Here is a 52,471-nt window from a genome sequence, read left to right as displayed (position 1 = left end):
GAATCGGATTGAAATGAGACATGTTCTAGTTTTCTCTTGGCTGTGACACAGCATGTGACTCATGTCCTTCTTCCCAGAGTCTGGGGGAAGTGCGTGTGCAGGGGGAGGAGGTGCAAAATGGGAAGGTCGTGGAACGTAGGAAAGCTTATCTCTGTCTCCCTGGAGTTTTGTGCAGGATGAACAAGACTGGCAAGTCCAATACCTTTGTGAGATACAAACTCAGGCCTCAGGAAGAGCGCTGATTGCGAGATCCCTGGGTGCCAGTGTGTCTTGTGGGCGGTTGGAGCTTTGGGCGCTGCCCAGCTGCTGTCCAGGACTGGGAGCAGGCAGAGCAGGAGTGAGGGTGATGGATGGCTGTAGGGGCTTGGAACCGGGACTGGGGAGAGGATGGACACGCGTGGATGACAAGGATGTGGGTAGGAGATGAACTCCAGCATCCACTGGGAGCAAGGGGAGGAGAAAGGTGGGTTTAGAGTGGGCCCAGTGAGGAGTGCTGCGTTGCACGTGCCTTGAGAACAGGATGGAGAGGTAGCTGTTGTCTTTCCAAAGAGGTCTGTCCCCTCTTTATCTTCAGAACTATCTGCAGTGAGGACACTGGGCTGGACTGGCTCAGAGAGACAGCTTTTACCCCAGTGCACAGCTTGACTGTCTCTGTGTGGAAGGCGGCCCCTCGGATGGGAGGCCGTGTATGGGGTCTGACAGAGAGAGGGATGTGGGAGCTGGGGGAAGCCAGCTTGCCTGTGAGGAGCATTGAAGTCAGTGGGGGCAGCCTGAGGGTCTGTCACGTGCAGACCCCAGGGCTTTGGTAGAAATAGCCCATACCTTCAGAGGGCCCCAGGTAGCTGAGACAAGATCTCTCTTAGATGCAGCGTGTTTGGAGGCAGCGACGATGAACATTCTTGTGAGGACTCCTTCACCTGCCCAAATAGCATTTAAGGCTGGGTCAGCTGTTATTTCTTGGATGCTTTACTGGCACCTGACCTTACACTAGCACAGTTGTAGCCTGGAGTTACAGTTCTTTCTGGCACTTGTTTTGGAGGTAAGGACGTACTGTCAGGCTGCAGGCGTGCCCTCCCGGCAGCGGGGTATTCACGTGTGGACTAGCAGCGACACAACTTACTGCTTCTACTTCTACACCAAGGGTTCTTCCTGCTGTTCTTCCATTAGCTTCCAAGCTGGATCTTCCCACTGTGTGAAGGCACCTCTTCCATCCCCTGGAGTTGGCTGCCTGCTCAGCTAAATATGTGCCAACCAGGGTAGATGTGCATTGCTTTTGCTACACTGTCTAGCTTAGAAAGAGCTTCCAGTTCCTCTCTAGCTCTGCACAGAGTGTATGTCCTGAGCTGGACCACTAAAATAGGAGAGATTAGTGTTAAGACTTCATTTTGAAAGGTGTTTTTTTATTTATTACAGAAAATGTGCCTGACTATGAGCAGGTATCTAATTATTGTCCATCCAAACACCCTGTTTTGCAACACTGAAGGAATTCCCAAGAAAGCGTTGGGTCTGTCTGTGTGCACGTGTCTGTGTGTACACGTGTGTGTCACCTCTGTCCTTCAGCTGGAGTGGAGGTTCCTCTGAAAGGGAAACCCCCCTACTTCCAGGTAAGATGTAGCACCAAGGATTGGCAGCAGTGAAACTCCCTTGCTTTCTCTGACAGAGTGAGAACTACACAGCATAAACCTGTGGAAAACGATGGCACCGATAATCTGTCCTTTCGTTGAGGTACATTCTCCCAGCAATGCTGTAGAGATGTGCCAGCTGCACAAACAACTTGTAGGAGCCCTGAAGTAGCAGCAGTCAGTACATACAATGGGAGGCCATGGTTGTGCAGTGTTACTGGTGGACCTTTAGCTGAGAGAGACTTACTGGCCACGGGCTTGTATCAGCCTGGTCCCCTGTGAGCCTGCAAGTACAGCTGAGGCATCTCCAACAGGATATTTACAAACTGTTAGCATCCTGTTTATGAAACCCTGTAAACAATCGAAGGCCATTGCCCACAGGCTCCTGTGTCATTTGGATCTACACACAGGACAATTCCCACACTTGCAGTGCCGGCTGCAGCGCGGATGCTGTGTGACACGGGGATCAAAGTTGGCCCAGTGTGATCAGAGGCACAAGAATGCTCTGGAAGCCAGGGGTCAGAGCCTTGCAGAGGGACCTCTTCTTCTTTAGTTTAGGTAACCTGTGTGCCCTTTGAAGTGGCTGATTTGGAAAGCTGTGTAATTAGCTTTGCGTACAGCCAGCCTTTCCTGGAAATCTCCCTCCTGGTTCTCCCAGTGGAATGTTACAGGAACAAAGCAGGGGGAAGGGTTGAGGAGCCGGGATAGTGACAAAGGAGCAGGGCTGTGTTCTGCGTGGGCTCTCATCTGGCATGTCACACCAAAGACCATCTCCTGGGGTAGCTTCATGGTCTCTGCTTTGGCTGCTGTCGGGTTGCTGGTAGGTTGGGCAGGGTAGGTTAATCTGGGTGTGGAGCTGGAACGTGAGCGTGTTATGTGTGGGGGGGTGAGCTCTGCTGCAGGCATGCAGCAAGGCAGGGGCCAGCAGCGCCTCGGCCTCAGCGTCTCCTGTGGGATGCCTGCAGAAGAGGAGCTTTCAGGGATGGCTGTTTCCTTGGAAGGTCCCAAAGAGGGATGGCTGGGGCTGAGGACCTGAGCTAGATTTAGATCTACCTTGTGTTCAGCAGCTCTGGCTAACAGACCCTTATCCACAGCCCTTTTGTCCATGTATGAAGGACAGAAGACCCCAGCTGCAGGAGCGCTGATCCAGAACTCCCAGCCCTGGCTTAGCACAGTTCTTAATTAATAACTGACACGTATCTAATTAAACCCAGCCCTGGCCTTTGTCCTGTCCCACTTGACTTCCACGCATGCGCTCTGAGTGTCATAAAGGAAATCTCTTAAATAACATCAAGCTGCAGGAACGAGGATGGGGGGGTGTGTGTCGATACCACGCAGAGGTGTTGTCGTGGAAGCGTCACAGTCAGGCTGCTGGCACCTCTCCCCAAGGACACCCAGTTGCAGGTTGCTCTCCTCATCCCATCTCCCATGTGTGCAGCAGGCGACCGGTGCTCTCCCCACCATGGGTGGAGAGGTAGGGACCAGTTCCCTGGGGGGAACTGGCCTGGGCCTTTGGTTCCCCTTGGGCAAACCCACAGCTCCTTGCTGAGCGAGCAGAGAAACCTGGAGAGTTGAACACATTTTGGTTTGCTTGGCTTTGTATTTTAGGCTTTTTAGAGGAACCCAGGCTGTGCTCACGAGATGGCTTGGGGGATAACCAGCTTTGACCAGAAAACTGGGGTCTGACAGCAGCCAGGCCTGGGTGTGTGGGAGGAAAGGTCAGTGCTGCAGGCAGATGTCTTCCATGTGAGCTGGAGCGCTCTCCCTGCCCCTCTGCCCAGCCTTGCCCCGGGGCTCCCCATTGATGCCCAGTCTGTGGCTAAGCTGGCTAAGCCACTTCTTCAGTCAGTGGCCCAGGAACAGTGTCTGAGGAGGCTTGGACACCGGAGGTGAAGTTCAGACCGTGGATGGGAGGAGAAGGTGACTGGGAGATGATTTCACACAGTCTTGGTCATTCCCCAACCAAACCCCGGAGGTTTCCGCATACCAGGCGACTCACGTTGGCTCTCGGGAGTTGGTGCTGAATTCACTGGAGATCAAAGAATGTGGAAAACTTTTATAGCAGGTTGGGCCCAGACAGGGAAAACACAGAACAGGGGCATCTTGTCGAGTGTTGTTGTGACCCCAAAGTGTTGCTGGTCACCTTCTTTCCCTTCTCAGCAGGCAGAGAGCGCGATGCAGGCAGCCTGGCTCCACTCTGGAGTGAGCTGGAGGGAGTGCTGTGGCTCGTTTTGGCCTGGGTTGTAGGGGAGCTTCAGTGGGGACCACGGTGTCCTAGTTTGGAACAGGGCTGTAGCGATGATGGGCGCCTGTGTTTATAGGTTCCCTGGGGCAGCTGTCTCATCACCTCTGCATGCCAACAGCCAGCACAATAAAGGCCCGGTCCTGACAGCCTTTTTTTTGGTCACTTCAGTAATAGTAATGATTAACAGTAATTATCAGAACAGTAATGGGAGTGTCCCATAATACTAGTGGATGGGGGAATTCCACTAAGTGCATCTGCTCCTATGCCTGGCGCTCGTTACCAGGCCAAACAAATACACCGTGGAGCCGTGGCTCTTTCCTAGATTCGGTTTCTGGAATGTGTGCTGGCTAAGCTGGTTTCAGGTGAATTGCTGTTTACTCCATCATGCCTAATGACACACTGCTGGGCCGGGGTGCCCCGGCGCCCGTGCGCATGGCTGGCGTGCCCGCGCCAGTCACCGCCGAGCCGCAGCCGAGGAGCCGCGGTGCCACTGCCGGGCCTGGCGCGCGGGGCGAGCCGCAGCTCCCTGCCGCCTCTTCCCGTTCAGCGGGGCGAGCTCGGCGCTGGGAGCCAGCCAGCCGCTCAGCCTCTGCTCTGCTCTTGCCCTGCTGTCATCCCCTCGCCCCTGCAGAAGTGAAAGAGGCGAGACAGGCTGGCCAGAGGGGTTGAAGCCTCTGGCTGGGGTCTGCCTACCGATTGCTGAGGGTCCCGGCCAGAGTAGGTGGGAGGCTGAGGGCTGCACCGGTCACACAGAAGCATCGCAGGCTGCTCAGCCTTCAGCATGGGCCCTAGAGCCGCCCCCACGCCAGCACAAGGCAGGTCTTCAGGGCTTGGACTTGATCTCTTGAGGCCCCTTCCAACCCCTGCAGTTCTGTGACGCTGTGATTCCCACTGGCAGGGCACTGATGTACTGATGTCTTCCTCGTGCCTTCCTCATGCTATTTCCCACTGTCCCTGGGAGCCTGACGGCAGCTGGTGGGTGCCCACTGACTCAGACTGGTCCCCACTGTGGTGGGTCTGGCTCACTTCACTCTCCTGAGATGGATGTCCCGCACGGTCAGCTGCCAGTAACATGCTCTCACCTAATGGTGAGAGTATTGCCCCTGTACTGGGCACTGGTGAGGCTGCACCTCAAGTGCTGGGTCCAGTTCTGGGCCCCTCACTCCAAGAAGGACATGGAGGTCCTGGAGCGAGTCCAGAGAAGGGCAAAGGCTGGGGAAAGATCCTAAAGGTCTCTTCCAAGCTTGTGATTCTGTGAACAGTGTTGGTTATATTGACCGCTGGGCAGGGGGCTGAATGTGTGCCCACATGTCCTTGTGGCACACCATCAGAGAGGCCACTCACCACATCTGTGTGTTCTCTCTCTCAGTGCCACCTCTCCTGCCTGGAGAACAGAGTGCTGCTGAGGAGATGCCGAGCTTGGAAGAGATGCCAGTGGACAGAGCCACACGCAGGAGTGATGGGTGAGAGGCTGGCACTGTTCTGTGTCCTCCCAGTGTGCTTGAAACCTGCTGTGTGCTGTGGGGAAGAACACTTTCCTTCCGCCTTTGTCCTCCTCATATCTTCCACAAAGGACTTGGAGCAAGGGGAAACAATTACCAAATGCCTGTGCAGTGATACAGGAGGGATGCAGCTGTGTAACAGCCTTTACATGGGTACAGCCGAACCTTTGTGCAGGGTGGTTTGGCACCAGAAGCCGTGGAGACTCCGCAAATGAGCAAAGCTACAAACCCCTCAGAGGCTGAGAAGTCACTTAGCTGGAGCCCTGAGCTGTAATTAGGAAAGGGAAAACAGGAGCGGAGCATTAGGAGGCTCTGCCTGCCGGTGAGATGTGTTGAGCCATTCAGGAGTTGCCCAGGAGAGAGTACGGGACGTTTCGTAGGAGCCAGAAGAATGAAGCTTTGCAAACTGCCCCGCAGGGAGCAATCCAGCCTGAAGTGGCAGCCCTCACCTCCGCCCTCCGGACACTTGGAGAGGGATGGCAAATAGCTGCTGGGGTGGTTCTTTCCCTTTTCACCCTGCTAGTTAGTGCTGACCTTACAAGTTGGCTCCGAAAGCAGCGAATTTGGGGGATTTTTTTTTTTTTAAAGCAGCAAAAACATCTGCGTTGTCCCTGTGTTTACAGGAAGAGGCATCAGCCACTTCGAGCCTTGGGGCAGCGTTTTGAACTCATAGTTTATAGGAAAGCCTGGTTGTTTGAAAACATTTGACCTAATTCAGCTCCCCTATACATGGCAGCTTGGAAAATGACCTTTATGCGCACTAAATCCGGCTCAAGGTTGTTCCATCCTCCGTTCCCTCCAGACTGTTCCGGGCATCCCAGTGAAACACAGTCCCTTCTGAGAGCTCACATGTGTGAAGCTCTGAGAAGCCCATGTGAGCTTCTCACCACGGGGCTCTGAGCTTCTCACCGGGGAGGATTCTCACCCTTAATATTCATCTTCTGAAAGTAAATGCTGCCTGCTGAGCTGCACTCCCAGGAGCCAGCTGATCTCTCTTGACTGTGTCTTGGGGGTGTCTCATGCAGTGCAAGGAAAGCTTGCTGCATGTAACAGTTCTTACACACAGACTGACGTTATCCACTTGTGCTGTTTGCCAAAATGCTAATTTTTCCAAGAATTTATGGAAATGCTACGTTTCATTACTTGATGTTTCTAAGAGTGCCAAGTGCTTCGGTGCCAGACTGGGAATGATCTTATTCTGGTTTCAAAAATACTTCCAGCACAAAAATGTTGATTTTGGGAATAGGTCTTATTGTCAACAAAAGCTCTGCAGATCCATCCCCAGAACGGCAGTGCAGGAACCTAGATTCAGGTCCTGCAGAAAGCAGCTGAAGCAAGCAGTGCAGCTACTCACCACATATGGATTTAGTTTGGTACAGCACTTCCCCAGAGTGGCAGTTCTCTGCTCTGAACACATGTGTGTGCTTCTACAGAGAATCACCCTGAGGAGAAGGATTTTCAGGCACAGAAGAATGTATATTTAATCTGGGGGTTTTCCTCCCTGGGTTTGAAAGGGTATTTCATTCATGGAAAACCCTCTGTGTCATGAGTGGCAGGTAACTGACAGTCCGAGCTCAGTCCATACCCCTGGAGGGATCCCTGCCATAGACTGAGCTCAGTCCATACCCCTGGAGGGATCCCTGCCATAGACTGAGTTCAGTCCATATCCCTGGAGGGATCCCTGCCATAGACTGAGCTCAGCCCATACCCTTGGAGGGATCCCTGACATCCATCTGCTGCTGTGGCCGAAGACTTGGGGCATCGACAGGGGGGTTAAGCCCAACGCACGCTGGAGCACATGTACTTTGTGAGTAGAGGTTATCTTGCAAGGCAGTTATTAAACCATTGCAGGGTAATAAAAGCAAGGCTTTTGCACGCTCTGTAGCTATTTCCTCCTGTACTTGGTAAGGGAGAACCCTGAAACCTCAAAGCATCCTGGGGGCTCCTCATAGCTCGGATGCCAAGTGCCATAAATCCCTCGCTGGCTGGGCTGGGGTGTGCCAATCCACCCACCAAAATCGAGGCCACTCGCTGAAATGCGCCCGCAGAGCTCTTGCCCAACCCCGTGCTGCCTCTCAGCGTTGCGCAGACCTGTCACTCCATACCTGGACCTGTGGGATGCCACGACTCTTCCCTGCGGTGCGGGCAGTGGGAACAGCCTCCTGGGAGAGCGGCTCTTAGGGCGTGTGTCAGCCGTATCCCAGGAGGCCGGCGCCACGTGGAGCAGAGGATGGTGAAAGCACATCTGAGGGTGCCAGATGTGGAGTTGCATCCCGTGAGACAAAGGACATTACAGAAAGATGAAGCAAAGGTGCCTGTGTGAGGCTTGTTTTCCATGTATTCAAATCCGAAAGAGGAAATTCCAATGAACTGCTCCAGTTGTGTCAGCACCACTCGGTATCTGGGTACCGGTACAGGACTATAATTAACAGCTCTCTTTCAGAGGATAAATCATGCAGGAATTTCAGGGTGAAATTAATTATAAAGTGGAAGTTCTATGGTGATGCTGCTTTTTAAGGCATCTGTATGCCCACACATGGAGAAATACTTTACTAATCGTTGCAATTCCTTCCTTTACTCACTGTGATCCCTGAAAGAGCTGACAATAAAATGCTTAATAAGGGGGACCAGCCCAAATTAAAGCAGCAACAAAAACAGTCATGGGGCATCAAAAAAAGCTACCATCTGCTAATCTTAGAGCGGTATACTGACAGGTAGGGGTGAGCCATGAGCCTGATGCTGGGGAGGGGGAAAGGGACTCGGGACAACACTGTCTGTATCATGTCCCACTTGGTTAGGACCAGCTGCTGAGGGCTACTTTCACACGGATGTTCATTGCGTTTGTCTTGCCAACTCTCAGAGCATCTGCATAATTAATACATGGTGCTGATAGGCCATTCCATCATGACATGTTGTTCTCTTGAATTTCAGCATCTCCACGCTGCTGTAGACCTAAGAAAACGCCCCAAAATCAAGATGGGTGTGATTTGTAAGTACCAGATCTATTCCAGCTCCCTGAATTAAGGTGTTCATGGATGAGAATTGCAATGGAGATGTAGCACGTTGTATTCTGCAATTAACCCTCTTGTATTGAGAACTGCTTATAAAACAGCCAGGTTATGGATACTTGAGTCATCGACTGTTAAACTGCTCCCAGTATCAATACTTGGATTCCTCGTGCTGGGAGATAGGCTTATCAGTTCTGCAGTACCACAGGTATCACCTTGCCTTTTTTGACGATGGAAAACGGAAAGGCAGAGGAAGATGGTTTTTACTTTAAAAGGAAAAGAACCAACCAGCCTGGCTCAGCAGCATGCTTAGGTGAAACAGGCTTTGTATTTTAGGAAAACGTGCTGCAGGGATCTGGGGGTGTGCTGTGGCTGTGCTCTCTCATGAGGGTATGCCAGTGCTGAACACAGCCTTGCCTGGCAGCGACACAGGGCTTGTGGCTTTCAGACGGGTGCTTGAAAGGCATTTCTCATACCAAGTAGTGGTAATTAGTCGAGTGCTGTTGAAGTAACCGAACGATCTGTTGGTGGCAGGAACTGCCTGTGCTGTGAGGCTCTGAGGAGGCCGAGGGCCGGAGGGGCAAAACGTGGCGTCAGCACCCGCTGACCTTGAGACCGTGGTGGCCGCTCCAGGTGCTGGATGAGGTGCTGGCATTCCTGGGGCCTGTGCTGGAACTTAATAGACCATTTCTGCCCCGAGCGCTCGGGCACCCTGGCAGCCACACAGTGCGTGTGTGTGAGGGGGGCTTGGGCAGGGCCGGGGGCAGGTAGGGGGGCGAAGGCGGTGAGGCGGGCTGGGCGTCCCTGGCGTAACACGTGTGCTGTGCAGCGGGCTGGCAGGCTGAGCCCCCCGGCAGCGGTGCCGCATGGGCAGTGGCTCGCACGGATCAGGCGGGGGCAGGGGGGATGTCAGAGCCCCGGGCGGTGCGCTCCGTGCCCCGCGATGCGCGCTCGGTGCCCCGGGCGGTGCCCTCAGCGCGCCGCGGGGCTCGGGGCGAGCCGGGGGGACCCTTGTGCCCCGCGTACTGCTTGCGGTCAGGGCTGCTAGAGCCGGGGAGAGCGGCAGGGGTCAGGCAGGAGCGCGTCCGGCCGCCCTGCCCATCCCTGCCCCGGCTGCGCCCTCCTGCCCGCCGCCGGGCAGCGCCCCTCGGGCACCGGGGGCGGCTCGGCTCGGCTCCGCTCGGCGGGGCACGGCCCACCCGGGGGCGGCGGGGCAGGAAGCGAGGAGGCCGGAGCCAGGCACCTGTCCCGACCCAGCCGCTATTTCATCACCGGCGAGCGCTGCCCCGCCTCTCCCGCCGGCCCATAAAGGGCCGGGGCGGCGCGGCCGGCACCCACACCGCTCCTCCCGCTCCGCCGCAGCCTCCTCGCTTCCCTTCTCCTCCTCCTCCTCTCCTCCCCAGGGACCCGAGGGCGATGGACGCCGGCTGTCAGCGTGCCCGCAGCCTGCTGCTCTTCCTCGGTGAGTGTCGGGACCGCTCCGAGCCGCTCCGGCGGGGCTGGCGGTCCTCGGTTGGGGCCGGGGGGCGCGGGGCAGAGCCCGGAGCTGGGGTCCCCTTCGGGCGAAGCGCCGTGTCTCGCCGCCCCGGCGGGGCGCAGGGGCCGGACGGCTTGGGCATCCCTGGGCGCGTCGGGGGGCAGAGCACGGAGGGCTGACCCTGGCCCCGCTGTCAGGGGCTGTTTCGCTGCTTGGGCGATGCCCAGGTGTGTCCGTGACTGCGGGACGGGGTCTGTGTCCACCCCGGCTCAGGGCATGGGCTTGTTAAGGGTCAAAGAGTCTGACTGTAAATCTACCCCTGTCGAGTCCACCGCTAATCCATGTCCCCCCAGAAAGGCCATGGAAGCTGTTCTCTTTCCCCGTCTCCTGTCTCTGTCCCCTGGTCCTGCTGCCTTCGTCCAGGCTGTGTTCTGGGTGAGCTCAGCAGGTGAATCCCCATGGCAGCAAAGACTTCCTTATGGTAACAAAACAGGTTGTGGCCTCCCTACGCTTGACACTTCTCCACCTCCTCGCTGGGAGTGTGTTATTCTGTTGTATGACATAAGCTACCTGAAAGTCCAAAGTGGACACGTGTATCCTCAGCACACCAAGAGTGCTGGAGTCTGGGCGTGCAGTGAAGCAACAGCTGAGCCTTGCCACACAACAGCTGGTCCCTGCTGGGCACTGGCAGGGACAGGCTGTGGCTGCTGGGAGCCAACCCTCTGAGGGGTCTCGAGCTGGGTGGGCAGCAAATCTTTGGGGCAGGACTGAGACCTGGCGTGCTTGCACGCTGCTTTAATGACAAAGCACATTCTCTGGCTCGTGTTCAGGGTCGTAGGGGATGGAGAAACTCCGTTCCCAAGACTTCTCTTTTGGGGCAGGTGTTCCCCAACCTGTTGAGCCCGCTGCAGCTTCAGTTTCTGTCACCTCAGCCAGGTGTTTCCGTGGTAGCTCAGGGAGCAGCATCTCGCTTGCCAGGACAGCAGGATAAGCATCTTCTAATCTGTGACTTAGCTGTGCTTTGCCCAGAACTGGCACTGGAAGGAACTGGTATGTCTTCATGGATTTCTGTATGGTTTTATTTATTTCCGGGGCAGGCACGAAGTCTAATAGTGAGGGATGGATTAGTCATAGCTGGGTGGCATCATAATGAGTGGTAGGAGCACTTTACTGCCTTTCCCTCCCAGGTCAGCAGTGTAAGCAGAACTCGGAGCCGCTGGCAGGAGGCTGGCAGGCTGTGGCTGGCGTTACGCCGGACGGTAAGAGGCTCCCTGCTGAATGGCTGAAGCCAGGCTGAAGTGACAGCCCTTGCCAGCTTCATGTCCTGGGCTTGGCACAGCAGAAGGCAGTGGTGGGGGAGAGCCACGGCTCAGCCCCCAGGAGCCACGGTGCTGTGCCAGCCGCAGGGTGAGGTGGCGGGGATGGAGCCAAGCCTGGGCACTGCCTTTTCCGTGAGCTGCTGCAGGAGCCGTGGCACTGGTCTCCCTGCAGCCTCTTCACTGGGCAGGACAGGCCTCAGATCCCCAGTCTTGCACCAGGTTTGTCTGGCCACCATCGAATGGGCGACTGTAAAGGTCTCTGGGACTGGAGATGTAGCAGATGTCAGCAGCTGATGTGCCAGGCTGGAAGCGATAATGGATTCTGCTTCTTGTGTGCCATCGGCACCTCTGCCCCATGCACGTGGCAGGAAGCAGAGTGGCCCAGGGGTGGCAGGGATGATGGGGTGGGCACACACATAATGCAGTTACCTGCATGATCTCTGCCTACGGGTGAGTCCTGGGGCAGTGTTGAAGGTGACAGTGTGTGCCTGCAGCAGTGATGGAGTGAGAGTGTTCCCATGCAGGCTGGGGTTCCCAGGGCTGCCCCAGAGCTGCTCCATCCTGGCCCTGGGCATCCATGACTAAAGTTGGCAGTTCTGAAGTTGTGGGTGCAAAAGGCGAGGTGGGGAGACCCAGACACTGCTCCCCAGAAGGGTGCAGAGGTGCTACAGTCCAGTTACCCTGCGGCTGACTTACACAGTCCCTTTTGGTACCGTCATGTCTGGTGCTGCTGTTTAGCTTCTCCTTTGGCATGGGTGAGGAGAGTGGGCTGTGCACCCTGTGTGTCTCATCCCAGGAGGAGGAGTGGTGGGCATGGCCAGGCACCTGGGCGCCAGGTACGTCCTACCTGGGACAGCCAGATGCTGTGTCCTGAGCGCAGGGACAGGGAGGTGAAGTCATCACAGTTACCTCGAACAGCCACTTCCCCTTTCCCAGGAAACACGCTCTGCCTGCATGGATACCCTGACCTCTAGAGATGCTGTGGCTGATTCAAGCAAGGGGTACAGCCAAAATCTTGACCTAGAGCGTGCTGATTGCAAGGCTTTACTTGTAGCTTTTCCTTTCTGTGATCCTCATCTACAATGCCCCCATCCTCCCACCCACCCAGCCTTTCTTGCCAGTGCTGCTGGCTTGGCCTGAGATGGCCTGCAAGCTTCTGTGGCTAGCTGGGGAGGGGAGCAGCAGAGGGCTGTGGAAGCAATGTTGAGCAGTAGCAGTGGCAATGCTCACAAAGCCAGTAGGACAGACTGCCCAATTTCACATGTTTCCTGCGCAAAGGCAGCCTTAGACACTCAGACATGCTCTGGTGTCCCAAACCCAGTGACGGGGACCCACCTTGATCCATGTCTAGAGCGAAAATGGGCTGCGATGCTCCAGGTACACATCACCCCTGCACTTGGCACGGCTCAGTTGGCGCACCCCGTGTGGGAGACCATGGAGCTGCCAAACGTCGAGTCGCATCAGGGGGTCATCTTCAGGTGTGCTAGTGCAGGGGTGGTGATCTCAGTGACAGGCAAAACCAACGTGAATGGTGACTGGACTCTCAGAAACCCGGCCCTTCCCCTCGAAAACAGGCACAGCTCTTGCAAGGAGGCTCGTTCTCAGTGACGTGTGCCCCATGTGTGCATCCTCTGTCCTGAGCGGCCCCGTGGCTGGAAGCGATAGCTGGCTCTCCAGGGACGAGCGGGTGAGCAGCCCTCGCCTCTCACCTCTCATGAAGGCTGCAGGGAGCAAAGGCAGCCAGTCTCTGTCCCTCCTTTCCCTCCTGCCCGGCGAGGAAGGAGGAGTGGAGAGCAGCATCGCTCCTGTCCAGGAACCGCTGCTTCCCTGACAGGAGTCCCCGCGGCGCCGCACACTCCTGCTGGTGCTGCGGCAACGTGCGAGGCACACGTGAGCATCCCCCACCCCGCTCCTCTTATCTCCTACCCCGGAGAGTGTTTGCTCAGCAGCGAAGGAGCAGAAACACTGCCTGCCTCTCCCAGGCCCTGCCTCCCCTGGCGATCGCCCCGGCAGGGCTGCCCCGGGCCGAGCGCTGCGTGGATCCCTCTCCCCGCCGCGCATCCCTCCTCCTCCCGCCCCTGTGCTGCAGGACGAGCCCTGCCCGAGCGCAGGGGATACCGCTGGGTGTCAGCAGATACCTGTGCCTGCGCCCAGCCTCCCGGCCCTGTGCCTGCTGAACCGGGCGAGCCTTTGTTCGCTGCCGTGGGAGGAGGTGCCTTTTATCTGTCTGTTTGGCTGGGTTCTGGCCTTTCCCCAGCCGAGGGCAGAGCCGGCCTCTCGTGTTCCTCGGCGTGAGGTGCTCAGACACCAAAGCTGGGGTCTGGTAACGCTCCAGCTGGGAACTGTAGGTTGAAAAGCGGCTGCTGGGGTGTGCTGGGATGTGCTGGGATGTGCTGGGATGCAGGCAGCGTGCAGGCTGAAACACAGACGTGTGGGCTGAACCGGGTGGGCAGCAGGCCTGGTCTGCCTGCTTCACTAAGCACAGGAGGAGGGGGGGTCTCTGGTGCCTCTGGCACATCTTGCCCTGACTGATGCTCCTTAATCCCACCTGGCCCCCAGACCGAATCCTGCCCCAGCAGGTCACACCGAGGTGACAGCAGTGGTACGTGGGGCAGGAGGGGGCCTGGGGTCACTGACTCTCGGTGGTCTCAGCATCCCCTCTTGTATGGACACGGTGTGTGCTGAGTGGGGCAGAGCTGTCCTGGGCCACCGCTCCCTGCCCAGGGCGCAGCTTAGTCCCTGGAGCACTCCTGAAATGTCCCTCTGGTTGCTGGCAAGGAGGACTGAGCCAGTAAATCCTCTTTTCCCAGCATGGTTTGGGACAGCTGCCCCAGCACTGCGGTTCCAGCGGGGACTGAGCTGGGCTGTCTGTCACCCCACGGCCTCGTCCTTCACACCCTTCAACTCCCTGTCCTGGCGACTCGCTGGCCTCACAGGAGCCTTAAACTGCCGGTCCTGATGAGATCTGTAGTGAGCACAGCGCTGTGGGAAAAGAACAACAAATCCCACCTTGAAAGTAAACTTGCTGGCCCTGCCCCTTGGAGTGAAAGGCAGGTCCTGCTGAGTCACACCAGAAGGCACGGGTGTCTCCAGCTCCATCTCCTGTCCGAGGCCAGACACCGGCATCACCGGGCTGTTCCATGGCTTTGGCTGGCCCAGTCCTTGTCTTTTCTTGGTCGCCTTGGTGACAGCTTGGCCAGGAACAGGCTGCAGAGGGGTAAGGAGGAGTGGTGTTTGTGAGGAAACACGGATGCGCACACCCTTCTGGGATGGGCATTCCTGCAGTTCTTGTGTCTCCCTGGAATAGGGCTTGAGGGAAGCCTCCTGATCACCCAGGAACAGGCGAGCTGCAGGAAGTCCATAAATCACTGCTAGATTTAACACTGAGATGTAATGAAACTTTCTAATAACCCCGTCGAATTAGAGCGATCAAGAAATTATGGAGGCACACTCCCTCCATTACACATGCATGACCTGACAGGTTAATGGAGGCAAACAGCCCAAAGACACAAATTACAGACTTCTGTGGAATGGGGCTGGTGACTAAGCAGTTCAGGAGCAGGTTAGCTTGTGGCCACGGCAGGAGAGCGAGCCAGGAGCTTATGGCCAGCTGGGGCAAACACTGGCTGTTCCTCGTGGGCTGGCGAGCCGTGGGGCTGCCAGCACGTGTGCTGGCCTCCCAGTCCTGCCTGGAGATGTTTGCTGACCCAGTGGAACCCTGCAAGCTGTGCCCCTGCAGTGCCCTGTGGCCCGGAAGGTGCCCATGTGCTGGGGCTCTGAGGGGAGGGAGGGCCCCAGCTCCCCACGCAGAGGCAGCTCCGAGCTCCTCGGCCGGCCTGGTGCGCTCTGCTGTTAGACCTGGTCCCCACACCAGACCCGCTGCAGGGTGGATGGAGGAAGGGCAGAAGCCTGCCAGCCTCCTGCTGGCTCTGTGAGCTCCCCAGCGTGGCCAGTGAGCTCTCCCACTGGCTGTCCATGCAAGCAGGCCATCAGCTGGAAAGCTCCAGCCCTGGGTGTGCGTGCAGGAGGGCGAGCTGAGGGCTGGGAAGCCAGGTGGTGCCTGGAGTGGGGTGCTGAGCCTGGCACCCTGAGTCACCGGCTTCCCCAGGCTTCCCGAGCCCCAGGAAATCCTCTCCCTGGGGACTGGCATGTCTCAAGGACACCTTACCTTGGCCCCCCAAGAGCTCCTCCTGTGCTGAGTGTGCCTGACTGCAGATCACTGGCTGCAGCCCTTGCACAAGTGCCATGCCAGGTGCTCAGAAACCCGACAGAGCCAAGCTGGACCCTTCTCTGCCTCTCCACATTATCCCTCCCAGCCTGCTCCTGCCCAGCTGTGCTCACAGCGTGGCTGAGGGGTGGGAGCTTCTGTCTGGGCTCTGCTCTCCATGCACAGCTTGCCTTTCAGAGCTGTGTCTTACATAACACAAGCACCAGACCTCTCACGCCCACGGTGTTTTTTACAGTGCTGCATCTCTGTCACCAGGATAAATCCCTCTGCTGCTCTTGTGTTAACCTGCTGAGCACAGCGGCTGAAATCCGCACCCAGACTTGCAAAGCATCGAGTTCTGACTCCTCCTCTTGCTCTCTCACAGGTTATCTCTTGCAAGCAGCCCTGGGCACAACTGTGATCCCCCTGTGCGGTCCCAGCGAGATGGACAACTGCACAACAGCACTAAGTAAGTGCCTTTGGGGAACAGGGGGCACTGTTACCTGGCACTGCTTGGTGGAGAGGGGTCCGAGGAGCCACGGAGATGCTCAGAGGGCTGGAGCAGCTCCCCTACAGAGAGAGGCTGAGGGAGCTGGGCTGGGTCAGCCTGGAGAAGAGAAGGCTGTGGGGGGACCTCATTGCAGCCTTCCCATCCCTGAAGGGAGCAGTGGAACAGGAGGGGAATGGTCTTGTTAAAGGGCAGAGACTGGCAGGACAAGGGGGCTGGAGTGAAGCTGGAGGAGGGAAGGGGGAGAGGAGAGGCTGGGGGAAGCTCTTTGCAGAGAGAGTGGTGAGGGGCTGGAAGGGGCTGCCCAGAGAGGGGGTGGGTGCCCCATCCCTGGGGGTGTTCAAGGCCAGGTTGGATGGGGCCCTGGGCAACCTTGTGTAGCTCCAGTCCTGGAGGTTGGTGTCCCTGCCTGTGGCAGGGGGTTGGAGCTCTGTGCTGGCCTGGGAGACTGTTACTCGTGCTTGCAAAGCTTGTGTGCTGTTTGGGAAGTACGGCGGGGAGGGACGGCTGGTGAGGTGCTGACAGAATCTCCTTCCAGTCCAGACAGAGAACAGCCCACGTGTGGCTCAGGTTGGCATAACCAGGTGCAAGCCTGAAATGAAGGACTACTGCTTCCACGGACAGTGTGTCTACATCGTGGACCTGGATGAGCACTACTGCAGGTACAGCTGGGGCACAGGGTGTCCCCCCGCCTCCCGGGTGGGCTCTGGGGTGAACCCCACGCAGGCACAGCTGGAACGCTGCTCCAGCAAAGCCCTGCTGTGTGCTGGGAAGGAGCAGTGGATCCACAGTGCTGCATTTAAGCAGGAGTGAGGCGTGTGTGCTGGCTACAGTGAAACCTGGGCCAGAGCCCGGATGCCTGAATTAGTCCCCAGCCCCTCTGACACTTGGGACGCTCATCCCCATGTGCTTCCCTACGGTAGGGAGAGACCCAGACCTCAGGCAAGGCAGCAAGGTCTCTCCTTTGAGCCAGCCTACAACGCAAAGCCCCTGTAGGCATTTCTACTGGCATTCCTCATTTGCTTGAGGGATTTGCAGCCATTTCCAGGACATAGTGGGCTGGAGTCAGAGCAGTTCCAATTGCGTGTCCCCGAGGAGGCGGCGTGGGTTTGTGGGCTGTGACCCTGTGGCTGTGTTGCTAACGGTGCATCTCCCATCCCCAGGTGTGACGTGGGCTTCTCAGGCGTGCGGTGTGTGCACTCCGAGCTCGTCAGGCAGCCCCTCAGCAAGGAGTACGTGGCACTGACGGTTATCGCTGTCCTGCTTTTCCTCACCGCCGTCTCCCTTGCGAGCTACTACATCTGGAGGAGGTAAGGAAGGTTGCTTTGGGCCGCTCAGGAGGGCAGCTCAGCTCTGTGTGTAGCGGTGTGTGTGCTGTGTAGCTGGGCTGGGGTGCTGACACTCGCGGGGCTGCATGGGGATGGTGTGAGGTACAGCCCCACTCGCCTGTGCTTAGCGCAGTGTGCCGGAGGGGAAGCGTGCCGACCGGGGAGCACCCCCCACGTTGCAGGCTGGGCAGCAGCACCCTCAGATGCCCTTTCATAGAAAGCGTGTTGAGGTGCAGGAGAGAGCAGACAGGGAACAGGAAGGTCCCAGTTCCTCTTCTGGGGAAAGCCGCTTCCCCAGACATCAGGAACCAGAGAGCGGCTGGAGCGCTACCGGGGGACGTGCTGATGGGACGTGTGGTGTCTGGGACATCCCGAGCGTTGCCTCACCCCCTTCCCGTGAGGACAGTGGGGACTTCTCCACTGACAGAGCCACAAGCAGCAGGAATGGTTCCAGAGCTGCCAGGGCTGAGGAGGAGCAGAGCCCGTGGAGGCAGAGCTGGGCACAGCCGCTCGGGTAGCCAGGTGCTGACCACCCCAGTCCCCCCTCCTGAAGCCTCCACGGTGCGTCACCTCCAGCAGAAGATGCCCCAGACCATTAGGTGCTGCACCCTGCAGCAGGGCAGGATCCTGCAGGGTTCCCCCAAGACAAGCCTAGTTCCAGCAGCAGGATTTTAATGCAGATGGGAATCGCCTGTGAAGCGCTGGGCTCTGAGACTCGGCGTGCAAGTTCTCTCAGGCCTGGAAGTGAGCCCAGCCAGAGCCCGGCTGCTGGCTGTGTCAGTGAATGCTCTCTGCCTTCCCCCTGCCCCAAAAAGCCCTTTGGAGCAACAGGCTTCCCAGAGCTCACACTTCTCTGCCTCTTCCAGGTACCGAAGCAAGAAGAAGCGAGCGAACACCAGCGAGTACAAGGAAGTTGGTGCCCTGTAGCCAGAGCGGTGGCTCCCTGCAGTGCTCTGCTCCTCTGGATGGACTCCCTGGCTCCCCATCTATTTAACTGTTATTTTTATTAACGCTATTTACAATATTTATATCCTGTTAAAGATTTCAATTGTTTGGTGATCCAATCAGCATAGGTCAAGCATTTTGTTTTCAGTGTTTTATTTTTGTATTAACTGTTATTTCCTGATGAGAACCCCCCTCACGTGTTTCTGTGGGACAGAGATATATTTTTATAAAAAGGCATCTCCTTACTCTGAAGAGTAATTTTGTATTTATTCTTGTGAATATACCCAAAAGAATTCTCCATGAAATAAAAGTTCTAGACCAAGCCAAGACGTCCGTGTGGTTTGAGGGGGGTGGGACTTGGTGTGGTTTGGCTGAGCAGGGTGTTGGAAGGCCCAGTGGTTATTTTTGGAGAGAGAAAAGTATCACTGGTGATGTGTGTGGATGTGCTGTGGCTGCAATCAGCACAGCCATTAGCTGGGGTAATTGGAGGAGGAGTTACAGGAAAGCAGCACAGGACCTGGTGCAGCCTCTCCAGCACGGGCTGTGTGACAGCAGCGTGGGTCTCTGCTCCTCTGGAGAGTTGTGCTGGGGGCACTGGGGGTGACAGCAGGGAGCCGGTGCCACTGGTGTCTCAGCTGAATGCCACAGCACGTGGCAGCTCAGGGGCTGAGTGCAGCCAGCAGAATAAAACTCCCTCTGACCTCGTGCCAGCACCTGAGTCCTGCCCCTGGCACCTTGTGCTGCCTGTGGTGCAGCCAGGAGCAGGGCTAAGGGAAGGCTCTGAGTTTGGGCTGATGGAGATACAGCACTGGTCTAATGTAATGATAGACCAGCCCACTGGTTTAGCTACACCCTGAGCGTGGCTCCCGAGGACCAGGAAGGTTCTGAATCATCCCTGATAACCCCACCACTTCTCACACTTCAGAAGGTGTGAGAAAAAGCACAACCTTGATGTCATGGCTGGTCTTTGCTGGTGGTCCACACCAGCTGCATCACCTGTGTCGCTTGGGGTGTGTTGTTCTGTGCTGTGGACAGGATCTGTGACATGAAGAGCAGTGGGAGCCGACCTGTCACAAAGTGGGAATGCTCTTTCAGAAGCCCCTGGTCAGCCAGAGGCACCTGTGGAGGAACAAACGGGCTCTTTTCCCATCTGGCTGCCCTCCTGGGAGATCAAGCACATGGAATGGTTTTAGCCTCAGAAGTAACGCTCCTCTGCCAAGCCTGTAGGTAGCAGGCATCGCCCTGCAGAGCCTGGGAAAGGGACCGGTGGGCTCAGCCCCCTCCGAGGGAAGGAGGCTGGTTGTGATGAGCCACTGGGGGAGAGCAGGGGGCTGCGACTGGGAACCGGGAGGGTCCCCGGGTCCTTAACTGCAACGAGTTAGCAGGGGATTGCTGGTCATTCCTGGTTAACTGGGTTAACTCTGTCATGGGGCTCTTATTATCTGCTCTCCAGCTTTTCACTTCCTCTCTCCTTCTCCTGTAATCCAGTTGTCACCCAGGAACCTGTTCTGCCAGGTAACTGGTGACAGATATGGCAAGCCCTGCCACAGCCTCCTCGGTAGTGTGGCCTTTCCCAGCGCCAAGATGGGACAAAAACTGATTCTTGGAGCCTCCATCCATTCCTGTGACCCAGCTGGGTAGGTGTGACACATCTTTGTTCCCCTGCCAGGCCTGGTCCATCCTCCAGCCACGTTTCCTGGGCTCGTGCAGGAGCCTCAGCGCAGACACAGCCCAGCCCCGCTCTGCTCCGACACCGCACGCTGCCGCCTCTGCCCCTCCGCTTGGCCGGAGCATCCCACGGGGCCACCCTGTGCCCTGACAGCACCGGCTGTAGGTGCTGACCTGTGCACTGGGGGCCTGTCACTGGTGGCCGGGGGCTCTGTGCTCTGCCCAACCCAGCTCACCAATGGGCCTCTGCCCAGTCCTGAGTTGCAGGGACAGCAGCTGCCTGGGGTTTATCGTGCCTGGAGCTGTTTGGGTCAGGCAAATCCAAGAGGAACCATCCTCCACCCTCAGGCCTGAGCAGGATGGGTTTGGTTTCTTCTGTCTGTCCTAACTCTGAGCTGATGGCCATGCTCTGGCTTGGGCTTTCTCCACCTGCTCGTCCCTCCCAGCCCCTGTGTTTTTCTCACTGCTGCAGATGATTGAGCAACCGCAAGCTTGGGGCCACATACCTGCCTGCCAGCTCAGCAGCCTGTGCCGGCTGGACGCAGGTTGCCCGTCCAGCAACGCGCAGCCGGGTCCCGGGGACACACCCCGAGTAATTTGCCTCAGAGAGTGAACCTCCCTCATTCTTTCCATGGCTTGTGCTGGCACCACCTCCATCCCTCCAGTGCAGCGCTCCCTCGCCCGCACCGCCCCTCTCAGAGGCACCTCTGGCTGCAGCTCTCCTTTGGCTGTGCCCGCGGTGCGCCCCGGGCTCGCCCAGCCCCCTCCCCAACCCCTTCACCTCCGGCACCAGCGTTACAGGCTCCTGCTGGGCAGGTGTCCCCCTGCCCATGTCACACCACATCGTGGCAGAGTCGGTGCGTGAAGCGGGGGGACAGGGACCAGAGGCTGGTGCTGGAGGGACCCACCATGTGCTTCAGCCACCTGCGTGTCCTCGGGGCCCCGACACTTCCCTGGGCAGTTTCCTGCCTGGGACACGGTTGTGGCAGCTCTCCAGAGGATGGAGCCAGCGCAGCTCCCACCTGTTCAACATCTCCCCCAAAGTTAAACCCTTCCCCATCCCAGACCTGCCCTGGCAGTAACTCTGCCCGGGGCTTCTGGCCCTCAGGCAGCCAAAACCTGTTCCTGCCCCTCGGGATTCAGGCAAAGGCCACAGGATGCTTCCAGGCCCAGAAAGTGACAGTGACAGCTCCTCCCTGGGTGCCTGGTGGAAGGATGGCACGTTATTGAAGTGGGAATTACTGTAAGATTCTGGGAATCCCCTCGGAAATGTGGTGCCAGGGTGCTGGTGTTACAGCTGGTGGGACCTCCCCGGTCACAACAGACCTGAGTATTTCCCAGGCAGCGTTAGGAACACAGGATCACAGAGTCACCAGGGTGGAAAAGCCCTTTAAGCTCATGGAGTCCAACCGTCCCTGTCCTGTGCTGACCCAGATCCCTGAGCACCTCATCTCCCCTCTGTTAAACACCCCCAGGGCTGGGGACTCAGCCCCTCCCTGGGCAGCCTGTGCCACAGCCCCACAACTCTGCCAGGGAAGAGCTTTTCCCTCCCAGCTGAGCTGACCCTTCCCAAAGCAGGACCCAGCCAGGACACGGCAGAGAGAGTGGAAGGGGAGCAGCTGTGGTTACCTCAGCCACCCACTCCCTTGTCACCTCCACCCGCTTGTCCAGCACCCACCAGGTGTGGGTGTCACCTGGCCCGGAACCGCCATTCCCGTGACACCCCAACTCCGCGGGGTTAACCCCAACCCTCCTCCAGCCCCCAGGCCCTCACAGCCCAGGACAGGGCAGCGCGTTTAGCGCGGGAGGGTGACCTTTCCCTCCCCAGATGCCGTCCGGCCTGTTGCGTGCCTGAGAGCCATGTCAGCGAGGAGCTGCCAATCCCCAGCCCCGTGAGTCATGTGTCCCCCCCGGCGGGTCTCCTGGGGCTGCGTCAGCCTTGCCCAGAGCCCGAGGAAGCCTCCGTCACGGGCTGGGGTTACATCACAGAGGCGGAGGACGTTGGGATGACCAGTCCCTGTCCCTGCTGAGGCAAGCCTGGGATTGCCCAGTGCAGCCAGCACATCCTCTGCCCTGAGAAGGGCTGGTGTGGAGAGGGAGAGAGCAGATTCCAGGGGCTGGGAAGCAGAAACCATGAGCTCCTTGGAATTGTGGGCTGGGTCAGGACCAGTCATCCTCTGTGTTTATGAAGAAAGGATGGGTGGGTGGGTGCATGGATGGATGGATGGATGGATGGGAGGATGGATGGATGGGTGGATGGATGGATGGATGGATGGATGGATGGATGGATGGATGTTGTTCCATCAGTGAATGTAGAAGTTTGGTCTTGCATAAATAGTCCTCATTATTTTAATAAAGCCGGTGCCAAACCTAAATGACTCCAGCACTCCCATTATCTAATCCCATCCTGTGTGATTAAAAGCTTTCCCAGCAAACCGGGAGATTAAAACAACTGATCACAAAACATTGAGACACCTCGGTGCCCGGCCCCGCCGGGGGCCGCCTGAGCCTCCTGACCTGGTCAGCAGAGGGCATCAGCCTCTCGCAGGAGGCGCCGGGAGCCGCCGAGCCGCCGGAGCCGGGAGGCACCGGCCGCGCCGGGAGCCGCGGGATGGCCGCAGCCGCCGGTCCGCGCCCCGCAGCCGCCGGTGCCGGGCGGGCTGCCCGTGCCCTGCGCTGTGACGGGAGCTGGGCGCTGCCGCTCCCGGGCGGCGGAGCAGCGAGCGGGGCTCGGTCTGGCGCATCCCGGGATGGGACATCCGTCCCGACACACGGCAGCGCGGGGCGGCAGCCGGCCGGAGCAGTCACAGCAACGGGCTGGGCGATGGGGACAGCACGGGGCGAGGTGATGGGGAGGAGGGGTCCTGCCAGGGCTTGGCAGGGGCCGCAGCCCTGATGCATTTAGCCTCAGGCTACAGTTCCCACCCTGCATCTCGGGCTTTTCCCGGCTCAGCTCCTTCGGAATGTGTTTTGTTGGGCCCTGTGCAGCCCCTGGGGGGGAAGGGCCTTCGGGCTGCCGTGCTCGGTGACCTGGCCAGGTGTGTTAAGACATCCTGTCCCCAGGTGCTGAACTAACGTCAGGGCACCCCGGTGCTGCTGAATTCCTCCTCTCACACAGAAACCCGTTAGCTCCAGGCAGCTCCAGCAGGCTCGGGAACAACCTCCTGCAGTTTGGAACGGAGACAGAGGTTGGTTCCCATCAGTGCAGCAGGGAAATCCTGAATAACGATGCCAGAAGACACAGGGCAGGGGCCAAGAGGCACAAATCCTGTCACCCAAAGCTTGTACACTGAGGGGGGGTCCCTGGGGCAGAGAAATCCCAGCTCCAAGGTGACCTCACACCCACGGTACTAAGGCCAGGAAAGGGATGTGTTATTCACCCTGCTTCACAAACTGGAGTCACAACCACCCTGGCAGGGCACTTTGCCACGGGTAGCAAAGAAGTGGCTGTCCAGAAGTCACAAGAAATGAACAGCAAATTCCTAGCTCACGCTCCAGACATCAGAGGGAGCCAGGTTTTGGCTTTTAAAACCACCCTCCAGTGGCCTTTTGTTCTGTGGGGGCTTTTTTAACACAAAGATTCCTGCTCCAGCTCTTCTCAGCTCCATCTCTGAGACACTAGGGGAAAAGAGCTCCATTGATTTCCCCAGGGATACACAACAGATCCATTGTCCAACAGCCACATAACCACACGTGCTCCCAAAGTGTCCCATGATGGAGCTGGAGACCCCCAGACCTCCACGAGCAGGCGTCTCCAGAAAGGCAGCACATGGGCCTTTCCCCTTCCCTCCTCCCAGCGCCCTGGCTACACATCTACATCCTCTTCATTACAGCAACCCTGGTTTGCATCAGCAGGAACCGGTCACACGCATCAGAGCTGCCTCCCTGCCTGTGAGGGAGCTGCCCACAGCAGAAGAGCCCGGTGCCTGTGCATCACCAGCTGGGTGAAAGTCCAGCGAGCTGCCCAGCCAGCCACTGCTCCACTCTGAGTCACTGCCCTTCTCCAGCCACTCTGCTGGCTGGCTGGGAAGGGGTGACTGCCGGTCAGACTCCCAGGCCAGCTCTGCCCGCCCTAGCAAAACAAACGTTTGATGTCAGTGAAGCAGATTAATGGGCAGGTACTTCCCATCTTCCTTTCCCTGCACACACTTCCCAGAGGTGTTATCAAGAGTAAAGAGAGTGAATAAGGAGAGCGCAGTTGGCACTCGGGCTCTTGGGCAGACAGGATGCCCCAGTGTGCCCCACCAAGGCCAGGCAGCTGTCAGCAGCCAGGTCACTGTGTCTCAGGTCCCTGCCTGTGGTCCTGATTGTCACAGCACGGCCAGAGGAGGGATGGGCTGAGAGCTGGTCATCCCATTGGGGAGAGAGCAGGGTGGCTCCTCTGGCATCCCTGGGGTCAGGGAATACAGCCCAAACACTGCCAACCCAGGGGCCACCAGCACAAAACAGAGCTGCCAACATGCAGCTCCACATCCCAGCACATCCTTGTTTTCAGCCACCTCATGGTGTCGGTGTCAGCGAGGAGGGCAGCAGGTCCCAGGAGCTGCCATGCAAAGGAGGGGGCACATGAACGTGGAGTCAGCGACATCAGCGAGGGGTTCGCTGCAGAGCACCTGCCTCGGGGCACAGGGTGGCCCTGGTGGCCCCGGGGCTGCTCAGCTGCCCAGCAGCAGCAGTGCTGCAGTCCTCATCGCCGGGACGCTCTCTGGAGGTGACCCTGGGAGGAGCGAGGCAGGCTGGCGGGAGGATCCTTCCCTCTGGCGTGCCCGTGGGGCGCTCATTGCCACCAGCAGGGACCGGCCGGTGCGCCGCAGCCCCCGGGAAGCAGGTCTGGCGGGGGCGGGTGCCGAGGAAGGGCTCTGGCTGTGCGGTGTGAGCGGCTCCCGGCTCCGGCTGCCGGCTCATCGCTCCGCGGGGCTCCCCAGAGCCCCCCCGTCCCTGGCACCCGCACGGTGGCCCAGCCAGAGCGGGCGAGGGCTCTGGGAGCAGCAGCCCCAGCAGCAGCAGAGCCCCGGGTGCGGCCGGGGCCGCTGGCTCAGTAGGTGGCACTCTGGATCCACGGGGAGCCAGCCCGGCCCCAGCTGAGCCCGGCCCAGCACCCGGCCCCGCAGGCCCGGCCGCAGCCCCCTCGGTTGGCCGCTCCGGGACACGCTCAGCCCGTGGGCAGCGGCCAGGTGGGGTTCCAGCCCTGGGACGCGGCCGCAGCCAAGCTCGGTGCCTCCTCCCTGGCAGCACACCGCAGAGCTGGGCTGCCTGGCCCACCCCGAATGCCCTCGACCGGCGGGTGCCTGTCCCAGCAGCAGCCTGGCAGGGCCGGCCCAGGGCGCAGCCGTTCGGGAAGAGCTGCTGTGATGCCCCACGGGAGCCCCTCTGTGTACAGCCGGCGGCCGTCAGCACCTTGCTGGGGTTTCTAGTGCTGAGCAGCGGCGGCAGCTGATGCCAGGCTGCCCCTTGGGAAGCAGGAGGGGCCGGAGGCAGTCGGTGAGCTGCCTGTCAATTTCAGAGCCCAATTCCTGGCTGCTGCCAGGCTGGAGACAGGAGGAGAGAGAGCATCCTGAGCCAGGAGCTGGATGCAGTCTCCAAACACCTTGGGTAACACAGGCAACGGCGCTTGGATCATTCAACCTGCCCCCCCAAGCCCCCCCTTTCAGTCCCACAGCAGGGCCTGCCGGGGTGTGCGGGCCTGGAATACAAACGGGGCACAAAGAAACACACTGCAGACACCCACAGGGACTCTGCTAAAACATCAGAGGGCTGGAGCAGCTCCCCTATGGAGAGAGGCTGGGGGAGCTGGGCTGGGTCAGCCTGGAGAAGAGAAGGCTGTGGGGGGACCTCACTGCAGCCTCCCCATCCCTGAAGGGAGCAGAGGAACAGGAGGGGAATGGGCTTGTTAAAGGGCAGAGACTGGCAGGACAAGAGGGATGGAGGGGGGAGGTTTACTGGGCCTGGCTGTGCCAGGTCAACGTCCGAGCGAGCGACTCGGCAGCTGCTTCCCCAGAGCTCCTGGGCATCGCCTCTCGGGCTTGGCGTGACTTGGCACAGACGGCGCCGGGAGCCGCCTGTCTTCCCTCAGCCGCGTGGAAAGGGGAGAAGGTTTCATGACGGTGCGGCTGGATCCCAGCCACCTGAGCAAAGGCCCCGTCAGCTTCCTGAGCTGGCGGCATGCCAGCCCCTCTGTCGCACACGGATCCTCCTTTCCTGGCACCCGGCGGCCTTGCCACCCGCCTGCCCGCTCGAGGGGCCCAGCACCGGGGCAGAGCGGTACCCGTCCCCCCATCCTCGCCGCCCCGCAGGGCCTTGCCGGGTTCCCAGCCCTCACGGAGGTCTGTCTCACACCCCCCTACCCATGGTGAGGAGCCCTGGCTGCCGCAGCCACCTGGAGCTGCTGTGCTGGGGGGGCCCATGTCCCCCCCGCGGGCCCCGGAGGCTGAGGGTGACTGCCTGTTGGCAGCGGCACCCCTGCCATGCCGCCATGCTGCCGTGGCCCCATGCCCCACTGCACCTCTGTGCCTCCATGCCCCTGTGCTGCTGTGCCCCATCATGCTGCCGTGCCCCCATACCCCCATATTCTTGTACCCCTGTACCCTGCACCCCCATGCTGCCATTCCTCCGTGCCCCTGTACCCCCGTACCCCCCGAACCTCCGTGTCCCCACGCCCCTGCACCCCCAAACCTCCACACCCCTGTACCCCCTAACTTCTGTACCCCCGTGCCCCTGTACCCCCATACCCCAGTGCCCCCGTACCCCTGTAGCCCCTGTACCCCCATGCCCCCGTACCCCTGTACCCCAGTACCCCAGTACCCCCATATCCCTGTACCCCCATACCCCCGTACACCTGTACCCCCATGCCCCCGTACCCCTGTAGCCCCGTACCCCCATGCCCCCGTACCCCCGTACACCCCGCACCCCCGTACCCCAGCGGCGGGAGCGGGGCCAGCCCCGCGTGCCGCCCCGCTCCGCGTGCCGCGCTCTCCATGGCAACGCCGGGCCAGGCGCGCGTGCGCCCCCGTCGCCCCGCCCTCACCTGCCGCGCGCCCCGCCCCGCCCGCGCGCGGCGGCCCCGGCGCGCGAGCCGGGCCGCCTATAAAGCGCGCGGCGGCGGCGGCGCTTCCCCCTGGACCGCCGCGCGCGCCGCCTCCCGCCGGGACACCCGCCGCCTCGCGCCGCTGCCGCCCTCCCGTCCCGCACCCGCCTCTCCCGCCGCCCCCATGCGCGCCCTGGCGCTCCTCGCCGCGCTGGCCCTGCTGGCAGGTGCGTGCGGGGCGGCGGGAGGGGGGCGCGGGGACGGGAGGGAGGGAAGGAGGGAGGGAGGTTGGGGGTCTGTCTCGGCGGCGGCCGGCCCGTGCTCCCGCCGCTCAGCGCCCGCCGCTTCTCCCCGCAGCCGGCCGGCCGGCCGACGCCGCCTCGCCCAACGCCACCGAGCCCGAGCGGCGCGGGAGCCCCGGCGCCAGCCGGCGGGAGCCCGAGCCCCGCGAGGGAGACGCCGTGTCGGGCTCCGACTCCGAGGAGGACGAGGAGTACGAGGAGGCGCTGCCCGTCCGCCGCTACATCGTGGACGATTTGATCCGGGGTGAGTCGGCGGCGGGCTCGCGGAACTCCCCGCGGGGCGGAGCGGGATGCGGGGCTGGGGGTGCGGGGCCGGCTGCGGGCTGAGCCGCTCTCCGGTGACCCGGGCGGGACGCTGGTGCCGGGCTGGCTGCCGCCCGGGGGCTCGGTGGGGCTGCGGGCGCTGTCCGCGGGTGGCGGGGCGCGTTCCGCACCGGCCGGGCTGCCCCGCTGCAAGGGCTTCCCCCCTCTCCTCTCGGGACGGCTTCTCCGGGGGGCAGTCGGCGGGGGAGGCAGCTGCTTGAGCCCCCTGCGGGGCAGCTGAAGCGCCTCTCGGGCGCACGCTGTGTGAGCTTGGCCGGCTGTAAGCTGTGAGGGGACCTGAGCGGCCCCCTGGCTTGGGGGGGCTGTGCTGGAGGCAAGTGGGGTGCTTTGGGGGGATCCAAGCCTGGGCAGGCATCAGGAGCTGGTGCTGTCACCCCCGAGGCAGGATCCGGCCTTTGTGTGAGCCCCTGGGACCCCAGTACGGTGAGGGGGGCCGTGCTGGGGTCTGCAGCCCTTGCTGCAGTGTCCCTTGTGCTGGGGACTCCCCGGGGAAGCAGGAGCGCCGGAGCTATCGAGCAGCTCAGCCTGTGAACCTACCGGCTGGGTGACTTGGGTGTTGTATAACTGCACAGAAACCTGAATCGTTACCAAAGGTGGTTGGTTTCCAGACCAGCTCTTCTGCTGGGCGTGAGGTTTATCTGCGGAGCCTTGGAGCTGTTGTGATTCAGCCACGGGTGGCTTTCCCGGCTGCGCAGCTCGCAGACAGGGACACGGAGATCAAACCGACAAGCCCTGAGCAGGGAGAATGGAAACAGCCTCAATTATGAAAGTGTGAACCTAAACATCAGGTTGGACTGGACAGAGCAGGGGCCTCAGCCACTGGTAGCGAGCTCCCATTTCCAGGGACAGGAAGCCTTGCTGCAGGAGCAGTGCTCCCTGTTTACATATTAATACAGCTTATACCATTTGAATTGCAGTACTGGTTGCTGAAGGCGCTTTTGCTTTTAAGTAACTTCAAGCCAGGCTTGTTGCTCGAGAAGTGAAAATGATCAGCTGTCTAGACAACAGAGAATTGCACTCTGTTCCTTTGTGCAGCCTCTCTGCTTGTCACTAGGAACTCGGGGATGTGCCGGGGTTGGATGGGGCTGGGAGCTCTTGTGGGGATGGCTGTGTGCACCGTGATGTGGGTGAAGCTGTAACGCACCCCAGGTGGCTCCCATTAGGCTTGAGGAGTGCAACAGAGGAATGGAACGGTCTTGTTAACAGCTCCACTGATTAAGACCTGTCCAAGCTCCCCTCGTTAACTATCACTCCTGAACAGCAGCATGCTGCAGTGGGTAGGCTTGCTCCATGGCTGGCTCCTCGCAGAACTGGCTCTCCAGCAGCTTGCTCCGAAATGCTGGTACTGAGCGTGGAGCAGCAGCAGGATGCCTGTCCCTCGGTGGCTGGCTCTAGCTCGCTGGCCCCAGCCAAAGGAGGGCGACTATCCCTGTTTAAATCCAAAGGCTGCTAAGTCACTCCAAACCACACTCTTCTAGAGGTTTGTCTTAATTGAGATAATGAGGGGCAGCAGTAAGCGGCAGAACAAATCGCCTGCCTCTCGTGGACTCTCCTGCTTTCGCTCCGCGGCTGCGCTTGGCCTATCTCAGAGTAGGAGAACTGGAAACGGGCTGTCTTCTGCTGAAGACAGCACTGCAGGTGGTTTGGGAGAAACCAGTAGGCCAACTGGGATAGCAAAGCCTTGCCTCTGCAGGTGCCTGGGACTATCTAGTGAGCGGCAGTGCCTTTCATCAGCCATGCAAATGGAGGGTTGGAGCGAGGGAGGCTGTGAGCCTTGTCTGAGCTGGTGTGATGCTGCTGGATGGTGTGGCTCAGTGGGAACTCATCTTCTCCACATGCCTCTGCTCTAACTTGCAGGGCTTCCCTCAAGTCTCTTAAGCTGTGACATGCTGCAGCCCTTGAGCTCTGCTCTTTGTGTCCGGTGGCTGTCCCAGCTCTGCTGCTGTGTGGTGCACAGGGCTTACTGGGGACCCAGCTGTGCTTAATGGGCTGGGGAGCTGCTGCCCTCCTGCTGGGTGTGAAGTGCCCAGCTGCACGATCACCTGCATCCTGAGCCTCCTGATCATGGTTCTCCTGCAGAGACCTTCCCTTGACCCCCACCAAGTCCTGTAATTCTTATTTCAGAGTCTAACCCTTTCTCCCTTGCTGGACTGAGTCATCTTGTCCTTTTTTCAGTTGAACCCGTGGTCAAACCCAAGCCAACCAAGAGGGGGAGTGAGAAGAATGCTGGAAAATCAAGGAGGAAGAAAAACAAAGGGAAGAACAAAAAGAAAGGGACTCCCTGTGACATGGAATACAAAAACTTTTGCATTCATGGTGAATGCATATACCTAGAACATCTCCAGATGGTGACCTGCAAGTAAGTGGCTTGAACCTTGTGAGTTTGTGGTTGGCAGGAGCTGGTGGTGTGTGAGGGCTCGGAGGAGGAATCGGTGTCTGCTTGGCATGGATCAGTCTCCTGCTGTATTTTGACTGAGAATCTCTCTGCCATGTAAATTAAGTGGTGATGGAATCTGAGATGCATAACAAGCCACTGAACTCATCAGTTGGTCATAAACTCAAACCAAAAGAATGACAAGGCGTGTCTTCCTGGAACATCACGCCCAAACTAATCTCGACTTGTTGAAATGCTGACAAACCCTGTGCTGCAGCGGTGACTGCGCGTCGCCAGCGCGCTCCGGAGGCAGCACCTGGAGACCAGGGGAAGCTGGAGGTGTCCGAGTGCGTGGGGGTGTCCTTGGCTCCGTGTGGCGAGGCAGCAGATGAGAACTTGTGTTCCTGTTTGCTTGCAGGTGTCACCAGGACTTCTTTGGGGAGCGCTGTGGTGAACAGTTCATGAAGACACAGAGGAAGAACGATGTGGCAGACTCCTCGAAGACCGTGCTGGTGGTGGTGGCTGTCCTGCTCTCCAGCATCAGCTTCATTGCTGTGCTTATCATAGTGATAGTGCAGTGAGTATTGTACCCTTTAGTGTCTGTCTAGCTGAAGCATGAGTGGGGCTGGGATCCAGTAGCCCTGAAACGTGTGTGGCTCACCTGAGTCATGGGGAAGGCATCCAAAAGGGCTGTGCTCTCACCCCAGCTTGGATGTCTGGAGGGTAGGAGCCAAGTCTGAGGGATTCACTTACCCCTTCTCCCTATTGGCTGTGGGCAGCCTGTGCCCTGTGTCTTCTAAAAGAGCCTTTGGGCTCTTGACAGCCAGGATAGGATCATTCCAGTGCTGCAGGACGCCAGAGGAAGTGGAGGAGGAGCGCTACTGCTGACACAGCGGCGCCTTCCCTAATCCTTGTGGAGAAGCCAGCAAGCTGTCATGTAGCAGCCTCACAGGTGGCTGTTAGCCAGCTGGGCACACAGCTGGAGGGAGGAAGCGCTGCTCCCACTGGCCATGTAGTCATGGAGCCTGCTGGGCTTGAGTACTCAGGGGGATCCAGTGGGGGAACAAGTGGGTACAGTCCCAAACGGTGTACTGCTTGCTGGTAGGGTGGAGGGAACAAACCTTTCCAGCCTGACAAACTCCTGACAGCTCAGTCTGGTGGGTCCTGTGGTGAACCAACCCAAAGAGCTTCTCAGGGTACATGTTTCAGGCCTTGTATCGTGCCCTTGGCTGTGCCTGCTAACAGGTGGTGTGCAGCAGCCTGTGCCTGCCTGTGCCTTGTGTCCTGCCAGTGCTTTGGTTGGGAGTTAGTGCTGAGGTCTGACAGCACAGGCAGCTTGTCCTGGTGTTTCCTGGGCCTTGGAACAGTCGTCCAGTTCTGATGCTGCTGCTCCACCACAGTAGAGCTTGGGATGTTGTAGGTGGAACTCAAAGGTTCAGTCTAAATTTAGACTTGAAGTACATGAAGTGAATTGGGTACGTGCTGTACCCTTTCCTGCAGTTCAGGAAATAAGGTGTGCATCTCACCTGCCTGTTGATTCATATTCAGATCTGAACTTGAGGAATGCTGGGATGAATGCTGGCTCTCAGAATGCTGCCTCATTCCTCTCTGCTAGGAGGGAGAACCAGCTCTGTTGTGCTGTAGGAACAAACAATGAGGGCTGGTTGTTGGGATGAGCTGTGGAGTAGGACTGCTCTGGTTTCATGCTCTGAGCAGCCTTGAAGCATGAGGTCCACCAGTCTGTGCCTTCCCCAGAGAGGCTGCATGGTCTGTCTGGAACAGTTCCTAGGAAAGACTGGAGGCAATCCCAGAGCAGCTTGTTTATGCTGTGTTCAAGGGACTCACTGAGAGGACAGGGACTTGAAACACTTGAAGTACAGGGCTCTGCTGTGGGGAAGAGGAAGGCAGCTAGCTCTGCAGCTGTTGGCCAAAGCCACTGGAACACTGGTCCCCTAGAAAGGCTGCTGGTGCTTTGCTCAGTCCAGCAATAAACCCTCTCCATCCTGTGACCTGGAAGCCAGGAAGCCTTGACCCTGTGAGCCAAAACTGCCAGTGTGTAACTTGGGGGCTTTGTGGTGTTCTCCTCAAACTCTGCTTGGTGCTGAACGCTTCAGAACTCTGCTTGCAACTGGCTGCTGCTGAGCAGTTGCTGGAGGGTTGGGAAGACATGAATCCAGGTGTTGTGGAGGAGGTGGGACCTGGTACCAACAGGATGTGTGTCAGGATGCAAAGTGACCTCTAACATGCTGTAATCCTGCAGGGTCAGGAAAAAGTGTCCTCAGTATGAAGAGAAAGAGGAAAGGAAAAAACTTCGACAAGAGAACAGGAATGGCCATGCTGGTGTGTAAACGAGCAGGAAGCAGGTAGGAAACTCAAGCCTTTTGGTCCTTCCAGGCCAGAGCTGCTGTACAAGAATTGCATGTGCATTTTGCAGAGCTAGTGTGGGCTTCTAACACCTGGAAACATGTAGGTGTTATGTGAATGACTGGCTCAGCCCTCTGGTTCCCTGAACCCCTGAGCTGGGAGTTGAGCAGTGCTGTTTGCTTCAAGGCTGCAGCCAGGAAGCTGAAGTGAGGGAAGGGAGCTCTGCTGGGATATGTGCACTTGGGAAGAGAAAGCCAAACCCTAAGCTCTGGGCAGAGGCAGGGTTTGTGAGAGGAACCACAGTAGACACCCATCATGGAGGATGCTGCAGCAGCCAGTGGATCATCACCCCGTGTAAGAGCAGTACTGAGCTCTTCTGTGTCTCCTCTGCCAGGCACCAGGCTTGGGGTGCTTAAAGGGCTCTAGAGCAAGACAAAGCTGCCAATTCTGTGAGCACCATAGGTGGCTATGACAGCATTGAGCTTACTGAGAGGCAGCCAGGTGCCAGAGCTCACTGTCCTGGTGGATGACTCCTGGGAGAAACCTCATGGATTTCAATGAGCAAACAAGTTGGCCTCTTCTGAGCAAAAGTGTATCTAACAGACTCAAGGACCCTTACTGAGCAGGAGTCATGCTGCAAGCTGAAGAAGGGGAGGATAAAGGATAGTCCTGAGGAGTTCTGGCTCCAGTTGGAGGCTTTGCTTTGCTGCATGCCAGCTACAGACCCTGTGCAAGCTGTGTCCAGTGAGGACAGGCCTGCTTTGCTCAGAGCTGAGGAGTGTCTAGTGGAGCATCCTCAGGTGTGTGCACGTACTTAACCCTCCTGCTGAGGCAGGTCTAGCAGAGCGCTTGTGCTTTGGGTGGTGATTAATGTGCCTGGTCTGCCCCTTACAGAACAGTTCTGCTGTGGCCACTGCCAAGCTGCAGAGTACCTCTGGCTACCTGACACATCCCCCTGGACACTGTGGGCTGGAGCTGTTGCCACTAAGCCCCGATTCATCAAGACAGGCTGCTGCAAGGAGATGTCACCCTGCCACTTGCTGCGGAGTTGCTTGCTGGGGAGGACAGTTACTGCTACATCTTGGCAGAAGGATGTGGAAGGAGCTGCTGCTATGGGGTGGAGGACCTGCTGGAGGCTACTGAGCCCTCTGTCAGTGCTGGAGCTCCAGTCTCTGCTGTTGTGTGGATGAACTTTTCTGTTAGCAAGTCTCTTTGGGCAGCTCTAACCTGAAGGGAGAGAGCTTTGTTGTGGTTTGGGGGGATGGATGGAAGGGTGGAAATTCCCTTCCCTCTCCCCAAGTTCAAAAGGGAAGAGTTCTGGATGGCTTTTCTCCCTTGACCTCGGATGCAAAACCCGATTCTGCTGTCACTGTGCTCCCTGTTACTGCTCCAAGGAACTCCATCCCTAGTCCTGGCTCGCAGGGTGCTGGTGACAGAGCTGTCACCTGGGTTCTGTTACTGTGTGTGTGGAAAGCGATCTAGCAGACTTGTGTGAGTGGAGCTATCTGTCTGTGTGTGTGCTACCCTGAGCTAAGCCAGTCTCCTCAGGATGCTGAGATGGTAAATGCAAGAATTTGAAGCTCTGCATCTGAAGGAATGGTCCTTGTTCCAACAAGTGCATATCCTGGACCCATCTGTTGAAGAAGCTGCTCCTGTTACCCAGATACAAGATGCTGCTTTAAGCAGCAGTTAAAGTGTAAAATGCTTCATCAGATCCAGCTGAACTTGACCAGGAGCCTGTTCCTCTGAAGAACTGAATTCATCTGCTGACACTCTGCATTCAGTGGTCTCTTGTGCTCTGCCTTCTGGTGTGAAGAGCTCTACTTACCTCAGGCTTCTGACCCCAGTGTCCTTGGTTTCCTCAGCTGTCCATGCAGTTTGGAGCACAGAGTATTACTTGAGTTCAGCCCCTTCTTGAAGGAGTGAATGTGTTCTGTGCAAGCAGAGCAGAAGGCTTCTGGTAGCAGAGACACATTAATTGTCAAGTCATGTAATATTGTGTAAATATTTATTACTGTATTTATTTAATGTTTCCATAACAGACTTATTTATTTGATAATTAAACTTTTTACACAACCTAATCATGGCAAGCCTTTTTCTTGCTCTTGGGAGCACATGTAAGAGCCTGAAATGAAAGCTTGGTTTCTCCTCCAAGCAGGCATTCCCACAGGTCAGAGGAGCAGGGCTGTGGAGGATTACTCAGGTGTCAGGTATGTGCTGGGTGCTCTCACAAGAGCACAAGCTGTTTGTAAACAGTGTGCAAATGCAGGTACCTGTATGGCTAGGAAGTGCACTGAATTCAACTACAGAGAGCTTTGAACCCAAATTTCCAGCTGAAGTTGGAGCAAATGAGTAGCCCTTTGCCCTGGCCTGGAGAGCTGGGACTGCAGAGGAGGGTGAAGCCTTTCATCTTGGTGTGGTTAGAGAGGAGCTGGGCAGCGACTTGAGACTGGGTGTGAAGTGAAGGAGCAAAAGCAGAATAGCCTCAGGTCAGTGCCTCCTGGCAGGGAAAGGGAGCCTGGCCTCTGCAGCTCACTTCTCCCCAGGTAGTTTGTAGCCCAGCTGTGTGCTGCTGTTCCCTCTGCACTGCCACCAGCCAGCTGGGCTGTTGCAAAGAAGTGTTGAGCTGGTGTTTGGCTTTAAAAGCTGCTTTTAGAGAAGAGGTGGAGGACCTGGGTTGGAAGCTCTCTTCTCAAAAGCATTTTAAAAATGTGTTTGCTGTGGCCTAGCAGGAAGAAGAGAGGGGGAAAACCCCTCAGCAACCACCCTGTTTCAGTGAGGACTCCAAGTCTGTGTCCAGAGCAGGGCTGGTGTGCAGCCTGGCCCTGAGTACCGAAGATGCTTTTGCCTTGGACTCCTGGCTTAGCCAAGTAGTTCTCAGGCTGTGACAGCAGCCTGTATGGCATGTGGCTGAGGTGCAGGTAAAGGCATTGCAACACCTCTTGGGAAGATTGCAAGACTTCATTCCAGGGAACTTGCTTGATTACCAAGGTAAACAGTGCTTTTCCAGGCGGCTCTTCCACAGACAGTGGCTACTGGAGCTCTGGCAAGGAGAGCTGTTGCTGTAAGCTGTGCCAAGCTTGGTGCTTTGGAGTAAACAATCTCGGTGGTAACCCAGGCCAGTGAGACTGGGGAGGGACTGCAACTCCCACCTGGGAGCCATGAGACTCCTCCAGAAACTCTTGGCTCTGTAGCCTTCATTCTGGAGTCCCTGCTTGGTAATTAAACCACTGCTGGTGCAGAGAATTGGGCTGTTCTCCCTCTTGCTGCCCCAGCTGGGCAGCTGAACAAGAGTGATGCTAAGGGGATAACCTGTAAATTTGGCTAGCTGTGTATGTTTTTTGTGTCCTGTTGTGGAGTGACCAGAGGGCATTTTCCAAGCTTTAGGAACTGGAGGGACCCAACAGACTGATTCCTGGGGTGCTGGACTCAAAACTGAGTGTCAGCTGGTGTCTGGCTTGGGCTTACACCTGTATCAGTCATTGGGAAGGAAAGTCATCGCTGAGTCTCCTCAGCTGAAAGTCTGGGAATGGTGGAGGGCAGGCTTCATGAAGACTTGTTGCTCTGGAAGGGTGTCTGTTACAGCCAGGCTGTCTGGGAGGCAGGGCAGCCAGCACCTCCTTGTAGAGAAAAGAAGCCTTTTGCTGTGGGTTGGTCACATCTAGCATAGCTATAGTGGTAATGCTGCTGTTTTCCTGCTTGAGCTGTGGCCCTGAGCTTGCTGCTGGCTTCCTGGTGTGGATTTGGGAGGCAGGCAGGCACCCAGACCTAGAGCATCCAGGGGGCTGGCTGCCTAAAAGGCAAGAACTGCAGCTGATGGGTGGAACTGTGTGTCTGGAAGTCTCCTGCTGTCCAAGGATGCTCTGCTAGTGTGAGGAGCAAATCTGATCTGCTGCAGGGCAAGGCCAGAGATAACTCATTGCTGCTGCTGCGCAGCCAGGCCTGCTCTTCAGGATACGTCTATGTCAGCTGGCTCCGAGCCCACTCCCCTCACTGTGCAGGTACCTGGGCTCCACTCACTGTGTGTGGGGTTCTGCTCCCGCATCCTGTTAGTAAATTACTCCTCCAGATCCCTCTTGACCTTCAGTGGCAATGTTACTCTGCAGGGGGGCTGCCGCGGCCTTGGCGCTTGCGGGTGCTTCAGCCCAGCCCTGGAGGAGCGGCCTCCTCTCTTGCGCAATGTCGGCACGCAGGCTGATTTTGCAAGGTATTTTGGATATCCAGATGGGTCTCCAGGAATTCTGGGAACATGAGGGTCATGGCTGCTTGTGCAATGCCTTCCTCTCTCCCCAGTGTTGCTCTCTGCTGTTGCTGCACTTTGTGGAAGGGTGATGCTCCTCATGGTGTTATTCTCCATTACGTGTTTTCTGAGCTTTTGAGTGTTTTCCACTGGTCTGTGACCAGAGCAGCTTCCTGTTTACTTCTGGAGGTGGCTGCCCTCCTCCTCCCAGTATGCCCCTTCTCCTCCAGAGTGGTGGCAGATCTTACTGTGAGTCTTGGCCTGACAGATGCTACAGGCAGGGCAGTCCTGCTGCTTGGCACTGAAAAGGTAGGAGGTGACAGTGTTCTCTCTTCCTCAGTGACTCCAGGTATACACAGACATCAGTGACAGTGTCTGCACTGGCAGTGACCACTAGTAGATGTTGTGCAGCAGTTTGCTCCGTGCCATTCCCAGTGTCTGGTGTAAAGCTTTGAGTTCTTACAGTAACTTTGGGCATTCTTGGTATCAGTGCACTTACCTGGCCTGTGAGCACTGCAAGCACCTCTGTGAGCTACCTGAAAGGCTCCTACCTGGGTCAGGCACCTGCCTCTCATTGAAGTGCATCAAGAAGATGCACTAATGGCGCTGTGACCATTAGTGATTGTAGGAACATGGTATGACATCTCAGTATAGACATGCTGGATTAGACCCGATTCCCAGACTATTCAGCTTTGGTTTTGTCCCAAAAAGCAAAGAGAACAGGCTGCATCATTCTAGTCAACATTCAGTGACTGTATTGTGATTGCAGGATTGGTGTTGTGACTGTCTGATACCCAGATCCAAATTCAGTAATGGTGTTGTGACCATTAGTGACCCATCCTGCAGCCTCCTGGCTCTTGAGGTGTCACCTTTGACAGGACAGCAAGGGGGTGTGCTCAGGGAGCAGGGGCCAGTTGTGGGTGTCAGCGTTGGAGTCTGCTCACGGGAGAGAGGAGGGTGGGCAGGAGGGTCAGCCAGGCTTTAACAGGCCTGGATTCCTTCTCCCTCTGCACACAAAGCCGTGGGTACCTGTCCTTCCTCCGGCCCTTACACCTCCTGGGAGCCAGGAGTGCTCAGCGGCTGCAGGTCTGGCTCTGCCTCCTGAACTCGCTGTGCTTGGCTCTGCCTCTGAATGGCAGAGGGAAGCAGCTATTGTTCCTGCACTGTGGCTCTAGGCCCACGGCCAAGGAAGCAGGATTGGTGCCTCTTCTGACCAGAGGAGACCTCTGAGGTGGCACATCTTGACTCCAAGGCAAAGAAATGCTTTCAAAACACATTGTCCTTGTAAGGACTGGCAGGTCTTCTTGAGAAAGGACAGCTTCTCACTCATACCCTTTTTGTGTCAGAAGAGCCAACTTTGGCCTGTCATTCAGAAAAACGCCACTTCTCAGCTCACCCTTTGTGTTGACTGAAGTAATGCAGCCTGTTCTCTTTGCTTTTTGGGACAAAACCAAAGCTGAATCGTCTGAGATTGGGCTCTAATCCAGCCTCTCCAATATGTCTTAATGAGAGACACCGCGTTCCAACACCGCGCACACTGCCTCAGGTAGCACCATCTGTCTCTAACTGCTGGATTCTTGCCTGCTGATGCTTGGGCCAGACCTTGGAAAATAGCTTCCCTCTTTGAGTGGGGTTTTCCTGAGGCAGCTGGCACTGAATTTGGATCCTGGTATCGTGCAGCAGCTGCTTACAGTCCGAATCAGCTCATGGTGATGCTTGGAACCTGCTGGTTTTCCACGAGATAAGGGAGTTCATGCTTTAGCATCAGTTGTGTTCTTTCTGCTTAGATAGGAACTCTTCAGTACTGCAGGTAACTGGTTACACAGTGATGGACAGAGAAAGGATTTCTGGGTGCTTAAAGTGATGAATGAAGTGTAAAATATCTCTGTTGGTGCATCCATAGCTCCTGTCACTGTAGTCTGAGCAGCTTGGGAAGAATCCCAATTGACTGTGTGCTGTGCTGTCAGATCAGCATTCCACTCCTCACGTCATGGATGGAAAGGTGACCTAGTGGTGCTCAGACAAGAGCAGAGCCTGGTAGCTGTCCCAGGCTGGAGCTGTGGGACTTCCCTTCCTTTTTCATCCTTTGCCCTCCTGTCTCAAAGCAGCATGATTTATGTTCAATAGCAATGAAAGGTGCCTGTGGAAAATGCAGGCTGGGGGAGTTGCAAATGAAACTTCCCAGTGTGATTTCCACAGGCACAGAGCTAGTGTGGCTCTTGCTGGGATCTGTGCTGCTTTCGTACCGTACCTGGCTCCTTCCAGTTGAAAGCTGCTTTCCTGTCTTGAGCCTGGAGATGGTGACTGTCAGGGATGAAAGGCAGACACCTCTTGGGTGGAGCAGAGCGGAACAAAACCAAACCAGGGCTTAGGGCAACAAATGTCCTCTCAGGTCTTAGTCCCTCTCATCTATGATGAAAGCTTTTCAAGAACGTGAACAGTGGCTGTGTGTCCTACCCCTGTTCAGATGCTCCCTGCGAGCACTAGCACAGTGCCTGGGAATGGCAGCAGCCAGGATTGCAGCTGGGATGGGAGTCAGGTGGAGGGATGGGGGGTCAGGTGGAGGGGTGGAGCAGTGGGGTGCAGCAGGATAGGCCAGACTAAGTGTGAGGTGTTATGTTATGACTCCCCAACAGACTCCCCCTCCTCGGAAAAACAGTGACCTCCCTCTCAGGTGTCAAGGCTTACCTAGGACAGTGCCCATGAGCTCTGTCCTGGCCTGTGAAGGGGTCTTGAAGTGCTAAATTCAACCAGTGTCTCTGCAGTGCCTCTAGAAATGCTGAGGAAAGGCATAGTGAGGAACCCCGAGGCATGCAAAGGGATGGCCCCAGAGCTTCCATCGTGCCCTTGGGGACTGGGCAGTAAGTGCCTCTTACCTGTCTGCAGGTGTGGTGGGATACGGACCCAGCGAAGCACTGTGACCTGGCTAAAACCAGACACCACTCCCTGCCCTTTGAGAAGCTGGTCTTGCAGCAGGGATGAGAAGGAAGGGATCCCCTTAGCATGGCTGGAAGTGCTTTTCCTCAATCACATTTACACTCTGTAAGTTTGTGAGGCACTACATGGGAAAGATGTGTTTGCACTACCTATGTAGCTGCTGTGCCTTTAAAGGAGCATGTTAAGATCTGAAGGAAGACCTGAGGTCCACAGGCAAAAATTCTCACCAGTTTCAACCATCTAATCAGGTGTGCAGAAGGCGCTGTGGTGCACACAGGCTCCGTGGCAGCCCTCACAAACAGGTGGCCAGGGGATTTGGCGTTTGGAGTGGTCTCCCTGCAGACCCAAGGCTGACCCTGCTCGCTGTGGAAGGCAGGCAAGGGCTGCTTCTATGCCTGCCCCTTGGTTTTCTAACCCTGGGTCATCAGCACCACTCCTCCTCCGTTCGGTGTCCACCCCAGCTGTGCAGACTGGAATCGAACTGGTTTTTCTGTGGGCTGGCACAATTTGCATAAGGAATCACTTAGTGCAGCGCTAAGGAGCTGGCAGCACAGGGCTCAGCAGCGTGTCTGTTAGCGAAGGTAGCACAAGGCAGGCTGGGAAGGGGCAGTGAGCAGCGGTGGTGGGAGCTCGTTAGCTGTCACTGCGCTCTAATTGCCATCCCAGCAGCAGCGGCGTGAGCTTGGCCATGTCACTCCGAAGCCCTATGTCAGTGACTGAGGCCTTCCTGGTGCAGCTGGGGTGTAGTTTACACACACAGGGTGAAGTCATGTCTGTCTGTCTGTCTGTTAAAGCCCCGTTCCTGGTTTTGCCTGGCTCTGGAGCCTGTGTAAGCTGTGCTCTCCATTCAGCTCCTCCATCTCCGGGATGCTGTAAGGCTGTGAGCTGTGCTGCAGAGCGTGTCGCATGGAGCTCTTCCACGCTGCATCCCCAGTGGGAGCAGGATGAGTGTTGCCAGGGGAATAACTCTGTGCTGTACTGTCTCACAGTGATGTTGCACAAGTCTCTCTGAACCCCTCTCATGCATCCCAAGCGATTGCACTGCAGCCCAGCACGGTGATTCAATGTCCACAGTCTCACGGGTGCCGGGGAGATGCTCCACGGAACGGGAACCTCACAGCAAAACAAGGTGGCTCATGTTCTCCTGGGAGGAGCCAATTAATAATGAGCGCTATCTTCATCAAGTGTTCCCAGCTTTAACGAAGGCTGAAGGCCTTTTCCTTCCCTCGCTCCAATTTCGTCACAGCCGTGCCGGGTCTCAGCTCAGCTCAGAGCCAGGCTGGAGGGAGCTCTTTGGAAAGCAGCCAGCGGGTCTGCCAGGAGATTGGATCCAGTTGCATCAGCATGGGAGCAGGAATGCTCCCCGGGCTGGAGGGACCAGTCCTGACTGGTTTTCCCAAGGCTCCCACAGGAGCTCCTGCAAGGACATCCACTTACCTCACCAAAACCTGGGTGATCCAGGGATCCTGACAGCAGAGCAGCTGCTGCCTGGCAAAAGCAGGGAAGGGATTTAACCTGCCGGGCTCGTGGCAGAGTGAGATGCTCAGGGAAACAGCACCAACGTGCTACCCAGCCGCAGTGCCTCTCGCTGCCGCGGCTGTGGAGAGATCCCAGACGGGCATCTACCAAAACAAGGGTGAGCCGAGCTCTCAGTGGAAGATGAAATCAATCGGTCTGTGCTGGTGAGCAGCTGATGGAGCAGATAGCGTCATGGAAAGCGCTCTGGCCTCTCAGAAGGCACGTCTGGGACTGACTGCTTTGGGCAGGGTTATCAATGCTCCTGACCGGCGATGGTGCTTCAAGGAGGAGAGAGTTGCAGCTTTTGGTCTTTGATATTAACAGTGTTTGGGTATGAAGCTTTGGAGGACCTGAAGTGTGTTGTACACGTGTTTGTGTGTGTGTGCATCCAATCCAAGTGTCTACAATTGCTCCTCACTGAGGCATTCCCTGCAGGGCTCCGGGCCCCACAGGCAGAGCTTGCACAGGACGGGCTCCTGGCGCGGAGGCATGGCCTGAGAACCCAAACTTTCACACGCCTGTCTTGAGTGAGACCATTTATGGCCTGCCCCTAGGCCCAGAAGGGATGCACTTCAGTGTATGAAGTGAATGGTACCCTAAAGTCACTTGTCGCTTTCAGCCAGGTGACAATGGGACAAGGGGAATGGCCTCAAGCTGCCCCAGGGCAGGGTCAGCTCAGGTGGGAGGGTAAAGTTCTTCCCTGGCAGAGTTGTGGGGCTGTGGCACAGGCTGCCCAGGCAGGGGCTGAGTCACCCCCCTGGGTGTGTTTAACAGAGGGGAGATGAGGTGCTGAGAGATCTGGGTCAGCACAGGACAGGGATGATTGGACTTGATGGGCTTAAAGGGCTTTTCCAGCCTGGTGATGCTGTGATTCTGTAAAGACTTTTGAAAATAGCAAGCCTGACTTTATTTCCTCTCTTGATTTTTAGAGTCAGCGTGGTGGTTTGGGAAGCCCATCTGCAAGTGTAACATGGTGTAAGCTGGGAGCCCAAGACCATCCTCCACCTGGGGAGGTAAGCTTCCCTCTCCCATCCCGGCACCACAGGAGCATGATCTGTGCAGACATTCCAGCCCAGCTATCTCAGCCCTCTGAAGGAAGTAGGACAGGCAGCAGACAAACCCTCGGGCCTGTTTATGAAATCTGCCTGTGCAGAGCTCCCAAAGCCAGGGTAGGGAGGCTCACAGGTACCAGGGGAGGAGGAAGCAGCAGCTGGGGAGAGGCTGTTTCCTACTCATGCCATGACTTATGCAAAAAGAAGCCTGACAGTTGCTCCTTCACCCTCCTGCCTTGGTCACTGCTGTTGGAGAAGCAGCCTGACAGTTGCTTCTTCACCCCTCCACCTTGCTAATGGCTATTGGAAAAAGCTGTCTGATGCAAAGTGTCTGGGATGGCTTCACAGCACACAGAGCACTGATGAAACAGATGGTATCATGGCTGAGCTGCTGACCGTGTACACATCTTGGGGAGAAACAGGGTAATGCACCCCAGAGTGCTTTGCATCGGGTGGCTGTGCCCACACACCCCCCGTGTGCCCTGGCGTGGGGTGTCTGTCTGCCTGGCACACTGGCTGGCAGCCCACGGCTGTGCTGCTGTGGCTCACGTGGCTGATGGCAGCTCTGATGGCTCTGGGGCAGGGCACTGGGCAGGAGGGAGCTGCTGGAGGTGGGTGTTTTCCTCTGCGCATCCCTGCCAGGGAGGGTTGGTCCTGCCTGGAGTGTAGCCTCCCGGTGCCCCTTGTCTCTCCTCCAGGCAGTGCAGTACCACAGTGTGTGGGAATGGCTGTTCCCCATGGTGTGCCCTTCCCAGCCCTGAGCTGTTCTCCCCAGGAGCCCCGACCCTCTGCTCCCCCTTCCTTCTGCAGCTGGGATGGGTGGCGCTTGGCCCCTTGAGGCATCCTCTTCTCTCCACCCTGTGTCCCATCTGTGAAATGTGCTGTCCCTTCCCAGAGAGTCAGGGCAGCCCTGGGAACTCATCCCTGGCACGGGCAGAGACCTGACGTCAGGCTCAGCTCCACGTGTGCACACCTGACTTTCTGTGGCCACTGAGGACCCCGTTAGGGTGTTAGCACAGCTCTGCTGTCTCAGCCCATGTGCAGAGTGAAGGTGATGCCTCTCCTGGACCTCTTTGCCATCTCCTTCAGGCTTCCCCTCACTTAGTGTCCGCAGCGGTGTGCTGTGAGGGGGAGGTCGGCTGCAGGTGCCTGTGGGATGCAGGCAGGTTTTGCAGTGTCTGGGGTGTTACCTCACCATACAGAGCCTACCTTGGAGAGATTAAGCAACCAGGGCCTCATCACACTGGCAACAATAGGGCTGTGTGACCTCCTTTCGAAGGAGGTTTGACCATTGCCTCATGCTTCCACCAGCCCCCACAGCTCCTCGGATGCTTTATAACCTCCAGTGGACAAACCGGGATTGATCCGCCCTCTGCAAAGGATCTCAGATCAACTCCTGTTCGCTGAGCCTTAAAGACTCTTCCAGGAAAGGCAGAGAACTCGAGGAGCACAGGGCCAGCCCGAAGGTTTCAGCCCGCTGCACAGCCCCACAGGAAGGTTTCTTTCCCTCTCTAGCTTGGCGTGAGGGAGACCGATTCTCTCTTAGTGAGGTGTCCTAAATAGGGATGGGTTTCTTCTCCACCACTGGCTGGTGAAGCCTCCTCTGCAGCTCACAAAGGGGGCACTGAGCCAGGCCTGGCATCCAGCCTCCCCTCTCCTCCTGGCTTCCCGATGCAATCTCGCACCCGCATCCCAGCGCTGGTGTCACACGGGGGCTGAGCTCCAGCTCTGAGCTCAGCCCCCTGAAGAGGGGGGCCAGCTGAAGGTCTTGGGCAAGCCCAGCCTTTCCTAAGGTGCTTGCTGTAGCCCTGGAGGATTTCTGGGCTGCTGTTTGTGCAGGAGGTGAAGAGTTAGCCGTGAGAAAGGCCGTGCTGTCCTTTGTTCCCAGCCTGCTGCTGTGGGTTTGCTTCTTCCTGCGCTACTGGGAAGCTGCAGAGTCTGTAACTGGTTCTCACCCATCCACTATTTCAGGATCTAGGTGTATCTACTTAGTAGCAAAAATTTATATAGGTTAATTCCCACACTCCCAATGAATGAATCATTAAGGGAACAAAGAAAGGTGCCTCCTTTAAAGTATCACTGCCACCTGCATGATGAACATACGCCCAGCTTTACCTGTGCATATTTAACCCCTTATCAGAGCAAAGAGATGGCAGTCAGCTCTGGCACTGGCTGCACCTCCAACATGGACAGTGGGAGCAAACACCTTCCTGCACTTGAAAGTGGTGTTGGAGCTTGGGAGCACTGAAAAATGAAACAACCCCTCATACAGGATTCATTTAGGCAGCTAGACCTGGCCAGAGGTGTGTCCTGCCTCCTGCACCCTTCAGTGTGAGAACACCTTGAGGAGGAGCGATTCCCTGAAGAAATGCTTAGCATCTGGCACAAGGGAGCTGGAAAAGCCTACCTCCCACGAGGAAAGCCCCAGAGCCTCCTGCTAGTAACTCATGAGCAGCTGGAGCGGAGCAGCTGACAGCCAAAGGATGCAGTGGCTTCCAGGGAGAGCAAATTGTTTCTTCCCAAGTGCAAGTAGGAACAGCATCCCCTTCAGCTGAGAACTGCAGGTTGGCCTGAACTGCAGGGAGGTGGGGGGGGGGGGAAGGAGGGGGGTGGCTGCATCTCCTCTGTGTTTTTTCCCACTTGGTTGGGTTGTCAGGATACAGTCTGCGAAGAGGTGTGCCCCAAGGATGTGAAAGGAGATAAGCCACTGAACTGTATTAGCACATGAAAGAAAAAACAGTGGGAGCTTCTAAAGGATGGCAAGGGTTCAAAACCCGCTCACAGAAGCACATAGTTGTGGATGATTACTGCAGCGCACTCCTCCAGCCGGAGGTGTGGCAGCGCCTGCGATGAGAACCGGCACCAGGTGAGTAATGCCAGTGCCATTCGTAGTAGGGAAGCCTATTTTTAGTACGGATTGGCTTGGAGTATAAATGGCTTTAAAATCAGAGAGCCAGTGAAAGGAAGGAGAGCTCCAGTGAAAGGAGAGCTCCAGTGAAAGGTGCCGACTGCTGAGATACAGGGTCTGCAGATGACCTCAAGACACTCAGTGTAGGGTCCTCAGCTCAGTCCCTTTCTGGCAGGCACTCCTGGAGGAATGATCCTGGGCTTCTCCGGTGGTCCCAGCACCCTGCAGGCACCCAGTGAAGTGCTGTGCAGCCTCTTCAGCCAGCCAGGGAGACCGAGGCACGGCCAGGCGTCAGGTGGCAGAGCTGGGTTGGTGTCCTGGCATGGTGTCTGGCTTGCCTCCAGAAGAAGAGGAGCAGAAATCCCACCTTTTGTTCCCATCAGTGAGTCACGGATGCAGAGGAAGCACCGCAGCAACACACCCATCACTGGCTACTCCAGAGGGTCTGGTCTCCTGCAGAGTCACTGGTGCTGAAGGGAAGATGGTGCCAACTCCTTTTGCATCCCAAGCTACGTAGAAAATCAAGTCCCAGAAGAACCGTGGCCAGTGCTGCTACCAACCAGTTCCCAGTGCTTGGCTCACTGTAAGTGAATGATTGTCCCTTGGGCATTGAGTGTTGGTGTGGCAGGGTGTTTGCCCACGTGTGCTGTGTCCCAACAGCTGCAGTCTTTGTGAGGCCCAGCTTAGGGCAGGGAAGAGACAGAGCAGCACTGCTGCAGTGTCAGACCTGCTCGTGGAGAAGAGCTTTGCCTTGGAGAGGCTGTGACATGGCCTGGGACATATCCTGCTTCCTGGGGGTGATGGCAGCCAGGGGCCAGCTGCCTGTGCTGGCCCATAGCTGGGACTTCAAGTTGGTGCTGCCATGTGGATGCTGCCTGTGTGGGAAGGAGCGGGGCTGGAGCGCGGTGCCACGAGCCAGGCCCGTGCCAGGCACGGCAGGGCAAACAGCCTGTCCCATCCCAGGCTGTTCTCAAGGCAGCTGTTCCAAGGAACCACAGCAAGCTCCACTTCCCACTGCAGCCCCTCTGCCTCGTGCTCCGGAGCCCTTCCTCCTGCTCCCTCCATCACCTCCCCAGCGCTGGAGCAGGTGGTCCAAAGCCTGGGAGCCCATGTTTGCCTGGAATGTGTCTTCTGAGGAGGAACAGAGAGTTCAAAATACTCAGAGCTGCTGCTGGTTTGAGCCCAAGTTAGGTACCCGGGGTGTCTGCCGTGCAGCAGAAGCCAGACATCTCCACGTGCTCTGTGTAGGTGTGTGTAGACGTTCTGCAGCTGTGGCAGGATCCCGGGTTCAGCTGAGCTTTGGGGTGGCCCTGCCTGGCCCTTCTCTGTGTCACCAGCTCTCCAGAGATGACCCACAAGGCTGTAAAGCTCCAGAGCTGGTTATATTTGAACACAAGCTAGAATAACTAACTTCTTGAGGAGAAGGACAATACAAAGAGCAGGTTGACCATGGCAGCTGCTATCAGTGCTCGCACCTCGCCCCGGCGCCAGGGATGCTGCTGTCCCTGCTGGGACCTGCTGCCTGCCCACCCGTGGCATGGGGTCCCTTCCATCCCACAGGGATGGCTAAGCCTCTCCTCCTTTATCCCCAGGGTCTCACTGGAGGCCAGTCCTCCAGGCACTCTGCCCTTTGCAAAGAGCACAGCGCCCAGTCTTGACCCACAGAAGTGAAAGACACCGTCTGTCACCGTGACTCAGCAATGGATGGTCTGTACACGTTGCAGGCACAGCTGGGATTTCCTGAGGTCTGATACCCTCACTCATCTGTAGGACATCTAGAAGTCCCGGTCAGATGTCCTCACATTCTACCTGGACACCGTTTCCCAGCAGAAAAGGAGGAACAAACAGGGAAACCCTGGTAATTTGGGTCCTGCACATGGATCTGACCTGCCTGCTGCTCTGGCTGTCACCCTGACTCAGCAGATGCAGAGATGACTTTGTCCTGCTGGGTCTTCGCAGACTTTTAGTGTAGATAATAACACAAAGTCCCTCTGTGCTCTCATGAGGTGGGAATGGAATTTGCTTTAAGAGCAGCTGTTGGGATGTGGAGGGCAGAGGGATCTAAGAGGTGGTTGAGACACGCTTGGGGAAGCCTCTGGAGACAGGCAGTACCTCGGGGCTTCTTGCTGGGCTTGTCCTCTGCTGTATGATATCAGAGGTGCCGGCTGGGGTTTCTCTCCTTTTCTGGTTCTGGGGGCATGGAGCACAATTTGGGAGTTTAGGGTGACGTGTCCCCTCTGTCTGGGCAGTGAGGAACCAGAGCCTGACTGAGACATGCAGCCAGGAGCTTGTTCTTGGGTGTGGAGCTGCATGTGGCTATGGGCATCGCTGCTTCACTGCCCTCCTCAGCGTGAGGGCTCTCTCTGGGAGCTCACCAAAGGGCAGCCCTGCTCTGGACTCTCCTGCTCGCCCTTCCGTGCCTGCTGTGAGCCTGGTACCGAGTCCAACCAGGGTGATATGCCACAGGGACCCCAAGAGACCTCCTGCTCTTAACACAGGAGGTCCTGGGGTGATGGGGGAAGGCTCAGGTGTGTGACACACGGGGTGTGAGCTGGAGGGCTGTGTGTTTGATTTGGAGGGAAAGAAACCCAGCTGGGTGCTTCGGGTGCTCTCCTTCAATACAGTCCCCCTGGGGAGACCCTGCAGGGGAACATCTGCCCCAGGACCCCGCGGGGCTGTTGGTAGAGCCCCCAGCTGCTAACAGCTGGTGGCCACACAGGCAGGAGGCATCACAGGGCACGCTGCTTGGCTTCCTCCTGCTCACAGTGACATCAGTCTGGGAGCAAAAAATGTTGCAGAAAGGTCTGATTTCACCCCTTCCCATCCCAAAATCCTGTGTTTATTGTAAAAATGGTCATTTGCTTGACCTGGAGTTCTGCCTTGGGCTGAGAATGCAGAGGAATGTGCCCTGTGAGCTGAGAGTTCCCTGGGCTGCCCCACGGGGACAGAACAAACTGTGTGTGTGCCCGTGCCTGCCTGCTCACCCCTTGCTGCTGAGCCCAATTTGGAGGTGTATCTGTTGACAGAGAGGTGACCTAGGTGTGTGGCTTTGTCCTTGCTGCACATCCACCCAAACACACCTCAAAGTCAAACGCAAGCGACTATAAATAGTTTGGGATGCCTGCAGTCAGCACGGGGTGCAGTGTGACCACAGCGCTTGGCCCAGGCTCCAGGGATGCCAGGAGAAGCCCTGCTGAAACCCGTGGTTGATTTCCAGCAGCCCTGGAGCACGCTGGGGTGGCTAACTGTGGTGTCTTCCCACTGATCCCAGCAAGGCAGAGCTGGGTCTGTGCTGAAGGCTTCTGGAAATGCTGCTCTGGAGTTGTGGGTCTGGTCCTGTCGCCTCTTGTGAACTCAGCAAGGCTTCACCACTGCAAGAGACAGCAACATCTGGCAGCTCTGCTCGTCTCCAGAGTAAGTGCTTAGGAACTACTGGTTAGTAACTACTGCTGCAGAGGCCAGAGCTCTGAATAACAAGTCTTGTCCAAGATTTACAGGGTTCTTTTCCTCTGCTGGGGAGGCAGGACAGTGCAGGCAGAGAACTGTGCTGGTGTTGGAGCAGTTTGGGTTTACCTGGGCAGTCTGCACTGTACTGAGTCCTGATGTGCATTTGGCTCCCCCGTGATTGCTCCTGGGTGCAAATCCCTGGGGTTTTCTTAAGGCATGCTCCAGGAATGAGGGGAGGGAGGGGAGCAGGTCCTGCTGGAAGACAAGCAGGATACACGTGGGTCTGGGTTTCAGTAGGAGACGGTGAAGAACTGCTGCGAGTCTGGGTGTGGAGGAAGTGTAAGTATGTCAAGACTCTCAGCCAGGGCTGGATGGCACTGAAAAGCAGGGAAAGCAGGAATAGGGTTGGTAGGAACTTGGTGAAGCCACCTGACAGGTACATCTGAGGTGGAGCAATAACAAGCGCCAAGGCCAGCCCACAGAGAAGGCACACATGGCAGTGGAGAGGTGGAGACTGCGGGGAAGGCAGAGTCAGGAGCAGCACCTCTGCTGCTGTGGACAGACAGGTTCAGTGCCCTGAGCTGTGCTTCTGTGCTGGCTCAGACTCGCAGGAGCGGGAGGAGGTGGGTGCTGTGGGCACCAGCAGGTTCCACCTGGAGATGGCAAAGCATCAGCTTCTGCTGGGCTCCTCCAGACACGGCAGCGCTGCTGCTGTGCTGCCCAGCCTTGTCCTGCTCCAAGGGCTGAGCTGTGCTGCCCAGCCTTGTCCTGCTCCAAGGGCTGAGCTGTGCTGCCCAGCTGTGGGCTGAAACACAGCGCTGGTCCTGGTCGAGCAAAGCATTTCATTTGGCTCAAACTGTCCCCAAAGCAAGATTCTGGGAGCATTTTGTGAGCTTGGCTTCCTTTTCTCCCTCCTTTCTGTGTCTCTTTACAGAAGAGAGGGAGAATACTCCATCCTCAGGAGAAGGGAATGGGTCTAGCACAGAACCTGCTGCGTTTGTTCAGGTTTGGGATTTTTCTCCTCCCAACTCTCAAACAGACTCGTAGGGGTTGGCAGGGACCTCCAGAGCCCATGGGGTCCAACCCCCTGCCAGAGCAGGGTCCCTAGGACACGTCACACAGGTCAGGGCTGGAATATCTCCAGAGGAGACTCCACACCCCCTGGGCAGCCTATTCCAGTGGCACACACACATGTGCTTTCATCTGAATTGAGCTGAGGAATGGCCCTGCCTGCACCATAACCACCTGGGCACTTTCTTGCCCTGTAATGGGTCGGTTCTGCTGCAGAGATGCTTGGGCTTGCTTCTGCATAGAGACAGCAGGGGGGTGCCACCCCCCTTGGATGCCAGCCTGCCTGCCTGGGACTGCCTGGGCTCAGCCTTTGAGAGCAGCCCCCCAGAATCCCCCCAGAGGAGAGAGCAAAGTGACAAACAGGACCCTGGGTTCCTTTATCCTGGCTTTACTGAGATATTTCAGGCATGCATGCTGTAATGACAGCGTGCTGCAGCCCAGAGGTGTGGTGGAAAATCTGGTTAAGCATGCTGGCTGAGCTGCTCCGTGGATCCTCAGCTGGGACACACTGTGGGGCACAGCTCAGCGCTCTTCACCAGGAGAAACCAGAGCTGCTCCTCTCTCACTGCAGCCTTTTCCATTTCCATTTTACCCATTGCTTCTCACATCCCTATGTCCGTGGTGTTTGCACTAGGTGCTGCCTGATGCTGTTATGGTGAGCATCTCTTGAAGCTCTGTTTGGGACCAGGGCACCTGTTGTCCAAACCCTCTTGTTTCCTTCAGAAGTAGCTTTTGGAAGCAGGCAGTTGTGTCACTGCACAGGCTCTCTAGTGGCTTTTTATGTGTTTAACACCAATTTCCAGCAAGCTGGAGCACAGGAAGGCTGTGGGGCTGTGACTCTGAGTACTCCAGCTCGCTTACACCAACCTGAAACACTTCAGAGCAAGTCAGTTCAGCACAAAGGCAGCCTTGCCCACAGCAGCCTGCTGCTTTCTGAGCGTTTCTTGCCTCCTCATTGTCCTCCCTGAACCAGCCACATGACCACAGCGGTCATAAGGTACCCAAAATGATGTGTTCCTGGGCTGTACCTGGGGGAGGGAGCTGCCGGTGCGCAGCGGGGGACGTTGCCCTCGAGGGTGTGTTAGGGCTGATGGAGTTCAGAGAGGGGACCAGGATCTCATCTGTTACTCAGCCCTGCCAAAGTCCATTGGGAAGCCCCGTGACGTGTTTTGCTCTGGTGGTTGAAAGTTCAGGAGGGGAAAAAAATGAACCTGTTTGTTTTTCCCAAGTTGTGGGCTGGGGTTTCCCTTGGAGACACGGGAACTCATGGGGCTGCAGAAGCTGCAGACACAGCAGCGACTGTGGGGAGCTCAGGGGTTCCTTGTGTGGCTGGCAAGAGGTTTTGGGCAGAGGGCAGTGAGGGGAGTGGGGAGAAGCCGAGCTCCCCAGACCCTTCACCGCTGCACAGCTGACCTAGTGACGCCACCGGTTCCGTTCGCAGTGACGGTGAGTCCAGCGTGGTTTGGAGTTTGATTTGGGCTCTCCCCAAGGGTCCGGAAGCGCCCAGCCTGCTGTGGCAGGGCAGGGTGCCTGCCTGCCTGCTCCTTGCCCTCCCCGGGCTGGCAGGCGGGGGCTCGGGCACACAGGGCACTGTGAGGTGCTGTCTTGGCCCCGCAGCTCTGTGGGGAGATCAGAGGGACGCAGATAAGGATCACAGATGTGGCCGGCCTCAGGAACCCTGTTAGGCTTCTCCCGGGGACTGCCCGTGCTCCGTGGCTCTGTGTCTTTTGGGAGGGAAGAGGCCGTGCATCCTGGGACTTGTGAGGAGCGCTTCCCAACTGGGCTTGTGGTTTTCCATGTGGAAACCCTTCTGGAGGAGAGGCAAGGAGAGTGCCGGGCCCAGCAGCTGCCACAGGCATCGCTACTCAGGGCACCAGTTTCACGTCAGCTTCCTTGTCTCCTGCCTCAGTTTCCCCACCTGTAAAATAAGACTAACAGTCTTTGGCCTGCAAACTCTTCCTGGAAGAGGAAAAGGATGAGAGTGGAGAGAGATGTAGGTGCTAGAGCAGTGCAGCACGTTCCCAGTGCCAAGGAGGCTCCTACTCAGAGAGGCTGTGCTGCGAAATGGGCAGAGACCCGTGCTTCTGAGTGTGGCTTCTGAGCCCTGGCTGGGCTTCATGGTGACGGGAGCTGGGGGAATGGGCTCAGGCTGTGCCAGGGCAGGGTCAGATCAGATGGGAGGGAAAAGCTCTTCCCTGGCAGAGCTGTGGGGCTGTGGCACAGGCTGCCCAGGGAGGGGGCTGAGTCCCCACCCCTGGGTGTGTTTAACAGGGGGGAGATGAGGTGCTGAGAGATCTGGGTCAGCACAGGACAGGGACGGTTGGACTCCATGGGTTAAAGGGCTTTGCCAACCTGGTGATGCTGTGATGCTGTGATTCTCGTGGTCGTGACAACCATCCCCACAGCAATGAGAGTGAATTCACATTGAACAGGAGCAGTATGGACACACACGGGCTTTTCAAAGCCAAACCCTGTGACACGAGGGTGGTGGAACTGTAGCTTAGGAGGAACCTTTTCAGATCCATTCAGGCTTTCTTGGGTCTGCCAAGGCAGATCATTAAAATACCTCCTCCATCCCATTTTCTGCACGAGCGGGGAGAATTCTTTGGGAAAACCCTCATTTTGGGTGGGTTTTTTAACGAGGGACCAGTTTCAAGGTGGGGCTGCCACAGGACTCCTCACTGTGCTGTTCACACAATGCCCAGGTCTGAGACACTGCTTGTGATGAGAGTTTCAGTGTGTTACCTACACGTGGCCAGCAGACACGGGCCCTCTTCTGTTCAGCTCTAAAACCTGTGTCCCTGTTTCCTCTTCGCCCATTGTCTCCTTTCCTGGGGTTAGCAGTGCAGGTATTAATAGCTCCTGTATCACTCAGAGGAACAGTTATTAAAATCAATCATGGAATTATTATAGCCCCAACAGCAGGCATTAGGCTCCTGCTGGGAACAGCAGCGTAGCATTTGCATACAAACGAGCACAGGGTGTTTATCCTGTGTTGCTATTTACTGCCAGGGGTGATAATTGCTGGGCTGGGCAGGAGCCGTGCGGGTCATTTCCAGCTCGGGCTCTGGTGGAGGTGAG

General features: G+C 57.3%; 2 protein-coding genes across 2 annotated transcripts; both read left to right on the top strand.

Annotated features, from left to right (window-relative positions):
* Nucleotides 1–9,793: 9,793 nt before the first annotated feature.
* Nucleotides 9,794–18,456, top strand: EREG (epiregulin; the record flags this gene model as incomplete). Its single annotated transcript, XM_084267017.1, has 5 exons — nucleotides 9,794–9,839; nucleotides 15,766–15,849; nucleotides 16,427–16,550; nucleotides 17,052–17,198; nucleotides 18,083–18,456. 5 exons carry the CDS (start codon nucleotides 9,794–9,796, stop codon nucleotides 18,141–18,143), a joined length of 462 nt encoding a protein of 153 aa, XP_084123143.1. The 3' UTR covers nucleotides 18,144–18,456.
* An 8,577-nt stretch (nucleotides 18,457–27,033) lies between these two features.
* Nucleotides 27,034–32,201, top strand: AREG (amphiregulin; the record flags this gene model as incomplete). The annotated part of the gene is made up of 5 exons (XM_084267074.1): nucleotides 27,034–27,080; nucleotides 27,211–27,399; nucleotides 29,655–29,838; nucleotides 30,272–30,430; nucleotides 32,114–32,201. The coding sequence occupies exons 1-5, from the start codon at nucleotides 27,038–27,040 to the stop codon at nucleotides 32,199–32,201; spliced, it is 663 nt and encodes a 220-aa protein (XP_084123200.1). The 5' UTR covers nucleotides 27,034–27,037.
* Nucleotides 32,202–52,471: the final 20,270 nt, after the last annotated feature.

Source organism: Gallinula chloropus (assembly GCF_964237585.1).
Source record: "Gallinula chloropus genome assembly, chromosome: 7".
Classification (NCBI taxonomy): Eukaryota; Metazoa; Chordata; class Aves; order Gruiformes; family Rallidae; genus Gallinula; species Gallinula chloropus.
Note: the sequence above shows the minus strand (reverse complement) of the source record. Positions and strands in the feature narration are given on the sequence as shown.